The following is a 72,089-nucleotide window of genomic DNA, read 5'->3' on the forward strand; positions in this document are numbered from 1 at the left end:
CGACGTTACGCAGTATAAAGATTTATGCAACAACAATGTATATTTTTTACCATTATTGCTACAAAATTTTACACTGAAATATTTGTATTCATTAATACCTTATCCATGTATTTTGTTAACTTAGTTAAACATTTTAAATTTTCTGTCAGCTAGAAAAGTATGGTAATTAATGATTTAATTTGATATTATAATTAATTATAATCATTCAAATTTGTTTGATGTATAATATTAGAGATCATGTAAAATTCAAATTCACAAATTTTGCATTTGTAATAAACAATTAAAAATGTTGTATATTCATATTTTTATTTAAAAGTAAATCCTAAGTTTGAGAACATTTTGTATTTCAAATAAAAAATTACAAAATTTAATTTTTTGCAATTTGTTTTTAAACCAACATACAATGCTAATTAAAATAAGCATTTCTTTTCTCTCAAGTTAACAAACATATTCACTTTAAACCAGACAACGAACACTTTAAGGTAAACTGGAATTAAACCAATAAAACTGCGGAATAGAAACACAACTTTATGACTTATGACGTTATGACTTTATATCTATTTATGTCATTGTAATGGGTATTATTAATTGTGCAAATTGTGTGATTTTTAATTTTCATTTTAATTATTTTCATGACGTTATGACCATAGATAAAGATAGATTGCACATAAGACGACATTTTTCATCATGAAAGATATAAATGTACAGAGATGTTTTAATGATATTCCTATTATATAGAATAACTAGGTCGGTTGTGAACATTGGCTGTTCTTATGTCATTGAGTACTTGTGGTGTACATGAGTTCTGTAGAGAGAAATTTAAGTTAGTTTAGTCCTTCTCATGTCCTTCTTCAGTTCTCGTCAATATGATATATTGCTTAGTGAAATATTGTTGTTCAAATAGTTCCATTCCCGGAGTTATTTGAAATCCATTAAAACACCAAACCACCCCGCTTATCATTAAAATACACTTTGACCCCTAGAAGTATGAGTTCGCAGTACAATTCTTGGTGATTTTGCGTACATAAGCTATCTATGTTTATTTATTTATCTATGATTATGACTTAAATGAACAAATCAATTGTGCTGTGTACACCATGTACGTCATGTACACAGATCCATTCACTTTAATAAATGGATTTTTATGCTACTGCTAAAAGGTTTTGCTTTATATCAATATCAAATATACCGTGTTGAAATTTTGTCTTGTTAATCCACAGTTTTATTGATCCCACTGTACTTACCAGAAAATAGTGGAACAATTGTCTTGCTAAAAATTTTTTAATTGCTAAAATTTCACTTCTGCCCCTCCCTCTCTCAGTTTAGGAAAGAGCATTTATATCAAAAATATTCTTGCTGAATGTAATTTTTTAGGATTTATTTGAGATCTATTAAACGTCTTTTGAGAATCGTTCTTTTATTATTCAATGCCAACTATGAAAAATGTAGTAAAAATTCTACAGTAAACTATTTAGTTGTTTAGAAACAGGTTGAGAAAATAAGTAATCTTTTTTAATTATTTGTTCCTGTAATGTCTCATTGTTCTCCAATGTTTTCTGTAGATTTTCTGGAATTATATTGAAAAGACGAAATTTGAAGAATCTGTAGAAGTCTGCGAACAAATTCCCAATTAATAAGAAATTAAATAAAATGATGAAAAAAATAATTGATTCTAACATTGATTTTTTGACAAATTTCTTTTGAGAAATATGTTCCTAATCATCTATTAAGTTTACTGTCGAAGTTTGTTACATTTTGGGTCGTCGTGATTATTTTAAACTGATTCTCAAAATCATCCATCCAAAATGAACAATCAATGAGGATTTTAAAGATTGAATTTTCACTCATGCTTACAAAATATGCATTGTGTAAACGTCTGATATGTCTCAAATGAATTCTAAAGAATTTCTCTACAACACTGCATTCTCAGCTCAACCATTATGTCTAATCAGACACTCCCTTTACTAAGATCTGTGGACCTTCTGATCCACCAGCACCGAAGAGATATTAAAAAGACGTTAATTTCTTTCAATTACAGACTACAAGAGATTTAGTTAATGATGATAACGTTGAGACTTTGCTAAAAAACTATTCATTATAATCAAAGAGAATGGAATATATTAGAGAGGAATTTACTCAAAAAAAGTGTAAAACGGTCATTTTGTTGTACTGTTTCCATGCTGCAGGTGTATTTCACATATTTGGGCGCTTTGACATATTTTCCTAGAAAAAAGAGTTCTTAATAATTATTTCATTTTTCTAAGTCCTTTTTCTCTGACTACCTTTCATGTACATGTCGATAGAAATGAATCTAATGTGTTTTTTTTTCATTAAAAAACATATTCCTATAACTGTAAAGTTATTTAACAACTTTATATAACAAATAAATTGGAATGAATGTCCAGGGATCATACTGTATTAGTGTGATGTAATGCATATAATTTGTGAACATTTACATGATTTGTACACTTTAAACTCCCTTTCAGGCTGGAAGGCACTGACAAAATTCATACCAAAGGATTGTTTAAATTCCACTCTAATAAATTCTATTCTTTTTAATTATAATGATCAAATAAAATAACAGAACAGACCATTTGTTCAGGTATTTGTTTGACCTTAGCTAAGAACTGAATGTTCCAATGCATTCAGTTAACGGGTTTTCCATTATACATAAAAGTTACTGTTCTTTAACAATCTCAATTATGTTTTGGGGGTTAAGGTATACAATCTTTTATTTGGTGCCTTTATCAATAATTTTATGTATTAATTAATATCGCCCACATAATTAATTAATTATTTTGTATGCTTCAAAAATTATCTGTTATTTTCAAACTACATGAATTTCATATCTTATGAAAATTTAAACCAAAACAGTCAGTTAAATTTCACCGACTGAACCTAAATCAAACTTTTAGATTATAGTTTAACTCCGTAAGCCAAGAAGAGTTGTTCATTTCTTTAATCCAACACTATCCATACTAAACAACAAAATAAAAAAATAGCTTATTTTGCAGCAAATTTGGATGGCTTCCAATTAAGTGACAAAAAATTGCTTATATTCAAAAAAATAACTCTATTATTGTAGCAAAAATTGATGACTGCTAAGTAAGTGGGTTTCTTTGTTGAATATAAGCAATATGTTGTCTCTTTTTGGCAACCATCCAACTTTTGCTGCTTATGAAGTGATTTTTTTAAATTTCATAATTTAGTGGTAATGTCTATAAAGTTTAATTCAAATATTGGATTTAACAACACTAAAACCAAACAGTACTGACTGACTTTACAGTAAAAGCTGAAAAGTGATTCTACAATCTCATAACACTTTTAAAGTTTACAATAAAATATTAATATAATTATTAATTATTTTTAGATGAAGATATCCAAATCTCTCTTAATCATGGTTCTCAGCTGTGCTGCCCTGACGTCTGCAAAAACTTATCTAGTGGAGACAGAACCGGTACATTTTTCAATTAATTAATCTAAATCTTCCACCTCTTTGAGATGGATGGCTTGTATTGGGTTCTCCTTTTAGTCTGTCATCAGAGCGATGCTTGGCTCAGAAAATGTTTCAATTTGAGACTTTTGTAATACTTTTTTTCAGGAATATCATTCAGATACAATTATCGATCACTTTGGACCATTTGAAGATATCCCTCAGACAAATCAACAAGTCAACTACTCTCCTCCTGATGTCACTCCTCCTGCTGCTGCTGCTCCTGCAGCCGTGGCTCCTGCCGCTGCTGCTCCTGCTGCTGCTGCTCCTGCCGGTGCTGCTCCTGCTGCTGCTGCTCCTGCCGCGGCTGCCCCTGCTGCTGCTGCTCCTACCAAAACTGGAAGATCTTATGCTTAAAGAAATAAGTATAACATTTGTAAACAAACAAAATAAAATCAAGATTTCCATTCTTGTTTTCTTTCAAAGCTATCTAAATTATAAGTTAATCATATTCATAACTATACAATACATACTAGGCTTTCAGGGGGCTTCGCGCCTATCTTCTATCGCAATTGTGAACATTTTCTTTACTTGTCTACATTGTAAAACAAAGACAAACAAAAAAAGTTGGTGAATTTATTAAAAGAATTTGTGGATTTTCAATATATAATAAAAATATAATTTTGTTGGAGGCTAATTTTTGAAATTTTGATCATCCTTAAACCTTACCTGGTTTAGCCATTTTGACGTTTATAGGATACAAACAAGCAGACACCCACCCAGACAAGCAAAGACCAAAGTATACATATAGATATATATTTTGCCTGTCTGTTTGTTTGTCTTTTTGCTTATACACAATTACCCTAAAAAAGGCTAAAGCAATTGGGCCCAAATTTTGTGTGGGACCTACATTTCCCTATTTCTTAATGATTTTGTAATAAAGATCTTGACTGAGTTTTATTCTGACACAACCACATGTTTGTTTTTCTTTAAAAAGACATTGTCATTGACAATTTGTGGTTATTTACTGTGCTCTTTTTGATTTTATGGTTTTGTCTTGAATTTGAAAGTATCTTTGTCCATCTTCAAGCAGTTCATCTTGCAGGTATTGCTAGGTAACAGAGTTTAACTTAGATGCAGTATTAAAGAGAACATTTTTAGAATACATTTGATTTGTTTTAGTGTGTAGAAGGTCCAGCTTGTCTGTCCAATATTACCAGCCAGGACCATTTTAGAGCTGTCTATTGAACAAATTATTTAATAACCCGGACAAAAAAAACGTAACCAAAAGTCTACTGTAAACTAATTTAATATATAGGAACAGGATAAAATGCACTCTAACCATAGAAAATACTTAATTATAATTAATTTTATCATAAACGTAATCATGTAACCTTAGAACAACTCCGTTTCTTCCCTTTCTATGAATGTTAACCACCGTTATACTTCATTCAGTAAGTTGTGTACTGTATGTATAAATATGCTTAACTTCTGAGTACAGCAGATATGCGGACAAAAGTGTACAATATTTTAGAAAATTAGGGTTATTTTTCCAGTGCTTCCTTTGTTTGATTTCGTATTTTTTGTTTACATTTTAGGGTGAAAATATTTACATATTTCACAAATCTTTTGGTATTGATGTGTACGCTGGCAAAAAGCCCACTAAATATATGCCAAAATCAAAGTAAAAGTAAAAGTGTGTGTGTACTGTATAGACCCCACTACCTCTTGGAATCGAGGTTTCTTGAGATGAATTGTCTATCTTTCTCGATGGAAGTCAGAGCCCAAAACGTAAGACAGAGTATATAGCAGGGAGTAAGGAATAGAAGGGAGAGACAACTGACGCAGTTCGCCCTACCATATGATTATGCATGCTTTGCAGACGGTACTCCATTTTATATCGAGCTGTTTGATTTGAGTACCGTCTGCAAAGCATGTATAATCATATGGTAGGGCGAACCGTGTCAGTTGTCTCTCCCTTCTATTCCTTACTCCCTGGTATATAGTCATGAAAACCAGTTTTGAAATCTGGGTTTCTTAAACGGGGTTAGGCAGTTTTGTGGATATCAATATTTTTGCTATGAAATATTATTTAATTTTAGTTTCGTCATATTTTCCCTTTTTTAAAATCTCTTATATCAAAATCTACACAATTGCTAAGACCCTTAAAAGGAAACTCAGGAGTTTCGTTCAACGATACTCTTTTATTTTTTTGGGCTCAGGGGGGATGATAGTTTCCTACCTGTGTGCTCAGTTAGCTGTACTGTAGGTACCCGCTCATCGAACCTAGAGGAAACGAACCTAACGTTTTTCTGACCTAACGTTTTTCCGACCTAAAAATCTGTAGGTTCGATTAGCGAAATGTCCCAAACTGACCTAAAGATTGGAAATATATTTAGGTCGGTTATTGATATATTTTAGGTCAGTTGGGAATATGTTTTAGGTTGGTTAAAGCAACAATTTTAGGTTAGATAAGCATTCATTTTAGGTCGGTTGAGCAATATACTAATCCAACTTAAACTTCCTGGTAAACAGACCTAATATATATGCTCAACCAACCTAAATATATCTCTAAATCTTAGGTCGGAAAACCTATATATTTCTCATAGGGTGTCAAACGGACCTAAAGCTTTTTTCAACCAAACCGACCTAAAACACGTGCAAACTACTCGATATTTAGGTCAGAAAACCTTTAGGTTAGAATCATCTAGGTCGGAATATACGGCACCGTACTGTACACTGACAACTGTTTACTACTAATGATACACTATATAGGTTTTGCTCAGTGCAGAGGGCGGAAACGTCATGTGTGTGTGTCTGTACCAAAAGAGTGTGTGTGTTAGTTTAAAGTACCAAAGGTGTGTACTGTAGGTTTATACAGTACATACAAATCTCGGTATTTGTACAGTCTAGGAGAGTACATTTGTTTATTGTTAATTGTTTACTTAGAAATAAGTTTAATATATATGTAGCACATTATTTATATATTTAAGTCAAAACTATAATAAGCCAAATGTTCATGCAAAGAATATAACTTGATTAAAGTTTACAACAAATATAGTCGTTATACAAGTTTATTTATTATTGACAACATCATTCTGCAATTTCCTTGACTGTATTCATGTTTTGTGTCTGTGTTAGTTTAAAGTACTGGTCTGCAAAGCAGTGCAACTGGCTTTCTCATGCAAGACCAGCGCTATTTCCTTTCCCTTTATTCCTATTTCCTGGTTTTGCCAGAACCTCCTTATAATAAACAGCTATGCAGTGTGCTCTCCGTATAGTTCATGGCCTATACAATTAGTAAAGGATTAGCGTACATCATCACTCAATACACTATAACCTCGTTGATGGAAATGAATCAGATTGCCTATTTAAATCTGAGATACAATGAATATACCCTTCACCAAAAGAATTAGGGTCCACTATTCAGTGTTTCGAGATTTGAACCGGCGCTCAATTGGAACCGGTTTTTGTTGGTTCAGCGATGTGGTATAAAATCTGTGGTAAAAAAATGGAGGAAGATATTGTGGGGGGGAGGGGTTTATAGCTCTGATGGTAGGATAGCTTATATATGAAGCTCTGGTGGTAGGATAGTTTATATATATGAAAGGTTCTTTGTAATAAATTAGCAGACTTCAGTTTTCCCTAATAATTACTTGGTATGCAAATTATAGAAGTAATTTTTATCAGGCCTGGTCACAATCTTAGCAAAAAGAATACATGGTTCTTCTGCACTCGCTTTGACCAAGAGAGTAAACAATTCAAACAGTTTTCTGATCTTTCAGCTTTCATCATGTTTGTTTCTTTTTTTCTGGTTCTATATCGACTGTGTCTAGCCTGCTTCTTGTAGATTGCCAAATTCAGGGAAAATTCAAAGATAGTAATATTTGACAATATAAACACTTTCAGGCATAAAAAAAGATATGAAAGCGCAACATGAAAACCTATCAATAACTTTTGTTGCAAAGGATCTAAACACCTCTTTAGCTAGGCTTGGTATAATACTGCATACAAACATGCACACAGGCTGGTTTCTTTCATATACTTCTAAAATTCATATTTTTCTTGTCTATAGTGCAGTAAGTTTTACGTGAAATCCAAACTATTGGGATTTCAAACGACTATCAAGTAATGTCAAAGATATTGGGATTAGGCATGGTTTGGGAATAAGGTATATTTAATGGGAAAGGACCAATTGGGAGTAGATTAAAATAGATTGGGAATTGGAATGGATATCAACTAAAGATAAAGTTGGGATTGGGATGGAAAGTAACTGTAGAGAAATTTGGGTTTGAAAGAATTGGTATTAGGAATCAATGAGTGTAGGATGATAAGAAGGGTTGGTGTTGGAAGAAAATAAGCAAAATATTGAAGTTTACTATGTTGATAGATAGAATAAATAGAGAATAAGTGATTAAGAGGATAAAAATATGGAAGGAATTAGTTAATTATTATCAGGTTTAAATAAGAGGGAGAAAAGAGTAATAAATCATAATTAGAATCATTCAATAACCCGCGTCAATTATTCAAATTCGGCCTCAGGAGTGCTAGGAGTTTGGGAAGACGATCTCGTCTTAAACCTGTTTGAATAAGATTTGAAAAGTAAGGAATCAAATTTATTCAAAAAGGACAACCACGGGAAATAACTTGATAATTGTTAATTTTGTCAAAACGAGGAGTGATGTAAAACTAATCTTTCCATGAACTATAAATAAATATAAAAAAGAGAATCTGTGAACTGTTATCTGCTAAATCTGATAAATCTTAAGCTCATTATGGCTTCCGTTATAATTTCTCCGCTATTTTTTTAATTAGCAATTCTCAGTTTTTTTGTTTATAATTCTTTGCTCGTTTTTCCAATTCACAGTTCTCTGCTCGTTTTTTAATTAAAAATTCTCTGATCGTTTTTTTGACTGATAAAAAAGTACAATTTGAATTGTAATATTCTATGTATTTGGCTATAAACCCCAAAGCCCTTTTTAATTGTCCATGATTGCAATTAAGTGAGTTTGTTAAAAATGCGTGTAAAAATATATATTTATTAAACTTTACACATTCCGCAAACAATATGGTTCCATTTGTTTGAAAAAATATAAAACTTTTTAGATATTTATTAGACGATAAAATATATTTTAAGAATGGTTTAATTTATGTTTGTTGATTAGCCAAACTGGTTTTTGCAGTACAGCAGCTGATATCCAACCAGATAAACTCTTAACAAAACAAATATTAGGTTTTTATGTAGTTTTGGCATTTTTTTTCATGAAAAAACAGGATATATTGTTATTGATTATTAATGTTTATCTTGAATTCATTTTTTATTTGCCTTTTTGACCAGGAATACAGTTAAAACCAGTTTAACATCAATTCAATCATTGTTCATAACAATTATCTTTTATTGATTTAAAATTTTAACATTGATCATGGATTACATAATACCATGATTATTAAAATTTCAATATGCAGTGATATTTAGAAATTAAAGTGAATTTAAAATTTCAATATAATTATTAATAAATTGGGAGTTTATATTTTTACCTTCATTTGGTTTGGTAAAATGGTCCATTTTTTGGTGGATGGAGAGTAAAATTCAATTGTTGAAAGATCCTTTTTTGACCCCATCCCACCAACACAGTACACCTAATAAATACAAAGTATATACAGGGACCCCATCCCACCCACACAGTACACCTAATAAATACAAAGTATATACAGGGACCCCATCCCACCAACACAGTACACCTAATAAATACAAAGTATATACAGGGACCCCATCCCACCAACACAGTACACCTAATAAATACAAAGTATATACAGGGTTACACATACAAGATGAGACTGTAAAGACGACATAAAACGTTTAAAATATGTCTTTTCTAAAGGTTAATTAAGACTCCTGCCATGAATATAGTCTTTTAGTAACTTATTAAATAACTTGGCAGAGAAAGAAACAAGTTTACTGTTGGTATAGTATATAGTTTACTGTTGGTATAGTATATAGTTTACTGTTGGTATAGGAATCATAAATATGAGGAAAAGCACTTCGTACAGTCGTCTCAGAAGTCTTATTCTTTGAGTGTAACCCTGTATGTGCCAAAAACATGAAACATAGCAATGAAACAAAAGTCTATATCTATACATATGAAATAGTAAACTCGGTTTGTTTGTTTGTATGTATGTCAGAACCCCTTGACCGATTTGCTTCAAATTTTAACTTAACTTGGCAATACCATTAGGGTAATGTTCTTAGTCTGGTTTAAACATTTTAAATTGAGTGGGTTGACTTGCATAGTGATAACTCGCTCTAGGCAAAGGTGGGTTCCAAAGGTATACAGTAAAACCCTTAAAAACGAATACATCGGAAGAATTTATCAAATGTCGTCTTGACAATTTGTCAATGAGTTTTTTACTATATTACATAAATTTCAGTATTTGCGAAAATAAATAAATAGCCATGAATATGCGGGAACAGTTTTAAAAAGTTCAATATAATCATTTAATTAAAAAACTAAATATCTGCAACATTCCATTATCAGAAAGTGAAGAATACGACATTTGATGAATTCTTTCGATGTATTCGTTATTAAGGGTTTCACTGTAGTATAAGAATAAAATTCGCTAGTATCAAAATATAATTTAATTTTATCCGTAAATCAATCAGCTCGAAAGTATGAATTAGAACTGCAGAGGCTGCCCCCTCCCCCATGAGCAGATATGGTTAGCCAGGGTTAAAGGGGCTGAAAGTATAATTTTGTACCTGTCTTCTATATGTGACTACACCTGGAGATCTTCTGGCTACCTTATCATTAGCAAAAATAATATTTGTTGTCTTTTTAAACTTAAATTTTTAACTTTTGTTTTGTTTTGTTTCATGAATAGTAAAGGAATTATAATCTTTGCCACAAACTCAAATGTTCTAATTCTATATCTTTGCAACATGATGATATAAACCTTTCATATTTTAAACTTAGATTTTTTATCTAACAAAATATCTTGGGTTGCTAAGATATAGAGATTAGAAATCAGACAAGAACTTGTATCAATATAATGCTGACATTACACTTCTTGGAACAATTCATAGAAAGAAAATTCTATTCATAAGAAATTTCATAAAAAGAAAATTTAAAAGATTTAGATATTCATAAAAAAATATCATAAAAGGTAAATAGTATCGAAGAAACAATTCAGAAATCGAACTTTTTATAAAGAAAAAACATTTTATAAAGTCGTCGTCGAATATTTATCAGTACAATGAAGACGACTTTCTTTTTCGATTTCGATGTCTATCAATCTTCCAATCAGCAGAGTTGTTAATTAGCAGCTTCTCTTTATTTACTTGTAAACTTGAAATTTGAAAAATGCTTTTTAGGGATTAGGACGATTAAAGAAAAGTCGTCTTAGTTGTATTGATATAATCGCCTACCACTGTAGATTGGACATTTAATATAGGAAAGACATTTCATCTGTATATCTGACATTTTTACAGGAAGACCATTTTACACAATGTTTTTTGTAAATTTTAAAATTTAGATATTTCATTGAAAGACATTATTTACAATGGGACTTATACAACTCAAGGTTTGGACTTAAATAGTCTCATAAACTTAAAGCACAGCAGTTAGACCTTTTTACCTTATCAAGTTATTTGCAAGATATTGGTAAAAGTGAGTTGCTTTATAACAACATGAAAAACATGCAATACATTTTCCTATTTGATTTATATACGACGTTAAATATACAGAAGATTAAATGTCGTCTTTCTATTAATGAAAATTATTGATAATGATTTTAATGTTTTGAATCTAATTGTTTATGTTTAACATACCTTGAGTTTAGGAAAGTTTGACCATTTCTGTGTTGTTGTACAGTACTTTTCACATGTGTTGAGGAACTGGTTTGTATTGTTATTGTGTCCACCAATAGCAAGCAAACTTTCTGAATATCAAAACAGATCATAAAGACACTTTACATATTTATGGTTACATACTTCTCGGGTTGAAACGATTTTTTTTGCCCAAAAGTCTTAAAAATAATAAAATTCTAAAGATTATTAAAGGAACTGGTAAAAGAATTTTAATTTAAGTATTTCTAGATTTCTTGATTGGTTTGTTCGATTCACCACTTGTTGTCTTTTCTAGAAAAAAATTCTTTCTTGAAAATAGATTTTTTTATGTGTGTGCTTTCTTTAGAAGTTACGTGCGGTTTCGTCCGCAGAATGTACGGTGGAAATTGTTAGAATAAAACCCTTTTAAGCTAGAAAACCGACGATATCTTCTATATTATTGATCATAAATGTTAACGTTGTAAATTGGGCATCCATCTTTAAAGGGAGCGTTCACGAAAAATGAAAGGGGGTATAGGCTTAATGCGATAAAAAAGCGCTTTCAATCGCTACTAATCTTACTTCTATCTGTTGCGTCTATAAGGAGAAAATTGTTAAAAACGACTAATACCGAATAACTTAGCCCCCATACAAATTGAGAAAATTGCAACATACGACTTAGACTGTAAAAAAATCAATTTAATTTCAAACAAATCCTTCAGATATTACAACCTATAGTCCTCGATTATCTTTCGCCACATTTGTACATAGTTTATATTTTTTAGTACTTTTTAATTAATTTGTTTTGAATTTGATTATTTCTCTTGCGGCTTGCGCAACTATCTAAGAATGCCGCGGACCACTCACATTTTTCGAAATCAGTTAAAACGTTTTCTAAAAAAATAAAATATTATAAAATATAAACTATATACAAATGTGGCGAAAGATAATCGATGACTATAGGTTGTACTGTCTGAATGATTTGTTTGAAATTAAATGGATTTTTTACAGTCTAAGTCGTATGTTGCAATTGTCTGAATTTGTATGGGCGCTAAGTTATTCGGTACTAGACGGCTATAACAAGTTTCTCCTTATAGACGCAACAGATAGAAGTAAGATTAGTAGCGATCAAAAACGCTTTTTTATCGCATTAAGCCTATACCCCCTTTCATTTTTCGCGAACACTCCCTTTAAAGAGAGGGTCACTTACTTACAATTTACAAAAATGGTTCGTCTTACGATTTTGTTGTTGTTGATAATTTACCTCCGAGTACAGCAAGCCTACATGAATCCCGTTTACTGGCTGTATTTGAGGATTTCTTCCATTGTTTTGTTTTTGTGTTAAATATTTCCAGGGATGATGTTAAACTATCAGGAGCCTCATCCCCTCCAACCTACACAAAATAATGTTACGTACTTTCCCAAATGCTGTTTCCCAAATGCTGTGGAAACTTCCCAAGTCTGTCCAAGTCGCAGCGCTTGGCCCCTACCATATTCTTGTCGCAGCGCTTGGCCCCTGGCATATTCTAGCCTCGGCAGTTATAGAATGCCTAATCTAACCTTTGGGTAGTGGCCGCTTGACAAGTTTAATATTCATAAGAAGTTTGCAACTCTGGATATTGTCTCTTGGCAAGTCCTCTTGGGAATGTACCTAACACCGACTAAACTAGAGCTTGGCATGTTCAGACTTTTTTCAATGCATTTGTTAACGGTTATAGTTAAAATCGTTAAAAAATAAATTCTGGTAGCCGTTCATAAAATCTGAAGCATGATACTGCTGAGGTGCTCCAACAAATTTTCTTAGATGAAAATTTGAATACGTTAACGGTTCTAGTCGTTAACAATAACGAAATTTAAACGTTAGGTTGGACATTTAGGAAGAGATGTTTTTATTATTTTGATAAACATTCATTAATTTTTATATAAATGTTTTTTTTTTTAAGATCAGCTATTTTCTTTTGTTTTTGCTGTTCGTTTATGGTCCATGGATTTCAGTTGCCCCGCCTTAGACTAAAAAAAATGTGTTGTTGAACTTACCAAATATATATTTTCTCCTATTGATGCCATTGCTGTGAAGGTCCGTGGACTAAAAGAAAACTAATTTTTCTATTTTTTAGAAATTCAAGGTTTTTTTGAAAGTTTAGATAAATTTTTTTTTTATTGAAAAAAAATACTGAAAGTTGTGTCTAACTTCTAAACTGTTAGAATCTTTTTTCATGATGTTCCAAATGACTATCCATACTTCTAATTGATACGTTATAATACAATTTTACTTTTTACCCTTGTTGTTATTTTGTTGTTGTTATACATGAATGTGATTGAACATGTTTAGTACAATTAAAACACTGATAATTTCAGTTTTTATTTTATATATTTCATATTTCATATAGCATATTTTATATAACATAACAAATTTTCGTTTCAATTGACAAATTGTCAAATCAAATTTACGCGAAAATGTATTTTGCGAAAGTATTTTTCGCGAATTTTCGTTTCGTTCCATTTTCGAGAAAAATGCGAAATTTCGCGGAAAAGTTTGCGAAATATGTACAAACATCTTTTCATTTTTGTGAAACGTTTCGTTCGCTGGAAACCGTAGTCATGCCAGAATCTGGCATGTAATGTTGATCGATAAAATTGTGGTTTAGACATTTAAGCATTCATATATGTATGTACAAGAACTGTCCTAATGACATGCTTAGTAAGAGTTAAGTATCATATCTGAAAACTGGGTTCTTGGGACGCACACAGTCAAAGCTAGAGGTATGACAATTGTCTTTCTATTTCACATCTATATGGAGGCCGCTGTATCATAAGATTATAAATTTACCTTTCCATTTCAAAATCTTCCAGTTTCCATTTAAGATGCTGAAATGGTCCACAATATGGACACTCACAAGATGGTGGAACTTCAGGACTTATTCTCTCTATATCACGGTGTCCCTGTCCACCAACCTGGACACAAGGAGTGTTTTAGAAGACCCTCCATTTATAAAGTGGGAGTTCCGATTCACAACGTCACTCTTTGAACCTTTATTTGAAGTATAACGAAGAGAGGGACAATGCCATTTTTATCCTAAAAAGAGTTGAATTCGGACAATTCCCTTCTTTTTCCTAAATTTGGAAATCTCTTTTTTGAGAAAATTGAAGAAAAATCTATTTTAAGATATAAAAACAGAAAAGCCTTGATAATTTTTCTTAAACAAAGGTTATTGGTATAAAAGCTTGTAACTCATGAAACGAAGGGTAGCTTGAGATTATATACAGAGTCCCTTTAAAGTAATTTTTACACTATCTTAAATCCTAATTCATTGCCATAAACAATTCTCAAGTATGAGAAAATTCATGAATTTTGCTTTCCTAAAAAATATTGGAAAACTTTCGTTTTTTCGTGTCCGTACTGTCCCTGATTTGTAGCTGCAAATTGTACAGTATAACACACCGCAGACTATATAATGCAAAACCAAAGGAATTATTCTCTTATAGAAATTTTATGTCACGAATTTTGATTCAAACAGTTTCCACAGTTTTTTGGGCACTACTGTAACAGATGATTTTACTTTGGATTTCTACAGAAATATCATGTACAGTCGTTGTCGTATATATTAATAAAATAAAGACGACTTTCGATTTCAATTTTGATATTTACCAAGCTTTCAAACAGCATGGATATATATAAACAGGAAACAGAGAGAAGCTGTCAAGTGAGAGCTTCTGTTTGCTTATTTGTAAACTTGTAGTTCGAAAAAAGCTTGTTAGAAATCAAAACTTAAACAGAAAATTCGTCTTCAATGTATTGATATAGACGACCACCCCCGTATTACCTGGGGAGAACCTCCAGCAGCATATATAGTTCCTCCAAGTGCATCATGAACCACGCAAGCTCCATGAGCTAGTCGAGCCTTCTGTAAGCTTGGATATGATCCTCCAGCCCAGTTATCTGTCTCAGGATCATACCTCAAATATATATATTTTTTTAAGTTCTTGAATTTTGAAATAAATGTAATAACTACTTTTTTCCTGGTTTGGAAACATTTAGCAATGTTCAAACCATTTTTGATCATGAATTCTTTTTGATCAGTTTTAACTTTTTTTATTCTATTACTGAATACAGTATAAAAGTTAATACCTGTATACTTGTCTATATAGAAACCTTCTGACGGAATACAGTTTAAAAGTGAATTCTTGGACATAGACACGTTCTGACAGAATACAGTATAAAAGTGAATACCTATCTACTTGTCTACTGGACACTCCTCCGACGGTATACAGTTTGGAGGCACAAGAAACAAGTTCGGCTCCGAATACCCAATCAGGTTTCTCCGTCAGAATACCCCACTCCTTTGTAAATTCATTTAAGCATTTTTAAATGGACGGTAACGGTACCTGGAAGAAAATTTTATTAATTTCAATTCTTTTGACGATAAAAATGAGATAAGTTTCTTTGTAAATCTATAATTAAAAACAAAAATTGGTTGTTTAGCTATATTTGCATTTACTAAAAATAATGCCAAATCTTTTAAAGAAAAAAAAATATGTTGTTTTAAAATATATTTTTCATTTCGAGTTTAATCACAAATTTATGGGAATTCCTCGAGATACTCTCACGTTTTGATGGTTTACAAAATAGAACAATAGAAAATTTTTATAATTTCCTTTCTATAATATTTATACTCTGTGATTTTATGTTTAACTATTAGCTTTTATTAGTTTATTTTAGTATTCATAGTCAACGTTACTCCAACCGTTTACCCGCGCTTTGTCTTAAATTATGATTTAGACTGAATTGCTTGACGTTGCACGTTGAAATTCATAAATTAAAAATACATTTTGCCTATACTACCGCCAAAGTAGACAATACCAATGGGTTCTCAACTTTAATACAACTTCTAAGAGTTCAAAACTGTATTCTGTTAAAGTTTGCGTTTATTAAACTTTAAAATATTTTATCCAAAAAAATGTAAAAAAAACTATCAAAAAATATCGTTATGACACGTTCTTAAGCGAATGGTAATAATGAGCAATCTTTAAAAAACTACTTTTAACACAATACTAAATTTTTTCCTTTAATTATAGGCAGAAACGAACCAAAAATAAACCAACTTAATAACTACCTGTGTTGAAAAATCAAAGTATTCAAGAATTTTCTCAGCGTATGATAGACACACAAGTATCTGGGGCCATCTATATAAACATGCACAGTGAGTCCCATAAAACTCTGGAATGACGATATTTGAGACTCGATGTGTATTAATTTTGTTTTAACGTAAATAGCTCATCTATTAGTTTGAAAATAAGATTATTAAGTAAAATGACCACCCTGCACAATTGCTGGGTTTCATGCCCATAGGACTTTTGGAATCGGAAGCTAATTCTAACAGTCGTCTGCCTACTTTCTGTTTTTTAGTCCCAAAGTAGAATTTGAATAGATACTGTTTTGTAAACATTAAAAAGTTTAGTCTAGTTTTATAGTTTTCTTATCTTGGTTTATCAAAAAAAAAATATTTGATGCATAGTTGGTAGTTTATTTCCATTGGTCTTTTAGGTTTTCTGCCATGAGGCAGAATTTAAAGAATTTGAGCCGTGTCTCAAACATGGTTGGATCCATGCTTAAAATTGTACTCAGTGTTTCGAGATTATTTGAGCCGGCACTCAATTAAAACCGGTTTTTGGCGGTTCATCGACGAGGTTTAAATTCAAGGACTCTAGAGGTTTAATATTTGAATTTTAACCTGGAAGGTTTCTGTTGTTTACTCCAGTAGCTGATCTTGTCTGAGTTGGAGTGAGAAAAATATTCTAATCCTTGAGTTACTAGTTCAACACTCAGCTCATCCTATATCAGAGTTACAATTAGAGATGGGCATAGTTTATTATTTTTTGTTTATTTGATGAAGTTTCATAAAACACGCGCCCTATACATAGCTTACCTAACACACACAGAAGGTCGTCTTTGGTAAAAAACAAGAAGGATAAAGGCAGGACATAAAAACAAACAAAGACATGAAATCAAACAAATTAAAGACAGATAGGCACTGACAACTACACAATCTAAAGACTTCTGCTGGTCACAGAAACTACACAATATATAGACTACTGCTGGGTACTGACAACCAAAAAATCTAAAGAATACTGCTGGCCACAGAAACCAAACAATCTAAACACTATTGCTGGGTACGGACAACTTTGCAATCTAAAGACTATTTCTAGGCATGGACGACGTCGGGAACTTTCGGTTGTAAGATTGCGTTACATGTATGTTACATTACCTGCTGAATAAGGTCTGATTGGAGAAGATCCTCAAGAATTGTTGTATTCTCAATACATGTAAACTGAATGCATTCTGAAAAATGTCACTATTTAATTCTTCAATGTAATATTGCCCATCCGCCTCTCACTGCTATCCTAATTCCCATTCGATTTATCCCCCCCCCCTGAACAACTTAAATGATGTTTAAAAAAATGCTTAGTAAGGTCCTTGTTTTTTTGGATTTAACATTTTTAAACATTTTCGAAGTTTTTGTTACATTTCCGGTCAATGGAATTAAATAGAAAACGTCAAGGCCTTGAACCATGATAGGAGCTGTATAGTACCTTACAGAGCCTTTTTTTGTGACACCCTGTAGTTGCACCAATATGTATTTACCGAGCAAAGGATGAAGCTTTGATCTCCTCTCTTGTAAATCTTGTTGAACCCAATCTAACACTAGTTGAAGACCCTGATCCTCATTTCTATAATCAGAAGAAAAAAAAACATTAGATCAGGGATTTTAGAAGTAAGTTAGCTAAACCAGATCTGCCAATAATATGCAATATATTTGTAGGTAATAAACTACTATGCAGGAGGACATGTTAATCCAATGCAGGTTGGAGAACTACTGGATTTTTTCAGGAGAATATCTTTTCCCGTATTTTCTTCTATCCTAGTTTGGTCTGTACAGGACAATATTAAACGAATAACCAGTTTAACGATTGTGGCCAGGTCAAGCTGAAGAGAACTTGTTTAATTTAATCTGCGTAGTTCAACCACTTTATTTATTAAATCTGGTCCAAGAACAGACAAAATAAACCAAGTGTTCTGACATCTTTGAATTAAAATAAATTTAGAAAAAATATTCTTACTTTAGGTTCAGATCTGAACTACTCATTAGTCTCTTCATCTAAAATAGATTTCATTAGAAAATTTAAAAAAAAGATGATGCTACATTAAATGTATTTAAATTAGGGTTCATTAAATCATAAAATGTGGGGGAAAATTCTATTATTGAAGATTATTGTTGATTTATAATTCTTTAGAGAACTGTGATTAAAAATAATCAATTTTATTTATCTTATACTTTTTTAAATCAGTCTTTGATAAAGGAATCGAGTATTCTTTGCTAAAATATCTAATTTTCTAATCCATATATTTTGTATCTCAGATATTTCAAACAATGAATCATGTTAGATAAAACAATTTAAGTTTGAAATATCAAATATTTACAATTACAGGTTTCAAAAATTCGAAAGTTCAAACATTTAAAATTCAAAAATTTCAAAAATTCAAAAATGTGGAAAAGACTTTATTACCTGGTGTTCATTTAGTTGATATAGGTCGTCATTATTCTCTTCCAGAATACCAGTTATATTCTCTTCAATATATTCCTGTACTAATACAAGATATATTTTACCTATATTTTAAGTACAGGATGGCCCAATTTAAAGCCTCAATAATCTGTAAAAATGACTTATAAAGGTGCTCTAGGGAAGCATTTTAAATTTTAGAAAGGGTTGTTTAAGTGTCATTTTGCCATTTGATGCTTTGGTTTGGCGTAAAACTATGTCAAATGTTCAAAATTCTCTCCGTTTACTTTAAAAATTAACAATTTTTTTTATTCTATTAAAATCTTGAAAAAGTAGAGAGAAAAACCAATGTTTAGAAATTAAAATAATAAATACTTAATTAGGTTACTTTATGTTTATATCTCAGATTATTTCTTTACGAGTCCCCAGTTTGATGCCATGCAGAAAAAATCGCCTAATTTTGCTGTTCACAACCATAGGGTCAGGGTTGCTGCTGTTCACAACCATAAGGCCAGGGTTGCTGCTGTTCACAACCATAGGGCCAGGGTTGCTGCTGTTCACAACCATAGGGCCAGGGTTGCTGCTGATCACAACCATAGGGCCAGGGTTGCTGCATCTTCTCTTTATATGTTTCTCCTCATAGAGTTAAGGACTGCGTAATGCGTATGCGAATTTCAGAAAGCCAAGAAGAAAAATCTAGGGGGGGGGGTCAGATATATGTAAATTATTTTTGTCTGTTTCTTAAAAAATATTGGTTAGCTGAAGTTAACGGAGAAATTTTCGAATATTCGACATCATTTTACACCAAATCGGAAGACAAAAACTTGCATGAAAGACCCCTTCTAAGATTAAAAAACATGTCCAAGAGCACTTCTCGAGTCATTTAAAAAGATTAAAACGCTAATCCCTGTTTTTTATGGTTCACCCTGCAGCAATAAAACTGATTTTTAATATTTTTTTAAAAAACTTTTCTCTTACATATTTTTGAAGATGATGTCCATCCTAGGAAAGAATCCGCCAACTGAAATCTAAAATAATTTTTTTTTAAATTATCTCTTTTTTTGAATTTTAATTTTTTACCTTTTGATACAGTTTTGGTTGTTTATATTCTTTTCAACAAACTTCTGGCAAATCTTTTCCACCACTGAAATATTTCTTTCGTAATTTCACTAGGTTGGAAACCCGGCTTTGCCTGGAGTTTTCCCTATAAAAATCTACATATACTGCACTTTGGAACTTTTAAACCAAACTAAGAACAATTCAGAGGTTCTACAGAGATTTTCTATTCAAATGGGTTCCCGAGTTATGATCTCACATTCCAACAGACAGACAAACAGAGATTACTTCTTTTTTAAATAAAAACCTGTTTTCGTATAAAAAATTATCATTTAAAAGATTGCGAATAATTGCTTTTGATGTTTAGAACCTGGTATATTGAGAAGACGAGCCGTTTGCTGAAAATCAAGAACATTCCCATCAGACACCTGAATAGAAAGTCGTAGTCGTATATATAACCAGAATGAAGACGACTTTATATATTATATATATTATATATATATTATATAAGAATATTTAGAAAACCAGAATATGTGAAACAATATCTCTAAAATATTATCTTATACCTTTAAATCCATTTCTATCTTTGATATGTAATTAACCAAACTCTCAACGGTAGCAAAGGAGATCATTCCTAAGAAAAAGAATTATAAACTGAAAAAATGATTCCAATTCTTATTTCGAAACACTAAATTCAAATTCAAGTGGAACCAACCATGTCTCAAATTTGAGACGCGGCATAAATTCTTTAAATTCGGACTCATGTTTTCTTATTTTGATGATTCCCTGCAATTATAAACTTCTTTCTTATTTAGTTTAATCATTAAAATAGCAATTCGACTTAATTTAATCGTCATACTTTAAAAATTTAAAGTTCAACTTTTGAAGTTTCGAAATTTTGTTTGCTATAATGCAAGAGAAATATCTTTTTTTTTATGGACATTGATAAATTTCCGCCCAAAAACCTGTAATTTTACCTTTAATTTTTTACCAGTTTTTTTGAATTGGCGAATTTCAATTTGGTTTGTTTCAGGGAATGAATTGTTAAAAACAAAAAAGCAAAAAAATTGCAATTATTGAATCTATTTAAAAAAGGGTGTAAATAAGTAATTTTCAAGGAATAAAATAAACTTGATCTTGTTACCTAAAGGATTTTCATGCTCGTCCTGCTCTTCGTCCTCCTCCTCGTAATTGTCCTCTTGTTCGTCATCATACTCGTCCTCCTGCTCGTCCCTCTCAATATATTGAGAGTCCGGGTGCAGGGAAACGTCCTTTTTAGTTAAAATTGTCTCTTATCCAAAATTAAAAGTTTTAGAATTAAGAGTTTATTTTTACAAATGAGCAAATATCAAAACATTTAAAACTTTTTATGATTTTCGGAATCATTCAGAAAATTTTAATATAAAAGAGACTTTGTCGAATTTTTGGAATGCATCTCTGTATTTGTTCAAAGCAAAAATGCAAACATTAATAGTGAAATTTTACCTCAAATATTCTGGAGAAATGAAGGCAATTTTTCAGTAAACAATTTTCATCAACTTCTATTTCTTTTCCTTCAATTTCTAAACATTTTTATTTTTTTTGTAATTGTTTGTTTGTTTGCTTATTAAACTGAATACACCCATTTTTTTGTGGGACCTCACTTGGATCCAGAGAAAAAGTTTAGAATTAAAAAATGATTCACTCAAAATTTTCTGAATTTTGTAAAGAACTGAGTTTATCACACAAACTCTAACTTTCTAATTCGTATTTCTTTTTAAACTGATGCATTATGCGAATATGTTAATATGTCAATATTTAAACTTATTAATTTAACAGAATTCATAGATCTACGACATTGGGCCTATAATGATTAGAAAATCAGAGTTTGTGGCAAAACTCATTTTTATTTCCAAATTTGAATATGAAAAAGGTGCATAATATTAAGTATTAATACCATAATAAAGTCTATATTACTAATTTTAAAGGAGTGGCGCCAAGCATGCCGAGGTTGGTATTTACTACTAACTTACCTAAAAGTATATTATTTGCTTGCACTCCCCAGTCAGCAGTAAGAACCGGTTTTTCGACGAAGCTGACCTTTCCTTTTTTGAAAGAAAACTTCCTTTGTTTCACTGAATAGTTGACATTAATCATTTTTTATTTGAGGGGGGAAGGCTAATTACTCACAATTCATTATATTTAGGATCTTGAACTTGTCAAAATTTCAGTAAGACCTGAGTAAACCGTTATCAAAATTAGACACAAAAATCATTCAAGATTTAATTTTTTTAATTTTCTTTTTCTTCAAGATTTTTTGTTTGTTTAAAAAGCAATGATCAATCCCATTCCTGAAAGTTGTCTTTTTGGCGAGTTTTCTTCTTCTGCATTTTCTTTCGCCTTTTCTTCTTTTTTCTTGGTTTGATTATCATCATATCTTGGAATCTCCAAGCTAACATTATTAGATTCAATCCTTACTTCCGGCTCTCCATGTGCTTCAAAATGTTTCCGGTTGGAAATCACAGAATAATCTATTTCCTGTCTGGAAAATTCAAAACAAAATCAAAGTCAGAAAACTGACAAAAAAGCTTGCGGACTGCTAGTTTTATAATTTTATTCAATCTATCTCTGATGAAAGTTTTAAGAACAGTCACTCCAAAACTCAGAGTATAACATTTTTTTCTGCATTGCATATTTACATAATCTTTCAGGAACAAATCGTGAAAAACCACTGTATAGAATTATATATTCTCTCACCCGTTATTATTTCCCGCCATTTTTCCAGACCACCGACCACTCCCTGTAAAGAAAGGCATTTTTCTGAAAATATTGCTATCAATAGTTTCTGAATTTATTCTCATTAGTTAAGTTATGATACATTTGGTCAAAAATTAAAATGAAATTTTGCCTCAGAGCTGGGAGCTTTAGAGTTGGATACAGATAATCCTGATCACTTCTCGAGCTCCTTGAGCTCCATATTGATTTTTCATCACCACGATATCTCTGTTCTCTCATTGTTTGACTACAAAACTCCTTGCAGGAATTAAGTGAGTTGCCACACAAAATTTGATCGGTTCTGTCGTGTTGACCACAGTAAAGAAAGTCGTCTTCTGAATCCAAATTCAAAATTTATTTGGAAAAGTTAGAATGTTATGTCGAAGGGCAAAGTGCTCCAAATTACGGAAATAAAAATATATGGAATTTTATTCTTAACTTGCCGATGCTCAAATTGTTTCGTGATTTTAGCCAAGTTACAAAATTACAAAAAGTGGTTGCTGCGTCTTCACTTAATGTTTGCCATCGAAGCTGGCGGAGATATATTTGTCATGTATATTGATCGATTTTATCCAGATTTGATTATCATAAGCTTATATTTTCTAATCACTAAATCTTTGCAGCCTAATGGTGTAAACCTTTTCTATTTCAAACTATAGATTAATAACAATACTGATAGAACACTATATGTCGCATTTTCATGATTTAGGGATATTTCGGTCACATTATCCCTGAGGCAGAGGCCCAAAGGAGTTATGCCACAAGTTTCTTGCTAACGATCGAAAAACCCCAAATCTTGAAAAAAACGACATATAGTGTTCTACCTTATTGTTATTAATATATGTCTCAACTCTATTTAACTAACAGAATTGAGAGTTTGAAATATCTAAGGTCTACGACATTGGGTTAAAACGATATAGGGATTAGAAAATCAGAGTTTGTGGAAAAGACTCAATTCCTTTGATTATCACTGTCTCTTGTGAACTAACTGCATTTACTGGAGAATTTATTTCTGCTGACGAGGATTTATTTATTAGATCAAGATATAACCTTGGAGAAAGCATATTTTGAAACACGATCATCATACTGGGGAAAATAAACACCTGAACAGAGGGGAGGGAAAGGGTATAAGAGTAAAAAGAAAGGCATCATACAGAAGGGTGGGAAAGGATATAAGAGTAAAAGGAAAGGCATCATACAGAAGGGTGGTGAAAGGATATAAGAGTAAAAGGAAAGTCATCATTCAAAGGGGGTGGGAAAGGATATAAGAGTAAAAGGAAAGTCATCATCAAAGGCGTGGGAAAGGATATAAGAGTAAAAGTAAAGGCATCATACAGAGGGGAGGGAAAGGATATAAGAGTAAAAGGAAAAGCATCATACAGAAGGGTGGGAAAGGATATAAGAGTAAAAGGAAAGGCATCATACAGAAGGGTGGAAAGGATATAAGAGTAAAAGGAAAGTTATCATTCAAAGGGGTGGGAAAAGATATAAGAGTAAAAGGAAAGTCATCATACAGAGGGATGGGAAAGGATATAAGAGTAAAAGGAAAGTCATCATCAAAGGCGTGGCAAAGGATATAAGAGTAAAAGGAAGGCATCATACAGAAGGGTGGGAAAGGATATAAGAGTTAAAGGAAAGACAACATTGTGAACCATATCCCTCAAATTTCCCCTGTTGTAAAGGTCGTCTCCGACAAACTGTACCTCACTTGAATATACTCCGTCCAATCACCAAACCAAACCTTGCCAAGGATTTTGCATAAACGTAAACAACAACCGCATGGAGCTAATAAAACTTTAAGTGCATTAAAAGAACCCATTTAAACATAATTTCAGTGAATCATTTGCAATCAAATAGTGAACTTATTTAATCAGACGAATATTTATTTTCAGAAGAATTAAATTTGCTTTAGACTTCAGTTCAAACAACTTTTCGACCCAACACAGTTTTCTAGATTGTAAGTTCCATTCACAACAGTACCTTTTAAACCTTTTATCAATTAGTTCACAACAGTGCCTTTAAACCCTTTATTTATCGATTTACAACAGCAAAAAAAATATGATCCCCAATCCTGCTAAACCCACTAAACCTAAAATCTCCAATCCTGCTAAACCTACAAAACCTAGAATTCCAATACTCATTTATTGATAATAAAAAAACCTTCAACTGTTTAATCTTTATTAACAATTATTATTTATATGCAAGTACGCCAATAACAATTTGTATTTTGTAGGAAACCTCGTTACTGAAATATACATTTTCAAGAAGTTATCATCTATCTGTGTCTGGTAGAAAAGAGTGTTTTCCTTGCCAACTCGCCTTATTTTCCCTCTTTCGAGTGTTATTCCTTTTGTTCGGCTCATAAACATACAGAAGGGTGGGAACGGGTATAAGAGTTAAAGGAAAGGCATCATACAGAGGGATGGGAAAGGATATAAGAGTAAAAGGAAAGGCATCATACAGAGGGATGGGAAAGGATATAAGAGTTAAAGGAAATCCACCATACAGAGGGATGGGAAAGGATATAGGATTAAAAGGAAATCCATCATACAGAGTGATGGGAAAGGGTATAGGATTAAAAGGAAATCCATCATACAGAGGGATGGGAAAGGGTACAGGATTCAAAGGAAATCCATCATACAGAGGGATTGGAAAGGGTATAGGATTAAAAGGAAATCCATCATACAGAGGGATGGGAAAGGGTATAGGATAAAAAGGAAAGGCATCATACAGAGGGATGGGAAAGGGTATAGGATTAAAAGGAAAGGCATCATACAGAGGAGTGGGAAAGGATATAAGAGTTAAAGGAAATCCATCATACAAAGGGAGGGGAAAGGATATAGGATTAAAAGGAAATCCATCATACAGAGTGATGGGAAAGGGCATAGGATTAAAAGGAAAGGCATCATGCAGAAGGGTGGGAAAGTGAATAGGATTAAAAGGAAATTCATCATACAGAGGCATGGGAAAGGGTATAGGATTAAAAGGAAAGGCATCATACAGAGGGGTGGGAAAGGATATAAGAGTTAAAGGAAATCCATCATACAAAGGGATGGGAAAGAGTGTAAAATGCTTTTTTTTGACTACGAAATTTGCACCCTCCAGAAGGATAGTAAAGGTTTATATTATTCGTTTTGAATTTAAAACTAGTCTTTTTCATTTCGAAACTGCAATCATATTAAAAGTTTTGAAATTAAATTTATCATTTTCGGTTTGAAATTTTTTTTTTCGTTTATTTTTTAGAAAAAATCTTTGAAAATAAAAAAAATGTTCGAACAATTTCAAAATAATAGTTTATTAGTTTTCTTAAAAGTTTTTTTTTCATTTTTTATCGTTCAAAATTACTTCTAAAAGAATTGATTTAGAAATATTTGCTTTAGTAAGAAGCAATCCGCTAGTCACATAAATAATATAGAGCACTAACATTTAAAAAAATCAAATTTCGAAAAAAAGGCTAATTCTTTCTTTATAGGGTACCGTTGTGAATAGAACTCGAATGGAGGGTCGCATGAATTTACGTTTACAGTTAGTCCCATAGATAACAGCTAGGACACTAGATGCCGTCTTTTCATGATTTAGCGGTTTTGAATTCACAATTTAACCCTGAGGCAGAATACGTATAATTAGGCCTATGCTTCTGCCTCATGTGAACGAAAAACCCCTAAATTTTGAAAAGACAACATCTAGTGTCCAATCTGTTATTTGATTTAATCCTTGCTATCCATTAAACCTTAACTCATAAAAAAATTATAGTGAAAAAACCTAGTTTTGATAGACTATATCACGAAAACTATATTTACTTAAGCTTAAACATTTATATAAAACGAAAATTTGTAAAACAGAGAATCTATATGTTACCTTTAGCCGGCCAAACGGCTGGACCGAATGGGCTGAATCTTTTTTTCTTCAAAATTGAAATTTGTTTTCCTATTTTTTTTTGAATTTGCCTGGCACTTCAGCTAGTCTTTCAAAAAATTGATTTTTTAAATTTTTAAAATTTAAATTTTTTTCCACGGGCAATACTCTTCATTTTTTTCAGACATAGAAAACTAAAGTTTTATAAAACTTTTTATTTAATGAATAATGATTATTATATGTTCACACGAAAGCTGAATAAATATCTTTACAAGAAATATAAACTTAAATAGATAAGACAGTAAAATCACTTTGAAACTGTATTATATTTATTGTTGTAGTTTTTATGGATCTAGTATTTGGGACTTTTGAGTTCCCAATGTGTTTCAAAATTGTATACTTTAATTGGACTGATAACTTTAATAGTTTGGGTGCTATGGAGGGTGAAAAAAGGCCTAAAAAGGGTCAAAAATATGAGAAATATATTTTTTGTTTGTTTAAAACAAATATCAAAGTGTGACACATGTTTCTACTTGCATTTTTAAGGGCTTTTCATAAATATAGTTTTTAGATCTGTAGCTTTAGTCACAAAAAAGTTATTTTAGATTTTTTCCTCACAGGCCTGACTTTTTTTCCTTACCTTACCCTTTAAGTAAAAAAAATATTTTTAACAAAAAATCCTTTAAATTACCACTCATTAAAAGTCACAAAATGTTACGGTGATAGTGTCAAAAATGAGAGTGCCAAGACAAAAAACTCGGGGGGGGGGGGCGCCAAACTCCCCCCGCCTGTTAAGGGTCAAGAAACAAATGAAATATTTTGATGTTACATTGGACCATGCATGGAAAGTTCCGGTTTTGCAAGAACTTTTAAATACAATGCAAGAACACATAATTTATATCAATATCGCCTATTTGTTTATAATTTTGCATATTTTTCTAATTTCTTTTGTATATTCAAATTATTTTAACAAATTTAAACTACTCCATTTATAAATTGTGTGTGAACAAATCTTTATAATTTTAAAGATCAATAGTAGAGAAAATGCGTCATGGTATGTCATGATGTTGTGTACATTTATGTACGCCTAATCCCCGTTTACGTCTATGCAAAATTATAACCAAAAAATGCGCAATTCATTTTCGCAGAGTAACCGCAAAAGAAAAAACGGTTTTAAGCAAAGAGAATGGAATATATATTAGAGGGGAATTTACAGAATCGTTCGGTATGAAAGTAAATTCCCCTCTAATATATATTCTATTCTCTTTGGTTTTACGAAACAAAAGCAATGATATATATACAAAGAGAATAGAATATATTTTATTCTCTTTGTATATAATTGATACATGATGAGACAAATGTTTTGCGGGTGCCGATGTAAATCGGCATGCCATCGTTGCATTGCAAGTCATATGAAATTACTCTTACACCTGTATTCTTACGTCACAAGTGTCACTTAAGTTTTCGTGTCCAACACAATTTTTAAAAATATAGTGACAATTTTGGGATAAAGTGCTTATCTTGCAATAAAATAAGTGCAACTTTATGTGTTATTTATTTTCTGTTTTTACACTTCATATTTAATCTTGAAAAACGTGTAAACTAACGTGAGAAAATTTCGTTTTCCTTGTTATATTTGACACTTGTGACATAGTGTATAATTGGTCCATTTCTCTGTTGCCACCTATTGTACTTGATAATCTATTTGCTTTCAGTAAGAAGATTCAACTAAAAGCGTATCTTGTCACTCAAATCAAATAGCTTAAAAGGCAGTTTGAAAATTTTCTTTTTAGCGAAGGTGTAATTCAAGCTTATTGCATGTTTGCAGTGCTTGCAATGTAGATGATAAGGAAAAGTAATGTTTTCAAAAGAAAGAATACTTCTGCAAGTACATTCAGCAGCTCCCTTCTCCCCATCATTTTAATCTTATTCTTGAGTTTGTCGATGTAAGAGAGGTCCTTCTCCACTGCTTGCTTCAGTTTTCTAGTCCATAGCGGCTAAATATACATAATATTAAATGATTTTTGCATAGATAATAGGCAAATAATCATTTTGTATTTTTAATCTTGGCAATTTTCTTGCATATTTTTTTTGCTGAAGATTGTGAAAAGTAACACTATTATTGAAAAACTTTTTAATGAAGTGGCCTGTTTTTCTTTAAAAGTTATTTAGCAAGTATAAATCGTAATTTTTCTTCACACTTCATTAAACTTCAACAAACGTCGTGGGGTTTTATTTATGTAATTCCCAAATATTTGTTAGTTAAATTAGTTGTCATCAGATTTCTATTTCACCAAAACCTTCATCGATGTAAGATCGGTAAATTTTCTCAGATGAAAAGTGAGTTTAAATTAGTCCAAGGCCCTAATTAAAGAAACTGAGCTGCGGCTCAAATATGAGACCCAGTTGAAATATCCTTGGTTCCACTTTTAATTGTATTAAGTGTTTCGAGATTTGAACCGGCGCTTAATTAGAACCAGTTTTTGCCGGACCAGCAACGCGGTTTAAATTCTTTAAATTCAACCTCTGTACATTTAAAAGTTTTTAACTCCGAACAAACCCCAAAAATCTTTAAGTCCTTCCTTACCGTGTTTTCCACATTTTCGATGAAGATGTGAATGATGGTTATCAGGAACACACTAAATTTTTTTTAAAAAAATAATTCTTATTATTATTAGATAAATAAAGATTGAATTTTTGGTAGATTAGACACAATCTTTTAAATATTTGAAGAATAAGATTGCTTACCATCAAAAAAAAGTTTTGTTTTGTTAAACTAACCTGGCGTTAAACCATACAAACCAAATATCATTTTGTTAAACTAACCTGGCGATAAACCNGTTTTTTCACAATACATTCCGTACAGATCTTCAGGAGAAACTCAGAAATACGCAGGGGCGACAAACAGACTTTCTACACGCAGCATGGCTCGCGTAACACCAAATATCATTTTGTTAAACTAACCTGGCGATAAACCATACAAACCAAATATAATTTTGTTAAACTAACCTGGCGATAAACCAAACAAACCAAATATCAATCATGATAAGTCCAGAGGTCGGTGGAACGTTCTCCTTTAAAAAAAAATAACAAAAAAAGTCAAATCAATCTTAAAACTGGTTGGATTTTGGATAGAATAAATTTATGGCCGGAAAAATAAGGATATCTCATTCAATCACAGGTTCACAGGATACCGTTGTTAATCGGATATCCCATCGCTCTAAAGGGATTGTGTGCCTAAAAGACGAACATTTCATTTGAAATTGAAAGAATTTAAGAAAATAAATGTTCGGGTTTCTAATACAAACTAACTAACTAAATGAATAACTAGTTAACTTACTACATAACTAAATGAATATATATGATTTATTAACTAACTTTACTGTCATTGTTAACTAAAGATTTATATGATAATGCATTTTATGGCAATTCTTTAAATATTATTGTTTTACCTTACTGGTGCTGAGCAATGCCGCCATAACTAGAAGTGCAGTGAGTGCCCCCATAAAACGATCCGTAAAGTTATCAACCTTTAAAAGTTTCGGCATTACATTTTAATTCAGAGCTTTTAATTGGTTTCATCTTCTATATATAAACTTTGCTTCTCTGTCTGTTTGTTTGTGACCGATAAACGTCAAAACTGCTGATCTGATCGGGCACAAATTGTTTGTGGGACCTCTCATGACCCCATGGTAAGGTTTAAGGAATATTAAAATTGGAAAACAAATTCCTGAAAATATTTTGATTTTTTTTGTTGAAAATGCGCCAATTCGAAAAGAAAATTCCGCCAAAATTTAAAATTTGTTTAAAAGTGGCAGAGTTTAGAGCAACAGTAAAAAGCTAAAATTATTTTTCGCAAGCAGGTGTTTTAAATTTGAAAAGATTTACCGTAATGAAGAATGATAGATAAGCCAGAATCCAGAGAATAAAGGTTTGCAAGAATATTGAGAGCATGAGCTGTGAGTATAGTCGGACTAGATTGATCTTGATGTGAAATAGACTTTTTCTTCCAAATACCTCAGCCTCCCAACTTAATAATTTTTGAATACTTACAAATTTTACAATACCTTCAAATCATAGCCAAATGTTTTTTTTTTAAAAACTATGGAATAAAAATCTTCCAGAACAGAATTCAGAATATCTAAAGTATATGCTTTGGCCTGTCTAAACATGCCTTAATAACAAAAAAGTATTTTCTTTTAACTACTTATTCCTTTTTCCTCCCAAGGCAATGCCAAATTCACAAGGTTACCCTTAAAAGCTTTGTCTGATCAAGTATGAATTAGATATAAACGTTTATAATTTTAAAAATAGATCATTTTCAGCTGTGGATTCTTTATACAAAAATGACTTTCACACTGCAGGAAAACACTTAGAAATTAAACACTTTTAACCCCTGAAAAACCGTAATATCTTCCATATTATTGATAAGATAAAGTTGCGGGTGCTGTTGTGAATCAGACATTGTCCTCTTTGAACAGAGAGTCCATTAAAATACCACTTCCCTACACAGTCCCTTTATAGCTCACCAAGCTATAATTATACCTGATTTCACCAAGCTATAATTACCTGATTTCACCAAGCTATGATTACCTGATTTCACCAAGCTATAATTATACCTGATTTCACCAAGAAGCTATGATTACCTGATTTCACCAAGCTATAATTACCTGATTTCACCAAGCTATAATTACCTGATTTCACCATGCTATAATTACCTGATTTCACCAAGCTATGATTACCTGATTTCACCAAGCTATGATTACCTGATTTCACCAAGCTATAATTACCTGATTTCACCAAGCTGAAAAAGTTTGAGATTCTTTGATCCTTGGTACTCAACCGGCAGGAAATCTTCTGATGGAACCAGACGGATTGAATTGTCACCTTGGGTTCTAATCATTAGAAATAAGTGTTTATAGGGTTAATCAGGAAATTTGAGAACAGGAAGACGACTTATTAAATCAAGTTATAATTTTAAAAAGTCCAATGGGTGTGAGACACAACAACTATCTGAATAAAGGATTGGGAATGAAAAGTTTGAAATGTGTATTAAATTAATGGAAACCAGATTCAATGTTTTCTCCCTTGTTTATTCTTTGCCGCTAATTTTTCATGTTGATCTCTAATTTTATTATGAGATTTAAATACATAGACCGTGATTGGATTAGATGCTACCTGACAATTGAATCAGAGGCAGAATTTAAAGAATTTGGGCAGCGGCTTAGATTTGAGACGCAGCTCAAATATGGTTGGTTCCGCTTAAAAGTGTATTAAATTTTTCAAGATTTAGACCGGCGATCAATTAAAACCAGTTTTTGGCGGATTTGAGACGCGGCTCAAATTCAATAAATCTGGACTCAGGGGTGATATTTTTTAGTTATATATTTAAATAAGGAAAAAAACACTAATATTTTTAATGTGTTTATGAGGAATAAACATATTCAAATTTTTTTTTTTCTGCTCAGGAAAATATTTCAAACTACCTTATAGCGATGGTGACTTGACAGCTTTGCTTATCAAATGGAAAGTTAAAAATATCCATTTCACAAAAGAAAGTTGCCTTAAGTGAAAATAATGTTAAAGTTTATTTTTTCATTTTTATTTTTATGATAAACAACAGAAATAAGTACAAAATTTTCAAATATATTTGGTATAAAATCGACTTACCCATTCTGCTATAAGCAACGTTCTGTTAACCCTATTCCGGCTGGGGAGGGGAGGTGGTTCCCTGGGCCACCCCACCCCCCGACGTTTTTCGGAGATAACTCAAAAATTATTGGTCTGAAGCTGTTCAAAGCTTAATCAGGGCTTTTATACCAAATGCCTGAGTCTTCAGGCATTCTGCCTGAATACCTTATTTTAAATTTCCCCAAATAAATCTATCTTCAGACCATGTACTTCCAGTCATTTGATTTCTACATTTTGATGCTCTTTGGAAAGCCTTGAACGAAAGGTAGCAGATTGCACAAAAATATATTTTTACACAGATGTCTTTAAAACGAATTTGCAATTTTTCAGTTTTCCTTGAATGCAAATTTAGTTTTTGAAAACATTGCAATCATTTTTAAATATTCAAATTTGCTGTGTCAAAAGCTTTTCAAAAATGTATAATTTATTATATTTCGCTAATTTTTTTGTTTTTGCAAATATTTCGCCTAATAACTTGATATTACAATAAATATTTAAAATTTTGCAAAGTACATTTTTTGGCAGATTATTGCCCAAGTGCTTGCAAAAAATATATCAAATGTTATAGATTTAACAATAAGGAAATATTCAGACTATTTTGGGTGAACCAGACGTCAGCCTAAATAGGGTTAACAAAAGGCCGTTTTTAAAAATAATCGGAAAAATCTGTATGAAAACGGTGAAAACAGCTAATTTTAATTTTGCCGATTTTTAGCTTTTGTGAACACAAAGATAAATTTTGCAAAGTTAGAAATTATGTATTTCTTTAACCTGGAACTTTCTCTCCATAACTAGATAGGCATCTATTCCATTAAATTGAATTGAGTTGACAGAGTCTTCCCTTGAAGGAAGTTTAGGCTCTGATGTAGGGTTAGCTGTCACAGTTGTAATGTCGTCCACCACAGTTGTTCCCAGAATTCCGTTGTAAAAGAAAATGTGATCCAATGGGAGCCACATTTGTTCCCGAGAACTTTCTGCAGATATAAGAATCATACGTTACTTCGATACGGTTAATTTACTGGGTCAAAAAGTTCAGGAAAAAACAGCAATTGTAATTCACAATGGTACTCTGGGACTTAAATGTTGCAAGTTCTCACACAAAAATAGATGTGAAATTTGTCTAATACTTCTATAACAACTATTATAGCTAAATGCAAGACGACTTTTAGACTGAAGTTATGACTTTAAACAGTCCAATGAGCATGGGGCATAGCCATTGAGCAGTGTAAACAGGCAAAATTCACTTAATTAGTGATTTAATCAGTGTCTTATAAACTATTTGCTTTGTAAAAACATTAAATACACAAAAAGTCGTCTTCCTATTCCATAGTTTTCTGGTTATCACTGAAGTACGATGTACATATGAAGGGAAAAAGGCAGAAGTTAGAGAAGTAAAAGCAAAGTCCAAAGCTATGGAACTCTTCAAAGTTCACCCCATGCTTTAATGCAAAATTTCAAAGCAGGCTTAATCTTTGTGTCCTAAAGACTATATAGTGACCTAAATGCATAGTTTTTATTCTGTTTTTTTTCCTTGCAGATATTTTTTCCACATTCAGTCACAAAAAATACTTACAAGCCACTGAGAGAGTAACTTACCTTCAAGTTCTGTTTTTACAATTTTACCGTCTTCGTCCACAGTTGTATCAATACTATCAAGTGTTATCCTTGGGTCTATCCATTGAATTCTAATCTCCACTGTTAACGTTATTGTTAACTCTAGTGTGTCAATCTTATCAAATTGAAGAATTTGCAGGCTAATGTTCAGGGGATTAATCCCCCCTGGTAACTCTGGTGGCATTGCTTTCATATAAGTTTCATCGACTTGAACCATGCTACAATCATGTTCGTCTGATTCATCTAAACACTCCAAGGTTCCATTACATCGGGTAGGTAGTTGGACACATTCTCCAGAGTCACATGTAAAGTACTCTGAAGAACTACAGGCTGAGAGGGTCAGCTGGGTCAACACATCATCTCGTCCACAAGTTGTATCATTCACTTCCCACATATTTCGTCCCAAGGGATGAGCTGAAAAAATTATGTTTCAGAATTGTTAGAAGAGTTGTTGATTAATGATTATGCCAAATAATCAATTTGTTTAATGCACAAAAATAGAGAGTCCATATTTTTTTCAATAGTTTGGCTTTTCTGAAATATGCTCTGACAATAAATGTCACTTATGAACAACACAAGTAAATATATATTTTGTTTAGACATATTTTTATTTAATTTCAGAGTAAAACATATATTCTTTAATTATATTGTATACCTCTAGGTTTCTTATGGGATTTTAATATGCTATTTCCTTCACTAGGGATTCCATTTAGGATTGTCCATTGGGAACTATTTCCCTGAATACTTCCACTCATATACCCAACATAGGACAAACCTTAATACAAGGATACAATTATAATTTTCAGGATTATTATTTAGAATAAATTCAAGATGAAAATTAACGATATTTTTGAAAGATTAAAAAAATGAAATGGGTTGTTCATGAACAATGAGCTGCTGAAATGATGAAAGCCTAGCGCCCTTCTCTAATTATGGAATTAGTCTTTCCATCATTGTAAAAGATACCTTCATCTGTTGGTTCTAAATAGTAGTTCAAAGTGTAGGTTGACTCTAAGCATAGGCCTCTGAGCGAGTAGATAGGGTCAGCGCTAAGTCCACAAACAAAGCACATTCTAACTGAGATACATTCCCGAGTAGAGGCATAGAAGTATCCATCCGTTCTAAGAATGAAGCATGCACTGATGTTATTCGGTGGCCTTACAAAATTTGTGTAGGCAGGGGACTTCTCATCTTTAACATTTAACAGTTCTTTTTTTTCATTTCTTACCAGTCCAATCCATGACAGAACACCTATATTATTAGTTTTAATAATATGGATATCTCAAGAAATATCTAATCGCGGAAACGAAGCTTCATGATTTGTGGTGAAACCCAGACCACTTTACCTCCGGGACTGTATACATAATTTCAAGTTAACTTCAATGCAAAGATGGCAATGTCCAATTTACCCTTAAAGCTTTTTTATGACTAAGTATAGATAAGATATTCAATGTTTTTTTTAACTGTTCATTTGGTTCTCTGCAAAAGTGACATATTTCTTGCAAGAAATTATAAAAAAATGACACTGTCAGAAAATCCACGTTATCTTCCATTTTTTACTAGATTAAGATTACAAGGGTACAGTTGTAAAAGAGGCATTGCCATCCTTGCATGGAGGGTTGCTTGAATTAACGCTTACAGTCCCTTTAAAGCAAGGTTATAATGCAAGGACAGTTATTTCGGAGGTCTATGCATCTTTTGTACTGCAGTGTACTGTCTCTGGGCAATAATGTAAACACAAGACGGACGTCGAAGCCTGACATGGGATCCATCATTCACATAAAATGTCAATGAAATATTCTGGTCATAGGAAACTATTATGTCAATTATCAAAACTATCAAAACTCAATACTTTTAACCTCCCTGGATACTAAACAAACACTGATGATGAATCTTGTTTACAAAGTCTGTCCAAAGAGAACTGGTTTCAATATGTACGCAGAGTATACGCAACTGAAATTAACTTTCCTTGCATTATAACCTTCCTTTAAAGAGAAATTAAATGTACCTTCGGTGTGTCCAATATTGGGAATCACACATTCGTCATTTTTCTCTTTAAGCATTGATAAAAATTGTTGGTTCTTTTCCTCCGAGCTTGGAGAATATAGATACCCATCGTGAATCTTGCAAAAAGTAATTGCTTCATGAAACAGCATTTTTTCCGTAACCATAAATAATTTTTCAAAAGGTGCACAGAACTCTTCAAGTTTTATGTTCTGAGGTGTTGTATTGATAAAATCACAATTGCCAACCTCCCATTTGGCAATATTTCCCTGATGTTTGGTTTTACACTTGGCCATTTCACCGACCATCTCCATGGATATCTCAGAGTCCCAAACATTAAATTCTGATACTCGTCCTCTCAGGGTCTGTTTTGGATTGAAATCTCCTTCCCACGAGTCAGGTTCTTGTCCGAGCATCATTTCAAAAGTCTCACTTTTGAACTCCTTCACAAAATCAAATGCTTGAGAGGGCAACCCAAATTCAGAAGAAAGTTCTCCGTTGACATAGATTTTGCCTTTGTTTTCAGAGTATACCAGACAAATGTGATCCCACCTCCGTTGACCAAGTTTGCTGAAAATTTCGATTTTAAAGTATTATCTGTTGATTAAAGTATATAATATTATTATATTTATATATGTAGAGTGTGTATACAGACCAATTTAATTTATTAAGTGATTTTATCAGTTACTGTTTAAACTATTTGATTTGTATCAACATCAAATAGACTTAAGGATTGCTATATATGTCGTCTTCCGTTTCCACATGAAATTTTCTTGAGACATGACAGCTGCAGAATTTATATTTCATGATAATTCACAGTAGTAACTTTAATTACAGCTAAATCAGGCGCACATTCTATTATTATATAGATATTATCACTTGCTGGTTTTAACTTTTACTTAAGTTTAAGATGTTTCTAACTTTTTTTCCAGAACCTTTCTCAGGAAAATTCCGTCACGACTTTTCCATAAAACTGGAATTTTTCGAAACAATATTACAGAATGTTCTGGAATTTCAGAATTTCCGGATAACGGATAAAAAAGTTGTTCCAGAATATCATCTGGAATTATGGAATAACGGAACTTTTTTCATATTGGAAATGGAAAAAAATTCCGGATCATTTCCGGCCCTATGTAAACCATAACCTTGAATTCTGACTAAAAGGAAAAAGAAAAGTTTGGAAAAATTGATTGCTCTAAGTTTAAGAAAAATTGATTGCTCTAAGTTGAAGAAAAATTGATTGCTCTAAGTTGAAGAAAAATTGATTGCTCTAAGTTGAAGAAAAATTGATTGCTGTAAGTTGAAGAAAAATTGATTGCTCTAAGTTGAATTTTTTTTTTCAAATTTAGAAAAGTGAAGATTATTCCTGAAATTTGTATATCTAGAAATAGTAATTACAGTAAACCCCCAAAGAATTAACAAAGTTACTGACATTGCAACCTGAGACTGGATTTATCCTAGACTGCATTTAATTTTTCCTCAACATTTCACTAATTTTCACCTTTCCATGTCCACTTTTGCTTCATCTACATCGATGCCTATTTTTACATTACGTCCATCATGTCCATCTTCAGTATCAGCATAGGAGTAAATACCAAAGGCTGGGAAGGAAGGAACCTCTTTAGAGACGATGTATAGGGTTGCATACGCACTATTATTGTTAATATTTGCCTAAGTACACATTTTAAACGTTTTCTTTTATAATTCTAGTCAGATTTTCGTGGAACCTTTTCAGATTCCAAACCTGAAAATTTGTTTAAAAAGGAAGCAAGGTATTGCCCAATGCCTATTACTACTCCCAAGTCCTTTAAAAAGCATTCTGTATTTCAGAGATTAAAAAAAAAGCATTCTTAATTACAGAGGTTGAAAAAAAGGAGAACCAATCAATTGGCAATTTAGTTCTGGTCTAGTATTCTATAACACAGACGACTATATTTATATTGCAAAGATTTTCTGAAAAATTAGTTTAACTTAGTCGATAGACAAATTTTGTAAATTTCCTAATTGCTTCATTTTGAAACTTGCTGTACACCCAGAAACAAATGGAAAAGCTGTTGAAATTTACATCAGTCCACGGCACTAATGGTCTCACCACCACCCGATCTGTTATACCAGTTTCATCCTCCTTGGAAAGGGAAAGTATACATTAAAACAATAGTTATTTAAAGGGAGTGTAGCAAAATATGAGTGGGGGAAAAGGCTTACGGCGAAAAATTATTGATGGTGATCACTACTTATTTTACTTTTATCTGTTGCGTCTAAAAGGAAAAATTGTTAAAAACAACTTATACCAAAGAACGTAGCGTCCACAAAAATTCAGAAATTGCAAATTCGACTCGGATCATAAAAAAAATGATTTCAATTCCAAACAAATCATTCAGATATAACAACCTATAATCAATAATAATTTTTCGACATATTTGTACATAGTCATATTTCATAATATTTTTTTACTTGTTTTATATACGATGCACTTTAAACAACGATTTGTTTTTGTCGCTAGGTGTCGTTGGAGTCTATTCCACACGGAACTCCAGATGCATTGAGAGCAGAGATACCTAGCGGCAAAATAAACGTCCTTTAAAGTATATTGTATATAAAACAAGTAAAAAATATTATGAAATATCAGCTTTATTCGAATGTGTCGAAAAATTATCGTTGATTATGGATTGTAATAACTAAATGATTTGGTTAATCCCAGTCGAATGTTGCACAGGTTGTGTAGCTGGAGCAGTTCTATTCAGGATAGTTTTGTGCATGCTAGGAATTGGAATTCTCTTATGTTCACCTTGTGACAAATCTTTATCCAAAATATTAAATTTTGTTCCACAAATAGGATTTGCATATTTTTCTGTGTGAGCCGAAACTAGCAACTATAAAACTCAAGCTTCTAATGGTCAAACGGAAAGATACATGCATAACATCTGAAGGATGTGAGGGATCAACAAAATATACACCCCTTACCTGAATTGAAACATAAAATGTGTCAGACGCGTTGAGGGAATGGTATTGCAAAAGCAGTAACCATACATATAATATAAGACATTTCATTTTTTTCATGTTTTCTGAGAATAAAGTTTTTTTCAAGATGTACTTAATTATTCAAATTTTAAACATATGTAAACGTAAAAACATATAAACAAATAATAAAAGATTTATTTTATGGAAAAACATTTAAATCTATGAAAACTTAAAGAATAAAGGAGTTTTGGACGTTTCTGAAAATTTGTTGTGAACTAAATCACATCAAACCCCATTAAAACTCCAAAATGTCTCTGAATGTCCAAACTTGCTGTCAAAAATAGTCACAACATTTTGATAGAAAACAGGGGGCAAAATATAATTGGTTAAAGGAGTTTCAACCAGATGTCGGCTTCAGATGTTTTTGAAACCACAGGTTTCTGTGGAGTACGGGAATCGAACCCGTGAACACCAGCCTGGACACCAATCCAGTTACTGGCTGTGGACAAGTGTGCTTAACTTCAGTGATCTAACGAGAATTTATGGTTAGAAGATGTATTATCAAGTGTTTGTCTTTTTACTCTCTTTTTTGATCCACAAAGGTATCCATATTAACTTTTGTCTGGGCAAAGTTGACGTAGTTACCGTGCAATTTCATCCCAAAGGGTCCCTCGATATTATGCCTAAATGATCTTTTAAAGTTTTTTTTAAATAGATGAAGTCTAATTAAAATATGTGCCTGAATACGTTAAGACCTGTTTCTTTTAATTAAAAAAATTTACTCGAAATTTAAAAGTTGGGATTAGGGAAAAGACAATTGGAGTTTGTTACAAAGACTCAATTCCTATGCGATGATTTTTCGAGATGAATTTGTTTTAGCTTGGCAAACTTGTTTTCTGGAGACGTCAATCTAATTTTTTCATTCATATTTCTTTGAGGTTTAGTGCTTTCTTTGAAGATTGAAGGAAACTGCACACCTGCCTCAAAAATCCAATTTTCTAATCCCTTTATCAAAGAAGCTTGTTGTTTTAATTAAATTCTGCTTGAAAAGTTACATTTTGAAATATTAATATATTAATTATGTTATACAAAATACAATTGAAAAGTTGGAGTTTAGGGAGAGTAATCAATGCTTTTATGTTGATTTTTCTAATTGAATTAGAATATCAAATAATTCTTTCATTTTTATCCAAAACATTAAAAATTAGGTATGTTTTTTTTATTCAAAGATTTTTATAAAATTTATTAAAATTTCATGTAAAACTGGAAAATTAATTTTTGCATTCATTTGCCAAAGCATGCAATGTTTAACTGCACAAGCTTAATGGTCAAATTTAGCTTTCTACGTTTAATGTTTGTAGTAACGGATATGAAGTACACCACCATTCATTACAGTGAACAATTAAACATTTAAAACGGAAGATTTAATTCAAATCCAATTTTTAGAATAATAGAAATTATTTTGTAAACTTTGTCTGCTGGGGGTTTTGACAATATCATAAAAAGTATTTAATTAGAACTTTTAATCTATACATTTTATTGGTTTGCACTGTATGTATCCAATAAGTGTTCAAAAGGCTAAGGAATATTTTTGTATCTCCATCTTGGTGATGCAAGATCGAAGTTACCCAAAAAGATTGGCCCCGAGTCTAAAACTAAAGAATGCGCGAATTTTAAGTTCGAGGTTAAAAGTTCTGTAAAATAATGAATAGCTACTTAAATATTATACTTTCTCAATTTAAATATTTAACCTCACGGTTAAAGTTCAGGTTTAAATTAAGTCAGAAGTGGCATTTAACCATGAACTTAAAATTTAAGTCAAAACTTTTCGTTCTTTAGTTTTGGACTCCGGTTGGTTTAGTCATTTTGACGTTTATTGGATACTAGTTACATGGACAGGAGTACCCGCGGCATTGCCAAGGTTTTAAAATAATAAAGGGGCTGTAAGCGTATGTTCAAGTAAACCTACATGCAAAGATGGCGATGCCCGGTTTACAAAGGTACCCTTTAAACCTTTGACTGTTTATTGAGTAAATAGAGTTCTTTGTTAAAATATCCAGAAATTCCCTTGGATCCCTCTAAAACGTACGCTGCGTACAGTGTGATCTCGACACAGCTGAGCCCATTCTCTTCATAATAATGTTTGAACAGTGGTCGTGAAGTTCACGTACTTTCGGGGATGATAGTTTGGCCGCTAGATGTCTCACGTAAAATTCTTATCTGATAGATAGATAATTCATACGAGAGACATCTGACGGCCAAACTATCGTCCCCTAAAGTACGTGAACTACATGACCACTATCTATAGAGAGAACGGGCTCTGATGCGCTACTTGTGTAACTTTACATTACCTGATATCTTAAATTAAAAACAGTATCCGAAAATTCGACAGAATATAGTTTTTTTTTCTGCAAATTCTAAAAACTAATATTCATAATTTTAAAACTTGAAGCAAAGTGTTTCACAATTAAAATAATTCCAACAACATTGATCAGTCGAAGGTTTTCAGGATACCGTTGTGAATCGGGCATTGTTATCTTTCAATTGATGGTCAATTGAAATTACGCTTACAGTCCCTTTAAAACATTTCGAATGTTTTGGCCTAGTTCACTCTCATGGTATCCATGGGTTTCCTTAAACAATTTTAGCCAATTTGTTGTGGGACAGTTAAATATATATATTATATATAATATATTTGAATATGAGCTGAAAATTACATTGGAACTCAAAGAAAAATTCAACATTCTACAAACTGTTTGCAGATATTATGTTTTATGATAAAAAAATATTTAAATAAAGTGAAAAAAGAATGCAAAAATGTTTTTATTATAGATTTCTTTAAGATAGCTGAAACAAAATAGTCAGTGCAATATTTTTCAAATGTATTAAAAAGAATATTTCTAATAAAACATTTTATCATTTAGGGTTTCCGAATTTTCGTTCAATCTCTTTGACGAAAATTTCGTTCAGGAAATGAAAAAGTAAACTAAAACGAAAATTTTCGTTCATTTTCGGAAAAATTTTCGTTTAAATTTTTTGCGAAATTCGCTAAATTTGTTCGAAATCATAAGTTTTTTCGCAAAAATTCTCAACAACAGCAAAGGATTTTAAATAAGTTCAAAAAGTATGCCAGAAAAATGCTTTAAAATAATTATTTTTAACTTTGAAAAATATTAACATATGACACATGATATCACATTTTTTAAGAGCTTTTCAAATGTATAAATTTTTGCCCTGTATCTTAATAAATAAAAAAGTTATGAAGCAATTCTGATTTTTTTGAAACACTGACCCCCGTTTGACTGTCCTCCACCTCCTGCCATATGGATTCAAAAAAAATTGTCACCATTTTTTTGCACAACCATGGATGTTGAAAAAGTGAAGAAGTTTTTAAGTTATTTAGAAAAAACCAAAGAAGGGGGGTGGTGAAAAACACTCCCCCCCAGCAGTGATAGGGTTAAATATTTTCAGGTTGTCATTACAGTCTCATCCTTTGTGTTGGTAACCCTGTATATTCAAGATTCAACACACCAACAGATGTGAAAATATAAATGCAGAAAATCACTGATAAACAATTTATTTTATCAGTTTTTAAACATACGATTTTTAAAATCTATTTTTAACAAACGAAAATTGAACTAAAATTTCGCAAAAATAGACAAAATTTTCGCGAAAATGAGGTCGAAAAATTCGTCGAAAGTACATCAAAATTCGCGAAAATTTTGAACGAAAATTAACAAATTTCGTTCGTTCATTTTCGCGAATTTCGTTCCACGAAAATTTCGTTGGAAATCCTAACTGTGATTATTATAAATCCTACCTATAATAATCTCAGTAGATTTTTAATATTTTATTTTGTAACCGTTTATGCATATTGACGAAAACTTTCTTTAATCATACCTCGTTTATAAACTTCGCTAACCCGATTATTTCCTCACTTTGTGGATATAGGATAGGATAAGATATATGTGTTTATTATAAATAGTAAAAACACATAAAAGGACATTTAATCAAGTTATACATATATAATATATACAATATATAATTACGAACTTGAAAACGGGGGCAAAAACTTGGTCATTAACAATAATTGGGTTAACCTGAAAACCCTATATATTATTTACAAGCGGAAATAAACTTTCAAAAAATTTAGTTTCAACTGGTCTTTTCTGGTGCCAGAGGTTAGACATTTTATGTTGTTAATCTTGAGATTAAGCATTGATCTTAATCTTGTGCAGATTATTTTTTGGATTAATTTTATTCCTCTTGAATATTAAGAAGATATAGTGGGATTTAGTGGAGAGTGCAGGGGTGTTGAATAAAATGAAGGGACCCTACGCAAAGAGAATAGAATATATATTAGAGTGGAATTTAGAAAATTCCTCGGTATGAAATTTGTCAGTCCCTTTCAGCCTGAAAGGGAGTTCAAAGTGTACAAATCATGTAAATGTTCACAAATTATATGCAGTAGAGTACACAAATACAGTATGTTCCTTAGACTATCCATTTCAATTTCGAATTTTTTAAAGCTGTTAAATAAACTTTATAAGATGAATTAGGTGAATAAAAAACATCATTTGATTTATAGTTATAACAGAAAATCATCGTTTGTAAAGTGAAAGGCATAGAGTCTATGTGGAATGATCATTGGTCAATTATGAAACCAGCCTATTTCATAATTTGATATCCTATCTATCCTATCTATCCTATCTATCCTATCTATCCAGTCTATACCATCTATCCTATCTATCCCATCTATCCTATCTATCCTAATTTTCCTATCTATTCTATTCTACCATTTTACCACCTGTTCGACTTTGCTTCACACATATTTCATAAAGTAGGGAGGTGGCAACGTACACATTTATCAATGTGATAAAACCTTAATCCTGCTGAACCTAAGTAAGCTTAACATCTAAAGTCTTCGTAATTCGTTAATTTTCATCATTTTTTTAAGTTAAACATCTTTTGGCTTCTTTCTTAAATTGGAAATTAGTAGGATGCCTGAAATATTTAATATTAAAATTGCCACCTCCGTTGACGTATTGTTCGACGCAGTCTGGCATTGAAATCGCTTGGAGTAAACAATACGCGCGTATTTTCCCATACATAGCGTACTACACGCACAGAGTGTTTTGAGCGTACAGAGTAATCGAACACAGTGAGCATTTTTAAATGTTACTTTGGTTTATATTATACTTATTTGATTTTTAAAAGAGTGAAAAATTAAATTTCCTAGTATTTTACATTAGACATTTTACCAAAAAAATGTGATAATTTTTTTTAACATTATAAATTTCAGAACAGAAAATATTTCTTTTCAGAGCTTTGACATTAATTTTTCTTCGAATCGTTGGTAAAGGTTGGTCTTGTAGAGACCTTGTATAACCGATTCTAAAAACCACTATTAATTCATTATATTTAAGGCAATTATTGATATTTTAAAGGTTGCACGTATGGTATTAAAATTTTAAATATTGTTAATCATAACTCCTCTTATTGAAGAGCTATTGAGAATATCAAAAATGTTTTGAATTTCTGGCATGTAACCGCTTAAGTTTTGTTTCGCATTCTTGTGCATAAAATCAAAACTTGAGAAGCTACGAGGTCACAAAGTCGTACTAGGAATGTCGTATACATTTGAACTTCTCCTTCTATCTAGATGTTTCTTTTTAACCTTTGTGACAGAAACAATCTCAGGAACCAAATTTTAAATAGATTGCAGTGTGTAGTACATAGGAAATAAAAACATCTTTAAATATGTTTATGGTTTACATGCATATATATAGAGTAATTCAACCAAGGTTCTAATACAAGGAAAGTTATTTCAGAAGTGTACGCATCTTTTGTACTGCAGTGTACTGTCTCTGGGCGGTAACGTAAACACAATACGGATGTCGAAGCATGACATGGGATCCATCTTTCACATAAAATATCAATGAAATATTCTGGTCATAGGAAACTGTTATGTGAATTATCAAAATTATCAAAATTTAATGCTTTTAACCTCCGCGGATACTAAACAAGCACTGATGCACCCATTCTTGTTTAAAAATTCCACCCAGAGAGAACAGCTTTCAATATGTACGCAGAGTATACGCAACTTCAATTAACTTTCCTTGCATTATAACCTTACATTCAACGGCATTTTAAAGATAATAATAATAACAGTTCTAAGTGTCTGCTTGTTGTTAAGTATCAGAGGTTAAAAATAAAAAAAGTATGTAATTTAAGTCACACCGATACTCATTAAACCTTCGTCAGAGCAATAAGTGATGAAGATATTCTTGATTTTCCATCGGAAAAATTGATCCTTTTCAATTGTGGTTGTAATGACATAGTAAAATTTAACAAATACATCACCCTTGTGGGTTCAGCCGTTTTGACGTTTTTTCTTTGGATGGGAACCAACAATTAGAAACAATTAAACAAAAATTAAATATATAAATTTATGCAAACCAAAAATTAGATATATATATATATCTATATATAAATTTGGCTTGTCTGTCTGTCTGTTTGTCTGTTTGTTTGTTTGTTTGTTAATTCATAAACCTTCCCTGTGGTCACGTGATGTCCCACAAAAAATTTGGGCCCGATCGGTTCAGCCGTTTTGACGTTTAATGGATACAAACAAACAAACAGACACCCAAACAGACAGACAAGCCAAATTTATATATAGATAGATGCAAACTAATCATCAGAAGAAGGTCAAATTACAACCAACATTATAACTTCCACTGTATGACCCCGTGTAGCTCCTACGGTTTTGATTTAAATCATAATTATTAGAAAAGCAAATCTTTCAAGTTACATATCAGAAATTGAAAAAAACATTACTGTTCTTTTCGATCGCCAGCTCTTCAATTAGAGGAGCTATGATTTCATTCGTGCATACAATCTTACTGTAGTTCAACTTGATCCATTTACATTCAGAGCTGAACACTTTATAATGAGATATCCTTAATCCCGATTACCTAAACGGTTCGTTCTTGGATAAAGTAGAGAAAAGCAAAAATTGGTTTAAAAATTAGATAGCCCTCCCGTTTCTGCATATTAATCTTAAATGGGGCGCAAAATTTTTAATTTATCGGCTTCTATGTGCGACTCTGGTTGAATTTTATACACTTTTCATGAAACAAGTACAAGATCTGATTAGTCTCGATATTAAGAAAAATAAAGAGGATCAAGCAATAATCTCGATATTCATTATTCTAAAGTTTTCAGCTCAGATTTCATTCAACATGTGAAATCTTCAAACAATACATAATACATATATTAAGCTTCAGGCTGGGTGAAAACTTTATATTGACTTGTCATGCAAAATACATTAAGTAATTACTAACTCAAACATCCAAGGTGAAATATTATTCTAAACATGTAGTTAACATTATTATTATTATTATTATTATTATTATTGTCATTATTATTATTATTATCATTATTATTATTATTATATCTATACTCCCACCTCTTATGGATATCTATTCTATACTCCCCCCTCTCATGGATATCTATTCTATACTCCCCCTCTCATTAATATCTACTCTATACTCCCCCTCTCATGGAAATCTATTCTGTACTCCCCTGTCTCATGGATATCTATTATAGACTCCCACCATTCTGTTCTCCCCCGTCTGCTGGAAATCTATTCTATACTTCCCCGTCTCATGGATATCTATTCTATACTCCCCCTCTCATGGATATATATTCTATACTTCCCCCTCTTCTGGATATCTATTCCATACTCCCCCCTCTCATGGATATCTATTCCATACTCCCCCTCTAATGGATATCTCTTCCATACTCCCACCTCTCATGGATATCTATTCCATACTCCCATCTCTCATGGATATCTATTCAATACTCCCATCTCTCATGGATATCTATTCTATACTCCCCCCTCTCATGGATATATATTCTATACTCCCCCCTCTCATGGATATCTATTCTATACTCCCCCATCTCATGGATATCTATTCTATACTCCCCCTCTCATGGAAATCTATTCTATACTCCCACCTCTCATGGATATCTATTCTATATTCCCCTCTCTCATGGATATCTATTCTATACTTCCCCCTCTCATGGATATCTATTCGATATTTCTTTTAACAGTGTTCACATAATGTTTTGAATTTCAAACTGTTTAGGTTTTAATTTTTTTAATATATTTTTTTTAAAGATTTAAAAATGAGAATGTTGGGACTTCTGGTTCTCCTACTACCAGGACTCTGTACTGCAGAAATTGATTTTCTTTATGAAGATTCATTAGGTAATTTCAGGGTCTATTTCTTAGGTAATTCCAGGGTCCACTTCTTAGGTAGTTCCAGGGCCCACTCATTTGGTAATTCCAGGGTCCATACATTAGACATGACGTAATTCAAGGATTCACTTCTTAGTTAATTTCAGGGTCCAATCCTTGGGTCATTCTAGGATTCATTTCTGAGGTAATTCAAGGATCTACTTCTTAAGTAATAACAGGGTCCACTTCTTAGTTGATTACAGGGTACACTCCTTGGTAATTCCAGGGTCCATACATTAGACATGACGTAATTCAAGGATTCACTTCTTAGTTAATTTCAGGGTCCAATCCTTGGGTCATTCTAGGATTCATTTCTGAGGTAATTCAAGGATCTACTTCTTAAGTAATTACAGGGTCCACTTCTTAGTTGATTCCAGGGTTGATTCCAGGGTACACTCCTTGGTAATTCCAGGGTCCACTCCAGAGATAAAAGAATATAGATCTATTATAGACTAGAATTCACGATATTTTCCACATCAGGTTCTAACTTCAATTGTGTACATCGGGAGTACAAGACCAATAAATAGACGTCTGTTTTTTTTCGGGATATTTTTGGATTAGATGCAAAATACAAAACCTTCAAAAATAACAAATTAACAAAATTTATGTTTAAGTTAACAATTAGAGGATTTCTTTAAAAAACTGTAAAACTTATTATCCTGAATGAGTATTATATGCAACAAGGGCCGTTAGATGGCAGTCAAAAAACCTTTCATGAACCTATATGCCGGGACACTTTAGGTTTATAGGATCCACTCCTTAGGTATTTCCAAGGTCTGTGGAAGGCATAAGTTTCCTCAAATTATCAAGTTTAAAAAAGCCCTTTTAAAAAGATTTCAAATGAAAATACAAAAATTGTTAAAAAATGTGAAACGAACGAAACATATCTCGAGGCACATGTAAACATATTTTGATATAATTTTACTTCTACTGGAGTGACATTTTTGTTTTTCTACCAACCTAAAAATCATTTTTGCGTGGAATTTTTTAATTACAGATTTAATTTTTTTTAAATAACCCCTTGTAATCCCAGTTTAATGAACAATATATTTTAAACTCTGCTGGGGTTCATAGCTAGCTTTACAACTTTAATGGTTAGAGTGCTGAAATTTCTTGGCTTTTCGTAAATATATTTATATTTAGGGTCCAGGCATGCTGCCTGAAATATACTTATATTTAGGGTCCAGGCCTGCTGCGTGAAATATATTTATATTTAGGGTCCAGGCCTGCTGCCTGAAATATACTTATATCTAGGGTCCAGGCCTGCTGCCTGAAATATATTTATATTTAGGGTCCAGGCCTGCTGCCTGAAATATACTTATATTTAGGGTCCAGGCCTGCTGCCTGAAATAGGCCTGTTTTACTTCCTAGTTTAAAATTGTTAAATCCGGATGATAATCTTTTAAAATTTTCCTTTTTTCCAAAAATGTTGCACAATTTTTTACTAAAATATGCACTAGCATATCCTGGTTAAATGTCTAAGTATTATTGGATCAATTTAATCCTTTTCTCGCATTGTTAAATCACTTAATCTATCCAGTATTTTAATATTCAAGTATCCTTGGTTTTAACTAAAATTTATGTAATTCATGAGAAATGGCAATAATGTATACCACATCATATACTTTTAAGGTGCTGGGAAATAATGTATACCACATCATTTTCTTTTAAGGTGGTGGCAAATAATGTTTACCACATGATATTCTTTTAAGGTGGTGGCAAATAATGTATACCACATCGTATTCTTTTAAGGTGGTGGCAAATAATGTATACCACATCATATAATTTTAAGGTAGTGGCAAATAATGTTTACCTCATCATATTCTTTTAAGGCGGTGGCAAATAATGTATACCACATCATATAATTTTAAGGTGGTGGCAAATAATGTATTCCACATCGTATTCTTTTAAGGTGGTGGCAAATAATGTATACAACATCATATTCTTTTAAGGTGGTGGCAAATAATGTACCACATCATTTTCTTTTAAGGTGGTGGCAAATAATGTATACCACATCGTATTCTTTTAGAGTGGTGGCAAATTATATACCACACCCTTTCACATCATAATTTCATACAGCTTGGACTAGCTTACGTCCGCCCATGGATAAGTAGACTTAAACAATGTGTTAATTATCGATCGTTATAAATCTTTAAATTTGAATCAGTGATTCAAGTTTTAAACCAAGGGTAGGTATTTCAGCGACCTTACTCAAATTCATTGAATTCGGTCCAAGACCAAATTAAAAGTGCGTGCACGTGCAAGAATGATTGGTTTAATTGGAATTGAAACATTTACGTATAATTGGAATCATTTGGCATTAAAACGTATAATCCAATACAAGATTGAACACTTTGAATCTTATTATTTTAGTAGCTAAACTTTATTATAAAAGTTTTATTTTAACAATTCTGTAGAAAGACATCCCACCCGAACGCATATTCTTTATACATTGTGTAGCATTACATGCAAACAATGCAACAGCCTTACTTTGTAGTATTGAACTAATAATTATGAACAAATTAAACAAGAAATGCAATGTTTTATTTATTTTCCGAATTTTGGACTTTTACTATTATTTTATACAATTGTTTACGAATGTATAAAACAAAAAGTAATTTATTAAGTAAACTTCTGTTATTTACTTAGCAATACATTATTATCTTTAGTTACAAGTAGGGTTGTTAATTGTTTTTTAAAACGATCGGTTAACGATCGTTCTTTTTTCCGTTTCCCGATCGTTTTCAACAACAAAGGGTCGTCGTTAACGAAGGGACGTCTTTAACGATCGTTGACGATTTTGCAAAATGATCGTCTTTAAAACGATTGTTTTTAAAACAACCGTTTTTAAAACGACCGTTTTTTAAAAAAGAACTTTTAAAAAACGATCGTTTCGTTTTCGTTTTGTTGTCGTCGTTTTCATAACGAAACGATCGTTTTCCGAAAAAATGAAAACGTTAACATCCCTAGTTACAAGTGCACTAGTTCTCATGAAATTTAGCGCTATAATAAAACTATAAAATCTTTAAATGCTTGTTCAAAGCTAATAAATCAATTGAACATCTACAGCAAAATACCATACAATCATTCTAAACAGGTTAAATCTTTCTTATACTAAAAAAAAGAATTTTGAGGAAAAGTACTTGGTGATTATATAACTTATTACTTAAGTTTGTTATGCCGCAGAATCTAAGTAATCTTTAAAAAACTACAAATGTTAACCATATTTTAACCATTTTTTTCATTTTTTCCATTAGGTTTAATTTCAAATCTTCTGTTGGAATTCAGAATTCACTTTCAAAACGTTAAAAATCTAATTTGTTTGCCAAATGTGCATTATAGTGACTATAAATAAATGAGCATTATAATGACTATAAATAAATGTGCATCATAATGACTATAAATAAATGTGCATCATAATGACTATAAATAAATGTGCATCATAATGACTATAAATAAATATCTGTAAAATGTATTTCATCTTTATTCACAAATAATTTTACAAATAAAAGAAAAAGAATACGACATAGATATAAGGCTGCACTAATTCTTTATAATTTCTAGTTTTTTTAATAAATTAAGTAGTTCAGGGAATACGTCTAGAAAAAAATAATCGGAGCCTTATTTAGGATAAGGATGTATATTTTTCAGGGCCCTACCAACCTTAGGACGTCCTAAGGACGTCATGAGGACGTCCATATTTACCAATGTGACGTCCGGCGACGTCGTATGTTTGGTCTTGAGGACGAGTCTAACACAAAGCTTCTTACGTCCTCACGATCTAACTTTTGAAGTTGAAATGACGTCACTTTGGTCCTAATGACCAAACTTTTGACGTCCAAATGACCAAACTAGTTATATGCATTTATCCTACATTTAACCACAGAACTGAGACTAATCTATTATCTTTGTAATGCTACCCCTACCCGGTCCCTTTACAAAAAAGAGAAAAAGAAAACGACAATGATATGACTGTACTAATTCCTCATTATTTCTAGTTTTGTTGAACAAGGAACCAAGATTACTGGACAATGATATGACTGTACTAATTCTTCATTATTTCTAGTTTTGTTGAACAAGGAACCAAGATTACTGGACAATGATATGATTGTACTAATTCCTCATTATTTCTAGTTTTGTTGAACGAGGAACCAAGATTACTGGACAATGTTTACAACTTCACAGCAGGGAATTGGATGAACATTAATCAAAAAAGTTTCAAAAATTAAAAATAAAAAACTCCACCTATAACCATGTTTTAAAAGGTCTAAAACTGTATTCTAAATTACAAAATTATGGAATTAAAAGTACAATACAGATTCAGATTAAGATTCAGAAGTATACCCTAAAAAGAAATCCAAAAATGTTTTTGGTTGGATTTTTTGGAAACTTTGTTGAAAGGTTTCATGTCAGCGACTTTATATTTTATATTTGTAAACTTTATAAAAAAAATTTGACTTTAAAGCGTATTTATTTGAAATAACTATTTATAACACTGTTATTTTGGTTCGCAGTGTTATAAAGCTATTGGACAGAAATTTAGTTTTTATCGAGAAAGTTCAAACTTTTTATATTTAATTTTGTACCAAACTTTAGCGAGGGAAAAAAATAATGTTAAAAGGAGAGAACCTTCGAGATTAGAGAAAATTTAAGTCCAAAAACTTTATAGTACGTCCTGCCAAAATAATAGTGTTATAGGTAATTTTATGAAACGTTTGTGTACTTGTCTTATTTCAATAGCTAGTTCTAGATCAAATAAGCTTTGAAACAAAACAGAAGTCAAAATATAAAGTTGATTTCAATTTTATTTTCATTTCAATTGAAAAAAAAAATGGTTTGGAAATGTTTTATGAGAAAATCTGGGAACTAATCAAAACTTTACATCACCCGTGCCATAACGTACAGCTAATTTAACTTTATAGCACTATTATTACTTTATAGCAAGTTCATAATGAAATTCACGATGAAGTGAGTAAGAATGATAAAGTACACAATAGTTTTATAAAACAGTGTTTTAATTTTGTAGATCTTTCAGAAACTAACTTTGTCCTTTTCTGCAGCGACTCAGAGCCTACTTAACAACACAAATTTACTTGTCATTGGAGGATCCATCATTATTGGTATCATACTATTTGGTGAGATTATCAATTAACAATTATTTTTATGAATATTCATTAACAATTTGTTTCATAAATAAAACAAGTTTTTGTCACAAACTCACATTTTCTTATCCCTATATCTTTGCATACTGTTTGGTATTTGATATAACATAATGGATACCTTAAAATATTTAAAGGGTTGCAAAGATATAGGGATTAGAAAATCAGAGTTCGCGGTAAAACTCAACTCCTTCCAAACGCTAATACTGAAAAAAATGAATTCCTTTTTCTTTTGAATAATTAGTAAAATAATTTTTGTTTAAATTTATAATATTCTACGCGTGTTAAACACTTTTTTGGAAGAAAACGGAACAATCTTTCAATGATTCTTATCAATATAATATATTTGTACTTTTAACCCTATCACGGTTGGGGGCGGGAGAGGGGGGTTCCCCCCCTCCTTTGTTTTTTACTAAATAACTTAAATACAGCTTACATTTAGAGTTAAGAGTTGTTCTTATAATGTAAAATACAAATGTTTTAGTTTAAATTAGTTGTTATATTACATATATTTTTAGAGGTTGCACTGTACGCCTTGGATGTTTACTACAGCCAAACCTATCTCTCAAGCCAGTTTTAGTAAGTAAACAAATCTAGTTTTAGTGAGTAAACACACATTGTTTTAGTGAGTAAACAAACATTTTTATAGTGAGTAAACAAACATTGTTATAGTAAGTAAACACACATTGTTCTAGTGAGTAAACACACCAATTTTGGTGAGTTTACAAACCATTTTTAGTGAGTAAACAAGCCTAGTTTTACTGAGTAAACAATGATAGTTTCAGTCAAATAGATTATCAATTACAATAGGTGGCAACAGAGAAATGGACCCATTATACACTATGTCACAAGTGTCAAATATAACAAGAAAACGAAATTTTCTCACATTAGCTGACATGTTTTCCAAGATTAAATAAAACAGTATAAAAACAGAAAATAAATAACATATAAAATTGCACTTATTGTACTGTAGGATAAGCACTTTATTCTAAAATTGTCACTATTATTTATAATTTGTCGGACACAAAAACTGAATTAACACTTGTGACGTCAGAACAAAGCTTTACTGAGAGTGTCCGAACTGAGAGTGTCGCCATATATTGTACTAGCATCTATCTAGTTTTAGTGAGTATAAAAGCCATTTTTAGTAATTAAGTAAGCCTAGTTTTAGTGAGCAAACAACCCGATTTTAATGTAAGTAAACAAACCAGTTTTAGTAATTTAACAAACCAGTTTTAGTAAGTAAACAAACCAATTTTCGACCCTATTCCTACTGGGGGGGGGGNTTTTTTTTTTACTAAAACTCGAAAAGTATTAGGTTAAGGCTGACTTTTCTGACTTTTCATTAATACCCGTAGCTTTCCGTTTAGGTCTAAAACCGGGCTTTTATACTAACCGCCTGAGTTTTTAGGCACACTGCTTAAATGACTACTTTTTCCTGTAACAAACTAAATCTTTGTTTTGACCCAATTTCAGTTCAGTTTTGATAATGGAATGGCTTTTTGGAAACGGACACAGATTGCACAAGTTTGCAAATTTTTAGCATACAACCCGTAAAAAGAAATTTGCATATTTTTAGTTTTCCTCAATTAGACATCAGGTTATTTAAAATTGTGCAATTATTTTGTATATAATATTGTATGAAATGGGCTTTTCAAGAATTTTGTCAGTTTTGAACATTTTTTTGCAAACATTTTTACTGCATAACGGGATTTTGCAAATACTAAAAGTAGAGCATAAGAGCTTTCCAATGATATATCATTCGTCATTTTTTGACATCAAACATGGGAATCAGAGGGGAGGAGTATCCTGTTTTTCAAGTACCCCAGCAGGAATATGGTTAATGAGGAACAAACCAGTTTTAGTAAATTAAACAAACCTGGTTTTAGTGAGTAACAAACCAGTTTTAGTAAGTTAATAGAACACATTTTAGTAATTAAACCAATCTAGTTTTATGAAGGTAAACAAATTAGTTTTAGTAAGCAAACATTTTTAGTTTTAGTGAGTAAACAAGCCAATTCTAATGCAAGTCAACAAACCAAAATTTAGATACTAAACAAATCAGTTTTTGTAAGTAAACAATTATAGTTTTAGTGAGTAAACAAACCAGTTTTATTAAGAAAAAAAAAACAATTTAAGTAAGAAAAAAAATAAGTTTTAGTAAGTAACACAACAAGTTATGATGAGTATATTTACCAAATTTAGAAGTAAAAACAGTATACAGCAGCAGTGCTCATTGGAATATTTAATTAAAAATTCGTTTTTTAAAATTTATTCCAAGCCGGATGTTCCTTTGATTACGAATGCAACCATTTAAACCTCCCCTTCCACACTTTTAAATATCCCTGTCACGCCCCTCCCCCCACCACCAATGACAAATAAAGATAGTTCTCTCCTCTAATAAATGTGTGAAGTTTTAGCAGCCTTGATCTACAATAAATTAATTATAAACGTAGCTTTACCATCTGTTTTCTGTTTCTTCATCTCTTTTATCTATATATCTATATATCTATCAATCTATCTATCTATCTATCTATCTATCTATCTATCTATCTATCTTTATATCTATCCATCTATCTATCTATCTATCTATCTATCTATCTATCTATCTATCTATCTATCTATCTATCTATCTATCTATATATCTACCTATCTATCTATCTATCTATCTATCTATCTATCTATCTATCTATCTATCTATCAATCTAATAGTATTCCATCTTTTTTGTTTACATTTCCGATGGAAAACTGTGTACACCCATGTGCATCTTTATGTAATTATAAAAAAGATTTTGTTATTTATATCTCTGTTGCCAAAACCTGCAATTCACTCTTACATATAGAAAAATATAGAAAACTCTCATTTTTGAAATTGTAAACAATTTTATTATTTTTGCTTCGAAAAACATCTTTAAATGATATGGTCGTTTAAAATTATTTTAATATTTCTTTGAAAATATGAAAAAAGTTATTTTTTTAGCTTGAATAATCTAAACTAGATGAGAGCTACATATTTAACATATCGTACGCATATAATGAAAGCATATAAATGTAATGCTAATTTATAATTTCACTGAAAAGATAATGATATGATATAAATATATAAATATATATGATTTAAATAATATTTCAGTTCGAAATCTGATGATTTTAGCGAAGGGAATAATTTCTACCAGGCAGGGTTACATAATAATACATTTAATTACTTTTTACATTCATTTTTTATTATTTATTTCAACAATTTTATTAAATAAAATAGATGATAGCATCATAGCAGACCCAATTTTGCAGGTAGGGCTGGGCACGTTCCGACTTTTTTGAAATGGTTCCGTTCCGTTCTAGAACGAGGGCCTTCAGCTAAATCGTTACGTTCTCGTTCCTCTTTTTTTATCGTTCCGTTTTCGTTCCATTCCGTCCCGTTCCGTTCCGTTCCGTTCTTGGTGTTCTTAGTTGAAGAACGGTTGCATTCCTCTTGTTCTGTTCTTAATCAAGAACGTTTCCTTCCCCCGTTCGGTTCTTAGTAAAGAACAATTTCATCCAAGACAAAAGTTTTATAGAAAAGAGTTGGTTAAAAAGTAAAAGAATACGATTTTTTAATAAAAAGTTCCTGAAGGCCGTAAAAAATACTTTAAATTATATATTTTAAATTTAGGGTTAAAATAATAAGCTTAGATAATTTCTGGGCTGAGCAATGTATAATTTTGTGAGAGTGGGGGGATGGGCGGGAGTGCTAATATCCTTAATATGTACGATATACATAAGTTAAACAGAAACCGGCTGTGTATTTTTAGTGTTGTCAGTTTAGCCATGGGTACTGGAATAGGGTAAGGTAGTCATATAATTCTAGCTTCTGTATCTTACCTACGTCATAACCCGGTACAGGGCACAAAGTGGACACTGGCGAGTATACGCATAATTGTGATTGGCATTTCTTTGGCGGTCTGAGAATTCTCCACCAATAGTTTTAATCAGTGACGTCAGAGGATACGGATCTTCCCCCCGTACCGTAATTTAAACTTATGATATTATGATGTTAGATCTTTCTTATCATGAAGATTTATGTGCTGTCATCATGATAAATTATATGATGTTATCATAAAGATTTATGTGACGTCATCATCAGGAATTATATGATGTTATCATGAAGATTTATGTGCTGTCATCATCAGGAATTATATGATGTTATCATGAAGATTTATGTGCTGTCATCATCAGGAATTATATGATGTTTTCTTGAAGATTTATGTGCTGTCATCATGATGAATTATATGATGTTTTCATGAAGATTTATGTTACGTCATCATCAGGAATTCTATGATGTGATCATTAAGATTTATGTTACGTCATCCTTAGGAATTATATGATGTTATCATGAAGATTTATGTGACGTCATCATGACGATATGATATTCTTGTGAAGATTTATGTGACGTCATCATGATGAATTATATGATGTTATCATGAAGATTTATGTAACGTCATCATGATGAATTATATGATGTTCTCGTGAAAATGTATGTGCTGTCTTCATGATGATTTATATGATTTTATCATGAAGATTTATGTGCTGTCATAATGATGAATTATACATGATGAATAATGATGATGATTTATGTAACATTATCAAAAGAAACGATGTAACCTGCAAAATAATACAACATTATGGTTCAAATTTTCAAAAAATGTTAAATCTCATATCTCTGAATATTTCCTCTTGTTTTTTTATATAAAGTTTCAAGTGTAAAAAACTAAAAGGGGGGGGGGTCAATTCTGGTGGAAGGATTAACCCTAATTACATATTAACTGTATATTATGATGCTGGGTGTAGGATTACCCAAGCTATCAGGACCCCTTCCTCTCAACTTATCGGTCAATATCGTCCTGGGATGTTGATATGAGAAAGGTAATGTCAAGGTTATAATGCAAGGAATGTTAATTGCAGTTGCGTAACTCTGCGTACATATTGAAACCAGTTCTCTCTGGGCGGAATTTGTAAACACAAATAGATGCATCAGTGTTTGTTTAGTATCCGTGGAGGATAAAAGCATTTCATTTTGATAATTTTGATAATTCACATAATAGTTTCCTATGACCTGAATATTTCATTGATTTTTATGTGAAAGATAGATCCCATGTCAGGCTATGACATCTGTCTTGTGTTTACATTACCGCCCAGAAACAGTACACTTAAGCACAAAAGATGCGCACACCTCTGAAAAAACTTTCCTTGCATTATAACCTTGGGTAATGTTAACCCACAAAGAATGAGAATTTACAGACGACTGTATTTGGTTTTTTACTTCTTTTTCTTATACTCTTGGTTCCTTGGAAACGTGTTTCTTTGTTTAGTTAAAAAGTACATTTTAACCTGCAGATCTTCGGAGAAATTAAAAGAATTTACAAAATGTTGTCTCGACTATTTTTCAATAGGGTTTATACTATACTATCATATCTAAATCTCAAATAATTATTCAATTGAAAAAATAATTATCTGCAGCACTCATTATCAGTATGTTTAGTAGATGACATTTTATAAATTCTTTCAGTGCCTCTCAAGTTCTGAGTTAAAATGCATTTTATAAATTCTTTCAGTGCCTCTCAAGTTCTGAGTTAAAATGCATTTTATAAATTCTTTCAGTGCCTCTCAAGTTCTGAGTTAAAATGCATTTTATAAATTCTTTCAGTGCCTCTCAAGTTCTGAGTTAAAATGCATTTTATAAATTCTTTCAGTGCCTCTCAAGTTCTGAGTTAAAATGCATTTTATAAATTCTTTCAGTGCCTCTCAAGTTCTGAGTTAAAATGCATTTTATAAATTCTTTCAGTGCCTCTCAAGTTCTGAGTTAAAATGCATTTTATAAATTCTTTCAGTGCCTCTCAAGTTCTNTATCCCTCTCAATGCATCAATACATGTATAATATTCCCCCCCCTCCCTCCCCTCCTAATGCATAAACAAATGTACAATATTCAACCAAAATAAAGCCTAGAATCTCAAACTTCAACCTGTTATCCTTCCGTAAACTTCAGCAAACTTAATTAAAGGGACAGTTATCCTTCAGTAAACTTAATTAAAGGGACAGTTATCCTTCAGTAAACTTAATTAAAGGGACCGTTATCCTTCAGTAAACTTAATTAAAGGGACCGTTATCCTTCAGTTGACTTAATTAAAGGGACAGTTATCCTTCAGTAAACTTAATTAAAGGGACAGTTATACTTCAGCAAACTTAATTAAAGGGACAGTTATCCTTCAGTAAACTTAATTAAAGGGACAGTTATCCTTCAGTAAACTTAATTAAAGGGACAGTTATACTTTAGCAAACTTAATTAAAGGGACAGTTATCCTTCAGCAAACTTAATTAAAGGGACCATTGACTTCATTTTAAATGTGCCTCCATTTTCAGAGTTACATTTTATATTAACAAAACCGCAGTAACCTTTCAATTTTTATCTGCAAACAATTAAGAAGAGATCAATATTTAATATACTTTTTATTTTAAAAGTTTTGTCAATTGTCTTTTTTATCTATTCTGCATAAAGGAACTAGGTTCTTGCCACAAACTCAGATTTTCTAATTTCTTTATCATTGCAACCTGATGTATGTAAACCTTTGATATTTCAAAAGTACCTTTTTTGATCTTTCAGAGTTCTTAGTTTGAGATGTCCAAGGACTACGACATCGGCTTAACTGCAAATATAAATCTAAGTTTATGACAGAAACTGGTTTCCTTTTATAGAGAACCTGCACTTGAAAATTATCACTTTTATAATATGTAAACAAAGATGTTTCAATAAGTTTTGAGCAGATGTTTGAACTGAACGGGAAATGTTGGGAGCAGTATTTTTTTTTGTGCAATAAAAAGGAATAAGTTCCTATTTATAAATTGAAAAAAAAAATTATACAATCTCCATTCTCCCCTTTTATTTTCTCCAAATGAAATCCTTATTTTTCTGAATCTCCAATGTATGTGCAATATGTATAAATATATTTGTTAACAGTTTTAAAAATAAAATAAATAGCTAGAATTATTAATAATGTGCTCTTATATTTTTTCGACAAGTTTTAAAATTAGCAAAAATTTAAACGTTTGATAACACTGATTATATAAAAGTGAGAAGTAGAAAACTGTGGAATAGAAAGACGATTGTTAGACTCAAGCTTGAGACTTGAAATGAACATAATTAATTTTTAATGGAAGAAATTCAAAGAGATTTAGACTCATGTTACATGTCCGATACACAACGGTATCATGAAACTCAAGAATGCAAAACCCATTTTGATAATTTTTATAAAATACATCTTTCTAACGACCAGGGACGCCTAACGATATTATCCAGGGGGGTAATAATAATAATAATACTATTGCAGCAGGAGAAACAACTACAGTAGGAGAAAAAACTACAGTAGGAGAAACAACTATTACAGGAGAAAAAACTACAGTAGGAGAAATAATTACTGCAAAAGTGACAACTCTGGTAGGAGAAACAACTACAACAGGAAAAACTACTACAATAGGAGAAACAACTACTGCAGTAGAAACAACTAATGCAGGAGAAACAACTATTACAGGAGAAAGAACTACAGTAGGAGAAACAACTACAGTAGGAGAAATAACTACTGCAAAAGTGACAACTATGGTAGGAGAAACAATTACTGCTGAAAAAGCAACTACTGCAGATGAAACAACTACCGCAGATGAAACAACTACTACAGGAGAAAATACTACAATAGGAGAAACAACTACTGCAGAAGAAACAACTAAGGCAGGAGAAACAACTATTACAGGATAAACGACTACGGTAGGAGAAACAACTACAGTTGGAAAACCCCCAAAAAAGGAGAAACCACTACATAAGGAGAAACAACTACAGTAGGAAAAATAACTACATTAGGAGAAACCACTACAGTAGGAGAAACAACTACACAAGGAGAAAAAACTACTGCAGGAGAAACACAACAGTAGGAGAAAATACTACAGTAGGAGAAACAACTACTGCAGGAGAAACAACAAATGAAGGAGAAACAACTACTGCAGTAAAAATAACTACTGTAGTAGAAACAACTACTATATGAGAAACAAATACTGCAGTAAAAATAACAACTGTAGAAGAAACAACTACACAAGAAGAAACAACTACTGCAGAAGAAACAACAACAGCAGGATAAACAACTACTGCAGTAGAAACAACTACAGAAGAAGAAACAACTACTGCAGAAGAAACAATTAACTCCAGGAGAAACAACCAGAGTATGAGGAACAACATCACCATCACCAACAACAACAGAGCATTTTATGGAGAAATACCAATTTTGATAGAATCATCAACTGTTGAGCCACTTAAACAACAACAGAGCAGTTATATGGAGAGAAATCAATTTTGTTAGAAGCAACAACTGTTGAAACTTTACCAACAACAACAGAGCAATTTAATGGAGAAATGTCAATTTTAGTTGAATCAACAACTGTTGGACCACCACCAACGGAATTATATGGAGAAATACCGATTTTACTGGAATCAACTACTGTTGAACCACCACCTTCAACAACAGAGCAATTAGATGGACCAACAACAACAGTCGCTAAAGAAACAACTACAGTAGAAGTGATGAGTGCTCTAACAGACTTAAAGTTCCCATCCCTCCCCCTGCACCTTACAAACTAACATTGAAAAACAACGATATCTAACGCTCATGTTTATTTTAAAAACGTCTCTTGCGGAAGTTAAAATAAACTCAGATTCAGAGCAAGGATATCTCACCCCTTCATAAATACTGTCAACATAAATTTTCAGATCACTTGCTGTAGTTGCAGCATAATCACATTTAGGGCAAGGAAATCTCACTCCGTTGTATATATTTTTAACACGTCTCTTCAGATGACTTGCTGTAGTTTCAGCATGCTCACATTCGGGGAAAGGTTATCTCACTCCTTAATGTTTACTTTCATCAAGTTGCTTCAGATGACTTGCTGTAGTTGCAGCATGCTCACATTCAGGGAAAGGTTATCTCAGTCCTTAATGTTTACTTTCATCAAGTTGCTTCAGATGACTTGCTGTAGTTGCAGCATGCTCACATTCAGGGAAAGGTTATCTCAGTCCTTAATGTTTACTTTCATCAAGTTGCTTCAGATGACTTGCTGTAGTTGTAGCATACTCACACTGCAAACATGGATATCTCAGACCCTTGTGTTTACTTTCAACAAGAATTTTCAGAGCACTTGCTTGAGATGCAACATAATCAAATTGAGAACATGGGTATCTCACTCCTTAATGTTTACTTTCAACATTGCTCTTAAGCATGCCTGCTGTGGTTGCAGCAAACTCACATTTAGAACAAGGATATATTACTCCTTCATGTTTACTTCTAACATGAATCTTCAGATAACTTGCTGTAGTTCCAGCAAACTAACATTCAGGGCAAGGATATCTCACCCCTTCATGTTTACTTTCAACATGTGTCTTTATATAATTTGCTGTAGTTGCGGCATACTTGCATTGAAAACAAGGATATTTCTCTTTACTCTTCAATTGTTTCTCTTTGGTTTTGGTTCAGATCAAATCCACAAAAATGTTTTCTCCTGAATAATAAAAGATATTTAGTGTCTTAAATCTTATTATTTATTTATTTTTTGTTCTAGCCTAGGACCATTTCTTTGGCCTACCATGCAATGCAAGTCCTTTGTAACTCTGTTTACATTTTTTGGCCTGAAATGTGATATAGCTTTTATAAATGACACTGTGCTAATCTTTAAAAATAATAATAATAAAATTTTTGTTTTTCAATTTTTTTAAATTCCACGGGCAACGTCGGGCACTTTAGTTTTAATCAAATAATATTAAAAAACGCTGTGGATAGAAGATGAGACTTCAGAGAAGTCTGAGATATAATTACTCTCATTTCCAAATGTTTTTTCTCTTGAATAAACAAACTTTTATTTATCTTTATTCCATCAGTTTTCAAAATTTACCCGGAAAACTATGCAATTTAGAAGAAAGAATCCCCAGGCATGCATGTAGTTTTCATCGTTTTCGATCGTTTTGGAATCGTTTTTGCATCGATTTGGATCGTTTTTGGATCGGGTCGTTTTTGGGTCGTTTATGCATATTTAACTTCTATCCAGGTCAAATTTTGTTATAGTGTAAGAAAAGTCAACATTATGAATTAACAGTTTAAAGTAAATTTGCTTTTAACACCAAATATTGATCTTGAAAGTAAATATAAACAAAATACGAACCCCCTGAAGGCACATCACTACAGACATGCAAGGGAAAAATCGTCTTTTAGTCTTATTTTAGTTGGTATAAAGATTATGTTTGATATCTCTACTCAGTTTTAAAAAATTGCCTGCCTTGCGACGTTATATTTTATATTTACAGATTTACGAAAAGTGTTGCTAGTTTTTGTTAGGCACTGGAACGGTTCCAAACTAAACTTAAGGAACAAGATCAAATTTATTTGGAATTTTTTATACGACTTTGCGACCTATTAACTCCAATAGTTTTAAAGGTAAGACGGACTTATTTAATTGCTTCTGTGGACTTTAAAACTATTCTCTTCTTTTCAGTAACTCTTTTTCTAGCTGGAAATAAATGCCAACTATACTGGGGAAATTGAGAACATCTTGCAAAATAAGCTTTTAACAATTGCAAGATTTTAATGTAAAAAAAATAGTTTTGTTTAATTTAGAGGATGTATATGTTCTTTCTGTGCTCAGTATACTAGGATTAGAGAGTAGGAGGACAAGAGGATTGTAAAAATATTTTTAACTTTTTAAACTTTTTAATAACAAGAAAGCTTAGCAGAAAAAAATTATCCTAAATCTGCTTTTCAAATATATTTAAACTTATGATATTATGATGTTAGATCTTTCTTGGTTAAATATATCCTGGATATGATATATATTTAGATATATTAGTTGGTTAAAGGTATCCTGGATATATGATATATATTTAGATATTGAATTAATATTAGTTGGTTAAATATATCCTGGATATATGATATATATTTAGATATTGATATTAGTTGGTTAAATGTATCCTGGATATATGATATATATTTAGATATTGATATTAGTTGTTTAAATGTATCCTGGATATATGATATATATTTAGATTTTGATATTAGTTGGTTTAATATATCCTGGATAAATGATATATATTTAGATATTGAATTAATATTAGTTGGTTAAATATATCCTGGATATATGATATATATTTAGATATTGAATTAATATTAGTTGGTTAATATTTCTTATTGATAAACATATATATGAATGGTGTTTTGTATGGCGTCAAACCTTATAGAAATCCAACATATGGACCTGCTACGTATTGCAACATGGCGTATTTTCCGGGAGAATATTTTTTTATATTTTTGAAAAATTAAACGTTTTTGTAAAACATTGTAGCTCAACATTATCATAATTTCTATTTATCATAATTTATCATAATACCCTAGTGTTAACACAAATTCGAAATATAAGGAAGACGATTTTACAGACTCAGATGCCGTTGATTATTCTCAAGACGTATGAATCTATTTCCGCTGGTCTGCCCACATGTCACCCTCGCTCCTTCGTCAGATTGAAACACTTGAGATGATCACAACTCTGTCTCAGGGAGCAACCATGGCTCATTCATGGTGTTGATACAGATACCTAGCTATCAACAGACGATGCTTACATCCAGCTCAATAATGTTCCAAAAGTTCCTAAATTATCATGCAAACATTGAGACGCAATCCCTCAAATTCGAAAATGATAAAACCGCAATCTCTCCCACTCCTTATCCAAAGCCTGGGGTGAGCGAAAACCTGTTGTTCCAGTTCCTGTCGATCTGCACCACCAACATGAACTTCTATAAAACTCCCATGATGTTACTACTACTGTTCGTAAATAATTTTCTTTGTTAATTTCTATACCAACCAATTTTAACCCTGTCTTATGCAAATATTTCAAAACTTTCGTTTTTTTAAAATAAATGTTAGAAATTTCCATTTCAGATATCTTTGTTTTACTATAGTGACTTTTAAAGTCAACACCTGGATATATGATATATATTTAGATATTGATATTAGATCTACTTGGTTAAATATATCCTGGATAAATTATATATATTTAGATATTGATATTAGTTGGTTAAATGTATCCTGGATATATAATATTTATTTAGATATTGATATTAGATCTACTTGGTTAAATGTATCCTGGATATATGATATATATTTAGATATTGATATTAGTTGGTTAAATATATCCTGGATAAATGATATATATTTAGATATTGATATTAGATCTACTTGGTTAAATATCCAGGATATATAATATGTATTTAGATATTGATATTAGATCTACTTGGTTAAATATATCCTGGATATATGATATATTTTTAGATATTGATATTGGATCTATTTGGTTAAATATATCCTGGATAAATGATATAAAATTTAAATATTGATATTGGATCTACTTACTACAGTATAACTTCAGTAAGACTACAGTAAGACTACGGTAATACAGTAAGACTACAGTAAGACTACAGTAAGACTACAGTAAGACTATAGTAAGGCTACAGTAAAACTATTGTAATACTACAGTAAAACTACAGTAAGACTACAGTAAGATTACAGTAAGACTACAGTAAAACTACAGTAAGACTACAGTAAGACTACACTAAGACTACAGTAAAACTACAGTTAGACTACAGTATGACTACAGTATGACTACAGTAAACCTACAGTAAGACTACAGTAAAGCTACAGTAAGACTACAGTAAAACTACAGTAAGACTACAGTAAGACTACAGTAAGACTACAGTAAAACTACAGTAAGACTACAATAAGACTACAGTAAGACTACAGTAAGACTATTGTAATACTACAGTAAAACTACAGTAAGACTACAGTAAGATTACAGTAAGACTACAGTAAAACTACAGTAAGACTACAGTAAGACTACACTAAGACTACAGTAAAACTACAGTTAGACTAGTAAGACTACAGTAAGACTACAGTTAAACTTCAGTAAGACTACAGTAAGACTACAGTAAGATTACAGTAAGACTACAGTAAGACTACAGTAAGACTACAGTAAGACTACAGTAAGACTACAGTAAGACTACAGTAATACTACAGTAAGACTACAGTAAGACTACAGTAAGACTACAGTTAAACTACAGTAAGACTACAGTAAGACTACAGTAAAACTACAGTAAGACTATAGTAAGACTATAGTAAGACTATAGTAAGACTACAGTAATACTACAGTAAGACTACAGTAAGACTACAGTAAAACTACAGTAAGACTATAGTAAGACTACAGTAAGACTACAGTAATACTACAATAAGACTACAGTAAGACTACAGTAAAACTACAGTAAGACTACAGTAAGACTACAGTAAGACTATAGTAAGACTATAGTAATACTACAGTAAGACTACAGAAAGACTACAGTAAAACTAGAGAAAAAACTAAAAACAGACAATATTTATTCAAATTTAAACATCAATCATAACATTTCCATCAAACATTATTTCTTATTTTTCAGATTTTTATTAAAACATGATAATTCGAGATTTTTTACATATTTTTTACTTAAATAATAATATCATATCACCACATGCAAAGTGAAACCATTTTATCTAAATTCTGAATCATTTTGAAAAAAAGGGATTGAAAAGAAAAATTCAGAAAAAGAAAGGGAGGTTTCTTCTGTTTTGTTTCAATAAAAGAATTTTACAGTTGATACAAATGGTTAAAAAAGTGTACTATACAGTATAAAACACATAGCATTTATGAATGATTAGGCCTATTCATAAATACATTAAAGTTTGTTAATTATATACACCCTGAGTAAGGATCATCAAAATATTTACTGTAGCAGTGATGAGGTTTATGATCTCATGACGATGCTACGAGGATAAAACTTTTACCCCTGGTAAATGTTTGTAAATAGTTAGGCGGGAAATGAAGAGAAGAGTTGGTTGAACCGACGCCGGAATGAGGCCGGTATAAAGCTCAGGTTCATTCACCTGGTTACCAAGAAACTAGGGACTCCATAGACGAGGGGAGCAGGTCAACTTGTAGAGATCCTAGAGATCAGTTGATGACGAACCTTTATTTTATGTGTGTATACAAGAAACGATCGGATTGTGAGTCGGAAACTTGAGCTTAAACATCATCTCTCTTCAACATTAGTATTAGTATCATGCAACCTCTTTCTTATGATTTACTGTTCAATAAATTATTGATATCGTATATCGTTTAATACTCGGATTGAATGAATTCAGACTAGTCCTTCAGGCTGGAGAAAATATATATCCCTATTTCGTATTCTTTCATATACAACATTACCACTGCACTTCTCTAGCTGAACACATAGGATTAGTTTAGAATATAAAAACACCGTTTAGAATATACATTTTTTAAAATTAAAATTGCCAACCGGAAACCGTTTTTTTAACTTAGGTTGAATAATTCACCAATGCAAGAGCAATTTTTTTTTCAAAATACATGGATATATGGGTAGGTACAGGATGTCCCACGAAACATGACAGTTGGTAAATAATTTGAAATGTCTTCTTCCCTATACTGTAATAGATATTAAAGACATTTTGCATTTTTTTCGTTTAATAAAATCTTTTACTAAAATATATTTTCATTTGAAATTTTTTTTACTATAATATAACTACCATTAAATATTCTTTTAATTCTCTTTGGTATTAAACAACTTAAGTATGGAAGAAGACATTTAAAATTATTTACCAACTGTCATGTTTCGTGGGACACCCTGTATCAAAAGATTCATATCAAATCACTGTAATAAGATAATCTTACATTGATTTTTTTACAAATCAGAGGTCAAAAACTAATATTTGAGAACAAAAATATCTCTTTTTTGTCAATAAATCAAACAATTTGGAAAATATCTTATTAAAAATGTACAGTATGCACCGGCTTTCTTTTTATACAAACCAAACATATTTTGAAGAATTTTATTTGGCTAGCAAACTTTTTGGACCATTGGAATGCTAAATATAAATTGCGGTTACGGCTTTAAGACCTAGGAGCCTGAAATTTGGCAACAACTTTACAGGCATATTTCAATTTTTAAAAAGTTCAAAATCACCCCTAACCAAGAGGTTGTGGACTCATGTTGAAGGTTTGGCTAAAATACGAGAGTATGTAGATTTTTAAAAGAGATATATTTTCATTAATAAAAGAAGTACACATAAGCCGCTTACAGTTTAGGAAACTCAATCAATGTTTTATTATTGAGACATGTTTGAAAGACACTTACAAAGATTTCAACAGATTAGTTCAATTGTTTATATTCTATACATCTTCTTACTCTACTCTAGTTACTTTCATTAATTGAATATTACAGTGGGTGATCATTTTGAGTAGTTTTAAAGTAAATTTTTTAGCTGGGAAATATTGTGTGTACAATGCACTCATCATTTTGACTCAATCTTTAATCATGAGTTTTAGATTTGCTAAATGGGAAATAATATATTATATCTTATACGAGTACACAACAATAATTATACAGAAACAAAATACAAAGTACAAATTCTTTAATTTTTCAAAACAGTGCTAAAGGTTTCTGGTTTCGCAAGCCTTTAATGGTGACACTAAACAAAATGTTCTGTTTCAATATCGTGCTAACATCTTCTTTAGAGCTTCTTGATCCGATCAGGGTAACACTTTTGTTTGGTTTAGCTTCAGCAACTGAACTAGATATTCATTGGTTGGTGTAGACCTTAGCTTCAGCAACTGAACTAGATATCCATTGTTTGGTATAGCTTCAGCAACTGAACTAGATATTCATTGTTTGGTATAGCTTCAGCAACTGAACTAGATATTCATTGTTTGGTATAGCACTTAGCTTTAGCAACTGAACTAGATATTCATTGTTCAGTATAGTGCTTAGCTTCAGCAACTGAACTAGATATCCATTGTTTGGTATAGACCTTAGCTTCAGCAACTGAACTAGATATCCATTGTTCAGTATAGTGCTTAGCTTCAGCAACTGAACTAGATATTCATTGTTTGCTGTAGCACTTAGCTTCAGCAACTGAACTAGATATTCATTGTTTAGTATAGCGCTTAGCTTCATCAACTCAACTAGATATAAATGTTTAGTATAGCGCTTAGCTTCAGCAACTGAACTAGATATCCATTTTTTGGTATAGTCCTTTTCTTGAGCAACTGAACTATATATCCATTGTTTGGTATAGACCTTAGCTTCAGCAACTGAACTAGATATCCATTGTTCAGTATAGTGCTTAGCTTCAGCAACTGAACTAGATATCCAATGTTTGGTATAGCCCTTAGCTTCAGCAACTGAACTAGATATCCATTGTTTGGTATAGACCTTAGCTTCAGCAACTGAACTAGATATCCATTTTTTGGTATAGCGCTTAGCTTCAGTAACTGAACTATATATCCATTGTTTGGTATAGCGCTTAGCTTAAGCAACTGAACTAGATATCCATTGTTTGTTATAGGGCTTAGCTTCAGTAACTGAACTATATATCCATTGTGCAAACTTTTAAGATTTCATCTCTTAATGTGGGGAAAGGGATCTAGCCAATATTCTGAGGGGATAGGAACCGTTTAAGCCCAGAAAGCATAGCTTTAAGATGAACAGAGTTTACCTTCAGGGTGATCTATTTTGTGTACATGGTACTTGACTGTTTTGGAAAACAGTACTGTACAGCAGACAGTGCTTCCATGATTCCAAACTCATTGTCAATATTCCTCTCGCTGTACAGCTCGAAGTAACCCTTCCTCCCAGACTTAGAACTAATATAGATGCTGACCAGATATCCAGATACAATTGCCTCCTTGATGAAATAGAAAACTAAAAACACCTCCATAGCATCCTTGTTCCACTCAATCCGGTTAACGTACAGGAATAGAAGAACCAACTCACGTCCCACACGGATTAACAACAAGATGTAGACAAAGATCACACTTTGCCTGAAGCTAAGTATATTTCTTCCATACCTTAGACCAACTTTTTTTAAACTTCCTTTAAATACCTCTGTTTGGAGAATATGAACCCAGTAGTGTGTACTCATAATTCCAATCAAGAAGAATGAAGCAAATGCAATGACTTTAAGTCGTGCTGCAAAGAAGGCCGGTATTTCCTTGTTCCCGATGTGTCCTCCCACACATAAATCTATCTGAAAGTAGTTGGTCGGGTATTCTTTGTTCAGGAAGTAAAAAGAAGAGAGCCAGGTCGAGAAGAGAAGTGAGCAGAAGATGAATAAGAACTTGAGAAGTCCTGTTCCTTCAACTATCAGTGATTCTGGATATTTGATCAAGAAGAGTCGGACAAACAGGCTGAAGAATGCTGGATACATCAGAAAGATCCCGTACACAAACTCTAAACTCATGAAGTTCATGCATCCTCTGAAATCTTGTGTTTCACCATTGTCCTGAATCAACATTCGGAACACCTCATACAGAGCCAAGTTCTGTATGATTAGAAAGTCAAGAAGCATGATAACAGTTCCCTGGTTTAGAACAGTCCAACTACTTGATCTTATGTACATATTTTACAATATTGTCCCTGCAATATAAGTGTTCAGAACGGCAAAGACAAGAGGAAGAAAAGCAAGCAAAGGAGAGAGGGACGGGTATAGTACCATTGTCCCCCAAGAGCCAAGGATAAACTGGTGTTAATAGCGAAGGCTCTGCTCTCAACTTTAATTATTCAAATAGCTTTTCATGTTTATAATTCTTAAACCTTCAACCTTCAAGAAATCCTCCATTTAAAGGGTAACTTTACACAATACACATAGAAGATTTGAAAAAGTTCCTATTGTTTCTTTCAAAGACAGTATATCCTGATCCAGAAGTCAGAATTGCGCCCCCCCCCCCCCTCCCAGAGAGGTCTCCTGCTATTCTACAATAAAGGCAAAAATTAGGTGGGGTGTGGTAAACAATGAGTTTTTCCACATCTGACAAGAGGATGTCTTTCTTTCTTACACCTAAAGTCAACCCTGGCTCTCTCACAATGAATTACTTTTTAGTGCATCAGCTCTATGTAAGTATGGGGACAAGTATTATCACAGCTAGAGCTCAAAAGGTTTTAACTTATGAACTCTGTTCATTAACAAAGAGTTAATTAAACAGAGTTAATTGATTAAAATAAACTTGTAGTTGAGTCAACAGTTTTTGGATAGCGGAATTTTTTGCTTACATACAAAAACTACAATTTTGTAACAACACTCTGCCTAGCTCATGGAAGGAGGGGGGGGGGGGGGTCAAAAAAATTTCACTTGGGTATTGGTAATTGATTGCAGAAAGACCACAATAAAAATATTTGACGCCGAAAACTGTATAGTCTCGGGATTTTCAAAATGTGGTTTATCATTATTTCACCTTCAAAATTGCCTAGACTTCAATTCAAAGCAAACAATAATTGTAATTGATTAATACTTCTGCAAATATAAAAGACACAAAGAGGGACAACCACAATTTTAAAGGATCAAAAGAAGTTTAATTTTTCTGCTACACTCTTCGTCAAATATCAATTATTGAAAATAAAAGACTATTTTCAATCGGGGACTAATAAGGACTAATGAAGGTTTTTACAGAACTAATAAGGATAAGTAAGAGTAATACAGGAGTATAATTTTAATTTAAGTAGTTTGTGACTAAAAAAGACTAAAGAGAAACAAACCTTTAAATTAAGGTTAACTCAAAATAACGTTGAAAGTCCCATTAAAAAATTTATACTATTGAGATACTTTGAAATAGTTTTTTTGTTTTCTTTGAGCCTTCTCTCTCAAGATTAATAATTCTAATACAGGATGTCCCATGAAACATGACAGCAGCAAGACATCTTTATTCTTTATAATATTTACCTGGTTTATACAGAAGACAAAGAAAAGGAATCAAAACGGAAAAGGCATAGAAAAGTAATCTGGTTTAATCCACCTTATAGTGCAAATGTCCACACAATGTTGCAGCCAAGTTCCTGTCAATCATTGATAAGCATTTTCAAAAACACTGACTGAGGAAAATATTTCAATAGATCGAATGTCAAAGTGTCCTACAGTTGCATGGGCAATATGGAGTCGCTAATTGCGGGACACAATAGAAAGATAATCAGACAAGAAAGAGAAAATCTACTACATCAGAAAACAAGAAAGAATGTAATTGACGAGTGGGTTGCAAGATGTCCATTAAAAAGGCAAATGCTTAACTCAGTCAATTACATACAAAGCAAAAGTACCAATAATAGATGAAACTTCAGCCTACATTGGGCTTACCTCTAATACCGTCATAGAGAGGTGCTTGAATCACACAAAATCTTTCAATCTCAAAAAATATTAAACCTTTTAAAGAATTGGAAATAAGAAATACTCTGTTTTTCTTAAAAATACTGAATTAAAGTTTACAATTAAATAAAAAATATTTTTTTTTTCTGTTCATTCCTCTGAGATCAGTCATAACACCTCTGATGTATTTAGATTCTCGTACTTAAAGTTAACTTCTCTCAAGGTTCCAAACCTTAAGGTCCCAAACCTTCTCTAGTACGCTAACTTTTAGATGGTAGAGTTCATGTGTGAAGGAATAGGAGTTTGCTTCTTTAAAATTTGATGATTTAGAACTATTCATAAGAAAAATTTATTCTTCTTTTAATTTCTTCTTTATTTTCTTAATCATGAGGTTCAACTGAAAAAAAACAATATTTACGAAATTATCATATATACATACATTTGTTAAGGATAATCTTTATTCAATATATATTTTGAAATAAACTATTATCGTCTTATCATTTTTAGAAATTTACTTACAACAGTTGGACAAATTCTATCTTTTTATTCTTTCCTATCCATTCTCTTCAGTCCTAAATTCACATTCATTTT

At 31.8% G+C, this 72,089-nt stretch overlaps 3 protein-coding genes across 4 annotated transcripts; 1 reads left to right on the plus strand and 2 right to left on the minus strand.

The window, feature by feature from the left end:
• The first annotated feature begins 3,342 nt into the window (after window positions 1-3,342).
• Window positions 3,343-3,900, plus strand: LOC111706982 (NADH-quinone oxidoreductase subunit I 2-like). The gene is made up of 2 exons (XM_023479949.1): window positions 3,343-3,457; window positions 3,602-3,900. The coding sequence occupies exons 1-2, from the start codon at window positions 3,371-3,373 to the stop codon at window positions 3,848-3,850; spliced, it is 336 nt and encodes a 111-aa protein (XP_023335717.1). The 5' UTR covers window positions 3,343-3,370; the 3' UTR covers window positions 3,851-3,900.
• Window positions 3,901-8,526: 4,626 nt separating this feature from the next.
• LOC111706985 (kelch-like protein 5) lies at window positions 8,527-22,666 on the minus strand. The gene is made up of 24 exons (XM_023479951.1): window positions 22,608-22,666; window positions 22,202-22,392; window positions 21,884-21,985; window positions 21,357-21,433; window positions 21,016-21,142; window positions 20,438-20,505; window positions 20,242-20,299; window positions 19,896-19,959; window positions 19,794-19,843; window positions 18,822-18,901; window positions 18,375-18,412; window positions 17,899-17,984; window positions 17,522-17,595; window positions 16,988-17,088; window positions 16,370-16,439; window positions 15,487-15,596; window positions 15,080-15,212; window positions 14,086-14,210; window positions 13,293-13,341; window positions 12,520-12,649; window positions 11,259-11,368; window positions 10,191-10,232; window positions 8,972-9,073; window positions 8,527-8,646 (listed from the first exon to the last, which is right to left on the minus strand). The coding sequence occupies exons 1-24, from the start codon at window positions 22,664-22,666 to the stop codon at window positions 8,566-8,568; spliced, it is 2,127 nt and encodes a 708-aa protein (XP_023335719.1). The 3' UTR covers window positions 8,527-8,565.
• Window positions 22,667-28,115: 5,449 nt separating this feature from the next.
• Window positions 28,116-38,850, minus strand: LOC111706994 (uncharacterized). 2 transcript variants are annotated; one of them, XM_023479960.1, is made up of 15 exons: window positions 38,754-38,850; window positions 37,790-37,914; window positions 37,291-37,440; window positions 35,794-36,359; window positions 34,752-35,036; window positions 34,441-34,560; window positions 33,768-34,199; window positions 32,943-33,145; window positions 31,967-32,043; window positions 31,271-31,375; window positions 30,369-30,510; window positions 29,933-30,010; window positions 29,490-29,554; window positions 29,068-29,119; window positions 28,116-28,477 (listed from the first exon to the last, which is right to left on the minus strand). In XM_023479960.1, exons 1-15 carry the CDS (start codon window positions 38,847-38,849, stop codon window positions 28,292-28,294), a joined length of 2,682 nt encoding a protein of 893 aa, XP_023335728.1. In that variant the 5' UTR covers window position 38,850; the 3' UTR covers window positions 28,116-28,291. The 2 variants fall into 2 exon arrangements, with proteins under 2 accessions (XP_023335728.1, XP_023335729.1); XM_023479961.1 differs by lacking the exons at window positions 28,116-28,477; window positions 29,068-29,119; window positions 30,369-30,510.
• Window positions 38,851-72,089: the final 33,239 nt, after the last annotated feature.

Source organism: Eurytemora carolleeae, unplaced genomic scaffold (assembly GCF_000591075.1).
Source record: "Eurytemora carolleeae unplaced genomic scaffold, Eaff_2.0 scaffold143, whole genome shotgun sequence".
NCBI lineage: Eukaryota > Metazoa > Arthropoda > Copepoda > Calanoida > Temoridae > Eurytemora > Eurytemora carolleeae.

Excerpts from the sequence above, each read along its gene's own strand:
- LOC111706985 (XM_023479951.1), bottom strand. The coding sequence starts at position 22,666 with ATGCCTTTCTTTACAGGGAGTGGTCGGTGGTCTGGAAAAATGGCGGGA. Across the intron at positions 18,902-19,793 it reads GACATCATCTTCAAAAATAT|TACAGGAATATATTGAAGAG; the intron begins GTAAGAGAAAAG and ends ATCTTGTATTAG. Across the intron at positions 17,089-17,521 it reads AATCAGACCTTATTCAGCAG|GATGAGCTGAGTGTTGAACT; the intron begins GTAATGTAACAT and ends ACTCTGATATAG.
- LOC111706982 (XM_023479949.1), top strand. The coding sequence starts at position 3,371 with ATGAAGATATCCAAATCTCTCTTAATCATGGTTCTCAGCTGTGCTGCC. Across the intron at positions 3,458-3,601 it reads ATCTAGTGGAGACAGAACCG|GAATATCATTCAGATACAAT; the intron begins GTACATTTTTCA and ends ACTTTTTTTCAG.
- LOC111706994 (XM_023479960.1), bottom strand. The coding sequence starts at position 38,849 with ATGAAAAAAATGAAATGTCTTATATTATATGTATGGTTACTGCTTTTG. Across the intron at positions 33,146-33,767 it reads TGTAAAAACAGAACTTGAAG|AAAGTTCTCGGGAACAAATG; the intron begins GTAAGTTACTCT and ends TTATATCTGCAG. Across the intron at positions 28,478-29,067 it reads TCGAAAATGTGGAAAACACG|CCGCTATGGACTAGAAAACT; the intron begins GTAAGGAAGGAC and ends ATGTATATTTAG.